The sequence below is a fragment of the Pelmatolapia mariae genome, linkage group LG3_W (assembly GCF_036321145.2).
Source record: "Pelmatolapia mariae isolate MD_Pm_ZW linkage group LG3_W, Pm_UMD_F_2, whole genome shotgun sequence".
Taxonomy (NCBI): Eukaryota; Metazoa; Chordata; class Actinopteri; order Cichliformes; family Cichlidae; genus Pelmatolapia; species Pelmatolapia mariae.
The window spans coordinates 73,493,713-73,565,801 of NC_086229.1; the positions used below are offsets into that span (position 1 = coordinate 73,493,713).

General features: G+C 39.9%; 1 protein-coding gene across 1 annotated transcript; it reads left to right on the forward strand.

Annotated features, from left to right (window-relative positions):
* Positions 1-21,998: 21,998 nt before the first annotated feature.
* LOC134618410 (zinc finger protein 98-like) lies at positions 21,999-28,304 on the forward strand (the record flags this gene model as incomplete). The annotated part of the gene is made up of 2 exons (XM_063463792.1): positions 21,999-22,064; positions 27,366-28,304. Coding segments are annotated over exons 1-2 (957 nt in total), but the record flags the coding sequence as incomplete, so codon positions are not given.
* Between the last annotated feature and the right edge of the window lie 43,785 nt (positions 28,305-72,089).

Consider the following 72,089-nt stretch of genomic DNA (forward strand, 5'->3'; position numbering starts at 1 on the left):
TGTTGCCATTTACTCCAGGTAAAAGAAACTGCAGTGAGAGAAATCTTTATCAACAGTGAAGGTGTAACCCCGCAACTGTCAACAACAGCGCAAGCGGAAGTAAAAAACCGGCTTCCGCTATGAATCGGGGTAATGGCGCGAACTCAGAAATACTGTGGATAGGGCTTTGGAGCGTGATGTCACGGGAGGTGTCACCTTCCGTCATGACAGTAGGCCAGACACAGGATACAGCTTCAGCTATGGTTCGTACGTGTTGTGTTGTCAGTTGCAACGTTAGATCACACGATCGTGAAGGCAAGAAGCTGGATAATGGGCTCTCTTTTCATCGTTTTCCATCCTGGAGGCAACGTGAGGGATCCCATGTATCTGATATTACTAAACAAAGACATCAGGCTTGCATTGCAGCGGTGAGACGAGCGGATCAAGTTCTGTGCAAACCCAGCTTTTTGTTGGTTTGCTCGCGGCATATTCTTTCGGGTGAGTTCTAAATTAATTCATATCACTATTAAAAGACTTTTAGTGTTTTTTCAATGTGCTGAGGTCATAGATAATGAGATAAAACATGCTAATGTGTGATGCTGCAGAATGTCATGTCATCATGTCGACTGAGTAGCTTATGATTTAGCATTATTGCAGGCAAAGCAGCATATGAAATGGATGTAACAAATCCAGACTGGGCACCGACACTGCACATGGGCCTCTAAAAACATACTAAATTGCTCTCATTGTACACTAATCTGCACATAACTTCCAGATGAATCACATACCTGTCATGTGCACTAATTTTATCTTACAGGCTTTTGTTATGCAGCTGCAGAGTCTGAAGGTGTGCCCCGTGCAGAAGTAATCGATGAAGATCTGACAGAAGACCAACAACAAAATCACCATGTCATGGAGGCAGTGGACAGCAGTTGTGTTGGACAAGTGGAGGTTGAGGTACCAGCTGCAAATGTAGACAGTGGCTAAAGGGCAGACGAAGCATTGTGAGTGTGCAATGAACAGGGCAGAGCCGAAATAAACACAACACTGCTTGATAAGATTGTTAAGGTTTGCTGTGTTTTGGTGAATATGTGCCCCAGTGCGGTTGTCAAACCAGCGCCAAATGAAACTTGCTCTTGTTGAGTATTCATAAAGCTGTTGTGTTGCATGTGTAGTTCATTGTAAATAATTGTACTTTGTGTGAAGTAGCTTCAATAAAACAGAAAAGAAAAGTATCTTTGTTTGTTTTTTTTCTCGATCTGTTCACATGTACTTAGCAAGTACATAAAAATGAAATGCAAACTATTTACATGGCAACACACAGCTGGCATCAATCTTGAACCACAACATGAAACATTACAGGCTATTTAGAGCAGCACGTTGTTTGGAGAAGTATTTCCCAACAGGTTCAGGAAGACACACTTTAAGAAAGAAGTCTTGTGCTTGCTTTAAACGTGGTTCCCAGAAATCCACATCAGGGAAGATGCGTATCACAGCAAGGTCTCTCTGTGTCCACACAATGAGGTCACAGTGGTTGGCGCCGATAACAAAGATTTGTGTTTGTACCTGACAGTAGTGTATCCAGTAATGGTGACAAATCCTCCAGCGTTGCAATAGGAATCTGCCTTTTTTGCGATTGCGAGGGTGTGTTTATGTTTTCATCAAGATCACGTTTTTGGGCAGCTGCTGAGGAGAAGTCAATGTTATGTGCAACCTCGGGCTGTATCCTGGTCATATTTCCGGGCAATACCCAATATGCTGGCTCGTCTGTTAGAGTTCTGGTGCCTCTGATACGCACTGTAGCCTCGACTTTAAACAAAAGAGCAGCGACATGGGTGCAGGTCTCTGCAACTCCAGCCATGCATGTGCAGTGAGCAGCCTCAACCCCCCCATTGGTGCTCACAGTGACCCATGGCTGTAATGCAGTTTCATTCAGTCGTTGTGAGTGCAGTACCTGAAACACACAAAAACCGCTTGTTTTGTTTTCTGGCCTACTGACATGGCACCGCGATCCCACAATGCATTGCGGGGTGACGTCAACTCCAAAGCCCTATAGTACATCTATATAAAATGATCTCGCGGGCCGGATATAAATGTACGCCGGGCCGGATGTGGCTGAGAGATCTTTTACTTTGTGGTAATCTTAGATGAGTAGTTTTATGGAGAAAACCCACCAGGTCATTCAATGTTCCCTTAGTGCTAATGTATCAGAGATGTTGGTGTACTATAATTGAAGTAATGTTGTTAAGTCCTTAAAGTCATATTCTTTTATTGTCATGACTGTATTTGAAGCTATTTTTACTTTTGTATGATACCTGATTTATATGGAATATGGCTGAAATAAACTAAAGCCTGAAATACTTAGTCAGTCATTTGTTTATTAGTAATTTAACATTATATAATTCACATGTAAAACTATGAAGTGTAATTTTAAACAGTTTAAAAGCATGTAGAATAGCACATGTACGCAAGTATATTTCTCCCTTTTTAACAAGATGCAAAAACAAAAAGGAAAAAATAAGAATCGGGGCAAGGGTCGATGGCTAAATCATCCGTCCCCACCAATGCCACAACCAAATCTACACCCTGGGCACTACAAAACAAAAAAGTCTGTTCCAATTCTCTGCACCGCTCCTCTCTTTCCCTGAGTCCTTAGCAAATCTCCTTCTCACGATGACGTTTTCCACGAGGCCAAGGAAAGAGATGGGCGCTAATTTTGAAATAACTCCCCAATTGGATACCTTGCGCAGCTGAGTCACATGACCGCACAGCCACCAATCACAGCAGAGCCGGTAAAAGGGGGCGGAGCAAAGTGTGTGTGCAGGAGAGGAGTCGAGCAGAGAGAGCTGCTTTTTCATGAAACGGGAGTAAAGTAGTGAACTTACAGGAACATATACCACTACCAACGTTTGGATCGATATCTGCATCGATCTGCACACCCTTGTCTCCTGGATTGTAGCTGAGATCAGCGTGAACCACGTGGGTCTCTGCTCCCTGATCTGTTCCCTGTGTTTGGAAAGACTTCCAGCTTCACGGAGTTTCTCTCGGTTTGTGGGCTCATCTAAAGGTAAGCACCGAGCTAACTTTAATGTGGGTTCAGTTTATGTTGAGTTTATCTCTGCTGAGAATGATAGATTGCTTGGTATACACTGGAGTTAGACTGTAGAGTTCGTGATTGCTTGCGACATTATATTATGGCGGTTGCTAGGGGGTAAGAATACATACAGAAAAATAGTCTTTGAATATGAACAAAAGGATGGGCTGCAGGGCAGGAGAACAGCCAACCCCCACCCCCAGGACAGGAAGCCACAGGTAAAAGCCTGGGGGAGGGCAACCCCAGGGTGAATAATAGAGAGAGAGTAGTGGAAGCCTACAGAGCAGGGGTGCGAAGGGCTACCCCCGCCGCTCGCCCCCCCTTACCCTATAAAGATGTGTGTGAGGAATGCTCCTCACACACTTTAGAATAGGACTTCATAGGATGATCTCCAGATGCGTCTGTATTTTATTTACTCCCAGCCAGGGGCGATTCTAGGATCAGAGCTTTGGGGGTGCTGAGCACCCAGAGAGCTGCCCAGCCAGGCAAGGTAAACCTGTCTCTGTCAGTCCCTGCATCCTTAAATGTTGTTGCTGCAGAAGAAGAATGGATTGGAATAAAAAAAATACATATCCTAACCTTAATTACTGGGGGAGAATAATGAATGATGCTCATAGTGAGTAAAAAGTAAACTGAGTGCATTTTCTGGACAGAGATTCACTTTTAATGTGTATAATGTATAATACAGAAACATTAAAAAACACTCCCAAAACAGAATAAATTATTACAAAATATTAATAAAAACTATAAAAATAGAGGCAACTTTGCCTGTGGTAGAATGTATACAATGTATGAAAAAATCTTTACTGCAGATACTAATTTTACTAATTTAATAATACTAATTTTGTGTTGTAAGATTTATGAGTTTCATGCTTTCATAGTGGTACTTGGGAGAGCTTGACATTTTTATCAGGTGGTACACACTGTAAAAAGTTTGAGAAACACTGATAAGTGTATGTGTGCTTTTGGAAAACATTTTAAGCTGCAGTACAGAATCTTTGAAACAAGCTGAAAACACTTATAGAATATAAACAGAGCACTCTGCTTCTCTTTACAGCTCCTCACTCCACCAGGGCTCCGTTTGGCACTTTCTGATAGTGTGCAAATGTGATGTATGTACTGCGGCAGTCATACAGACAACTAGATGGTCCAAAAGTTGGCCTACCTATTATTGGTTTTAGTAGAGTTGTGGCTGAACCACATAAAATGTATCATTAATTTTATTATCCCCAATCAATGATAATGTTATGTTGGAATGTTGTTAAAGAGGGTCAAAAATGTTTCAACCCAGTTTGTTTTGCAGATTCTGTATAGCAGCTGTAATATAGGGAGAACACAACTTCCAGATTGTGTGAGCAAAATCAGGTTTTGTCTCTTTGTCAGTTTAACAGTTTCTGTTTTGCCTGTCAGTTGTCTGTTTTCTTACCTGGTTCTTCCTGACCTTGTACTTTCTCCTCACGTTCCTCTTTCCTCTCTCCCTCTTTGCACTGACAATCATACACAAATAGATTGTATTCAGTTAGATGAAAATTTACATTAATAACAAAGAGTCCTCTCTCAGTATCCATTGCAAACAGGACAGTGGTAACAACAGTAGGCTACGGACAATCGTAAGTTTTAGATTTTAAATAGTCTATATAAATTTCAATGGGAGCAACAGGACATAAGATGTGGCTGATTTTACTACAGAGTAGGATGGATTGTAGAGTAGCAAACATCGTCGTTTTCAACACTGCAGGTTACCTGGGTGTGATGTTTTTCTGCTAAAAAGAAACATGGTCTGAGTCCTACCTAACTATATAAAGAGTAACTGAAGGTTAAATGCAGCTAAAATGTCCTGTTTTAAGCCAGACACTCAACCTCCGCTCCACTGCGTCTCAGCTACCATCGCTCTGAAGCACCCCCAAAGATGGGCCAACATCGTCCCTGCTCCCAGCGCAAATGAAGACGTCTGATTTTTGAAGTAAAAGTCTCCGCCTGATTGCTACCATCAAAAAGAATCGTACTTCAACAGCTCCTGGATGAGGTCTTCTGCTGCTCTCCTCGGTATCTGTTCACAGTTTATTGTGAAGACGTTGAGAGAAGAGTGAGGCTGCGTCCACACTAGCCCGATAGATTGGAAAACGGCGTTCTCTTCTGAAAACATTCCGTGTCCACATTGGCATTTTCAGTCGTTTTCACAGCGTTGCGCGTCCAGATTGAAACGACCAAAAACGCTTACGTGCCAGTACTGCGCATGCATGAAACGCAAGAAGTTTCGACCTGCCTCATTTCTGTCTGCTGCTTATTTACTTTCTGGTTTTCTGACAAACCATCGCACTTTGGCAAAAAGTCCTACCATAAGTAGTTTATGCACATTTCATATTCAAAACGCCAGGACAGTTTGCCACTTAATTTTACCCATAAAAGTATGCTTGTAAATCAAATCAAATCACTTTTATTGTCACGTCACATGTGCAGGTACACTGGTACAGTACATGCGAGTGAAATTCTTGTGTGCGAGCTTCACAAGCAACAGAGTTGTGCAAAAATACAATAACGTAAAACAAGCAAAATATAAGAATGGCAAAATCTGCGTGTAATAAATATATGTACAATATAAGAGTGTATGCATTACTGGATGTGTATACTAAATTTGTTTTTGTTTTTTTACATGTGTGTGTGTATACATATTTTACAAATTAAATAGATTAAACAATAAAATAAAATATATAAATATACAGAGGTTGGTAGTTGAGACATGTGCAAAACAGTGGCATTAATGTACAGTATGGAGTGCATAATGTTGAAGTTCCAGTAGTGAAGGTGAGGTGTCTATGAAGTGTTCAGCAGTCTGATGGCCTGATGGAAAAAGCTGTCTCTCAGTCTGCTGGTTCGGGACCAGATACTGCAGAACCTCCTTCCTGATGGAAGTAGTCTGAACAGTTTATGGCTGGGGTGACTGGAGTCCTTGATGATCCTCCCCGCTTTCCTCAGGCACCGCTTCCTGTAGATGTCTTGGAGGGAGGGAAGCTCACCTCCAATTATCTGTTCAGAGCACCGCACTACTCTCTGGAGAGCTTTGCGGTTGTAAGCGGTGCTGTTGCCATACCAGGTGGTGATGCATCCAGTGAGGATGCTCTCAATGGCACAGCGATAGAAGGTCCTGAGGATGCAGGGGCTCATGCCCTATCTTTTCAGTCTCCTGAGAAAGAATAGGCGCTGCTGCGCCTTCTTCACTGTTTTGTTTGTGTGTACCGACCACATGAGATCCTCGGCCAGATGTACACCAAGGAAGCGGAAGCTGCTCACTCTCTCCACAGCGGCGCTGTTGATGATGATGGGGGTGTGTACTCCTCTGCACCTCTGGAAGTCCACTATCAACTCCTTTGTCTTTACGATGTTGAGGGTGAGATGGTTGTCTTGACACCAGTGGGTCAGGGCGCTGACCTCCTCCCTGTAGGCCGTCTCATCACAGTTGGTGATAAGACCCACCACTGTAGTGTCATCCGCAAACTTCACAATGATGTTGGAGTTTCTAGTGGCCGTGCAGTCGTAGGTGTAGAGTGAGTACAGGAGAGGGCTCAGTACACACCCCCATGGAGCACCAGTGTTCAGTGTGATGGGGGATGAGGTGATGCTGCCCAGTCTGACCACTTGGCGTCTGTCAGTCAGGAAGTTAAGGGTCCAGGTACAGAGGGAGCTGCTCAGTCCTAGATCCTGCAGTTTCCTGTCCAGCTTCGAGGGAATGATGGTGTTGAATGCAGAGCTGTAATCTACAAACAGCATTCTCACATACGTGTCTCTTCTCCAGGTGTGACAGGACAGTGTGTAGTGTCAGGGCTATGGCATCATCAGTGGACCTGTTGTCGCGGTATGCGAATTGTAGAGGGTCCAGTGAGTTGGGTAGCGCAGAGCAAACAAAGTCCCTGACCAGCTTCTCGAAGCATTTGCTCACGATGGGGGTCAGGGCTACTGATCGCACACTGTTCGGTCTCATTGTGTTCGCTGTGTCGAATCTAGCGTAGAATACGTTTAGATCCTCACACAGAGAGGCCGTGGTCTGCGGTTTGCTGGTTTTCCCTCTAAAGTCTGCGATCGTGTTTAGTCCCTGCCACATACTCTGAGGGTTGTCAAACTGTTGCTCCACCCTGTCCCTGTACTCACATTTGGCTGCTTTGATCGTCTTCGTTGGTAATGTGCATGTTTGTAGTCCGATGTGTTCGCGGAGGCAAAAGCGGTGCTCCGTGCCGCCAGTGCCGTGCGAACATCTCCGTTAATCCAGGGTTTTTGATTTGGGAAGGATTTAACTGTTCTGGATGGGACGACATCTTCCACGCATTTCCTGATAAATCCGCAGACTGAGTCCGTGTACTCATCAATGTCATTAGCAGCCACGTGAAACATTTCCCAGTCCGCGTGATCAAAACAGTCTCGCAGCGTAGACTCCGATTGGTCCGACCACTGGTGCACCGCCCTCAGGGTTGGAGCTTCCTGTTTCAGCTTCTGCCTGTAGGCGGGCAGGAGCAGGATGGAGTGGTGATCTGACTGGCTGAATTGGGCGTGGGGGAGGGCTTTGTACGCATCCCGGAAAGGGGTGTAGCAGTGGCCAAGTAGCCGGTCTCCACGAGTGTTGAAATGGATGTGTTGGTGGAGTTTTGGTGAAACTTTCTTCAGGTTTCCTTTGTTAAAGTCCCCGGTCGTGATAAACGCCGCCTCTGGATGTGCAGTTTCCTCACTGCCGACACTGACGAGTGCTCGGTCAGTGTCGGCTTGTGGGGGAATGTAAAAATCACTGCTCTAAATTCCCTCGGTAGCCAGAATGGCCGGCACTTAATCATCAGGTACTCCAGGTCCGGTGAGCAGAAGGATTTGACCGGGTGTGCGTTTGCATAATCACACCAGTTGTTGTTGATCATGAAACACACACCACCACCTCTGTTTTTCCCAGTAAGATCCTGTGACCTGTCCGCGCGGTGCACAGAGAACCCCGGTAGTTATATTGCGGAGTCCGGTACCTTGTCCGATATCCAGGTTTCTGTGAGGCAGATCACGCAGCAGTCCCGCATCTCTCGCTGGAATGAGATCTGTGCCCGAAGCTCGCACAGCTTGTTCTCCAGAGACTGCACATTAGCCAGTAATAAACTGGGTAGTGGTGGTCTGTTAGTGTGCTGTCTCAGGCGAACCAGAATGCCAGATCTTCTCCCTCTGCGTCGGCGTTTGCAGCCTCCGTGGGCCCAGAACAAACACGTCTCAGGTGAGATGAATGGGGGGTTTGCAAACGGAGGGTCCGTGTTGCAAAACTTGAACTCCGGAAAGTGATGAGAAAGTCCGTCTTTTATGTCCAGTAAAGTTTGTTGGTCATACACAAGGAGACATGTGCTACTCGTGAAAAAACAAAGGAAAAGGAAAATTAAACACAAAAAACAGCTGCTTGGGGGAGCTCGCGACGAGGCTGCCATACTCGGCGCCATCTTGTAGGTAACATTCACAAAGGTATCATTGTTTGGCATTTAATTTTACCCATCAGAGTATGTTTCTAGCTGTTATTGACAAAGGTAGGATGGTTCGCCAGTGAATTTTAGCTGTTAAAGTATGCTTGTAGCTCAGATTAACAAAGGTAGGATGGTTTGGCGCATGTGCAGAAGCAACGGGTAGGATGGTACGTCAGGTAGGATGGATTCCCAGAACACTGGCTCTTTGAAACGTGGCAGCAAAATGTTGAGGAAAAGCACAGAGTTTTTTAAATGGACTAACAATGAGGTGGACTTGTTGCTGTGAGTAACACAAAAGTAAAAAGTTGCAAAAGTGATTCAGAGTTAAATAATTTCAAGAAATCTGCAGCATGTACAGACTGATATTAATCTTTAATAGGACTGTCAAAATTGAGAGCAAACAAAACAACTAACTCATAAGGTTAACATGCGTCATCGTTTTAGAAAGTTTTTGCTGTCCACACTGCAACGCAAATCCACCGTTTTCAGATGTATTTGTTTTCAAGAGCGTTTTCAAACCACTGCACTTTCCATCAGCGAAAACGCCGTCTCAGTGTGGACCGGATGCCAAAATGGAGAGAAAGCGATGCATTTTCAAACAAAAACGCATTAGTGTGGACATAGCCTCAGGCTACACTCACACTATTCAGCTGGTGTTTCCACTTCAATGTAGTCCACGTCTATCCCATTAAAATATGCTCTACAAGTGTCAGTCCCATACTAAACACACTAATCTGGCTAAGTGTGTTTTGCTCTCCCACAAAACCATCTTCACCTGTGTCTCTTTCTTCTCTGTGTACTAAAACTAGAACCTCTGTTGTAATTTAACACTCTTCTTCCGTGTTGGGTGATTCTCTGCGTTCTTCCTCCTCTTCTTGCTTCAATCTCAGGGGTAGACTGCCCTGAGATATGTTTTTCCATTGACTAGGGGATTATTCTGCCCCTGCAGTTGAGATTTGAGACGGACAAATCCGATATTACTTATTGGTCTGATACTCACCTAAATTACTCGATCGGTTATCGAAAAGAAATACAAAATTTAGTCCGATCCTTTAAATATCACAAAAGCACTTCACAAAAACTTGAGACATAGCGTAACCCAGCTCATAACCATAGCACGTCGGAGAAGCATGCGTCATGTGATAGAGCGGCTGTGGCGTAAGAGAGCTGTCGGTGGTCTGGTGGAGCATGTGGAGCCTCGCTACAAAACCAGCATTTCATCTCCGAGAAAGCTGTCCCAGAGAAATCAAGAAAGCATTCCCACACTAAGCTTAACAACCGATATATGGAGTGACTGCCTTTTCTTCTCTCCCCCTCCCTCTCCTGTTGCTACTTCAGTCATGAAACTGATCAATGATCAGCTGATTGGCTTTTCTGTCGTAGTCTTGGATCCTGGACCTGACCTCACTCATGCAAAACCAGTGTGCTGTGCTGTGAAGTTTCTCAACAATGATGTGCATTTTTGAAGATATGTTCGGCAAATAAACATAAACGTCATATTGCCAGAAATGTCATCACTAAAAACACGATGTCAAAAATCAAGCCTTTTATCATCACAGTCTTGGTCTGCCAATAAACAATGGCCTAGTTTTTATTTTTATCTTTTGTAAAGACAGCATCTGTGAGGATCTCCTGTTGATACTTTAATCATGAAACTGATCAATGATCAGCTGATCGGCTGACTTTCATCCTAGATGACTTTTATATCTCGTCGGGACTGGATTTTATATTCCTGATGGAAACTTGGCTTGGACGCAGTGAGTTTTCTTCTTTCTCGGAACTCCTCCATTTTTCAGCTCTCCCCAGACCAATGGTAGAGGTGGAGGGCTAGCTTCAGTATTTAAAAGCGATTTTCACTGTTGGCAACTGCCACCTGTTTCATATGCCAGCTTTGAGGGGCAGCTTTTGGAAATTAACTGCGCTCCATCAGCTGTCTGCGCGGTGGTTTATTGTCCACCGAAATGTGTTAAGGATTTTAATCTCAATTTTGCTGACTTACTGGGGAATCTTATGTTAGTATAGAACCGTGTTTTAATTGCTGGTGATTTTAACGTCCATATATGCTGTGAGACTGGACCACTAGTAAAAGATTTCCTTGCCCTTATTGCCACTTTTAATTTGCAGGGCTCACAAAATCGCTAGCCCAAGGTCCCGGGGCTAGCGATTTTTCCAGTCGGGCTACCAAAATCTATCTCTGCCCTGCCCATACGAAGGAAAAATATATGTCAAAGCTTTTGCATTCTTTTGGAAATGTAGCTGGGTAATTATGTCATTGGCATCAGTGAGCCACTGTCAATATGTGGCATATTGAAATCGCGTTTGAATTTGCGCCTGTTTTTTGCTTTCACTTTGCAATCGCTATGAACTGAGAGCAACAGCACTGATTGGTGACGATAATTTGCGCACCAATTCCTCTGACATCGTCTTATCAATCGTTAGCTTACTATGCAAACATGACAAGTGAAATCTCCCGCAGCAAGCTTAAACATGTGAGAAGTTGATCGCACAGAGAATCGCTGAGCGTTATGTGAGTGCGTGTGTAAAAGCAGCAGGATATATATTTTAGTTCTGCTGAGCCAAATAAGACAGGTCAGGGTGAAGAAGTGACAGCCAAAGAAAAGCCTACCACAAAACGGAAAAGTTATGACAAAGGCAAAAAGAAAGTGCAGCTTTATGGTTTCATGGACAAAAGAATTTCTGTGGCTGCAATATGACGAGCTAAATAACCAGGGGTGCACATAAGTGGTCTGCAGGTGCGCATTCGCTGTCAAAATAAAAAACGCGCACAAGATAAGAAGTTGTAACACGTGTTTGCGTACATAAGATTTTCTGGAGGAGGACAGACATTTGTTTAGAACTCTTAAAGATGTTGAAGAAGCAAATCCCTTTTAAGCAATTACTTTGGTGTTCCTCCACCTCCAAAGAAATCTCAGAAGGAGTCCGAACCACAAAGAAGCGCGTATTCTCGGAAAAGTGGTTGCAGGAGGTGAGCTGGCTTCAAACAAATGATTAACACACAGAGAGGTGGTGGAGAATGTGCCGTGAAAATCCACTCTAGCGGACTAAAACAGTGCCTTCTATATGGATGCAAACGTGCGTTGCAACTTCTTATCTGGTGCGCGTCTTTTATTTTGACAGCGAATGCCTACATGCGGACCACTTATGTGCACCCGTGTAAATAACATAATGTTCTGCCGGGTGAGTTGTTGGTTTTCCTTCGATTTCTGAGTCGACAAGCGCCTTTGTTACTGGGACCAGTAATTTTAAGAAAGGCCCCCATTAGAACCCATGAGAAATGCAAGAAATGCATTACTGCTCAGTCTGCAATATCTTTCTCAGAACAAACACCAATTGCAAATAACATACTAAAAATAAACCTGAAAAATCTGTTTAGAACAGCGTACTATGTTGCAAAGAGTGAACTACCACTGGCACAATTTAGCAGTCTTTGCAAACTTCAAAAAGCAAATGGCCTGGATCTTGGTTCCACTTGCCTCTTACCCGTGACTTCAGTGGAAATTTCAAATTCAGGATCTGACACAGACTGATTCCTGTTGTACAGTTCTTACAAGTTCAAAGAAATGTCTGTTCAATTAGAACCAAGTATTTGAGTTGGTGATTGTAATTTTTATACGTTGTAATTTGTGTTTCAACAATTTTTTTTGATGAATGTTTTGTTTCCATTACAATTTTTATACTTTAATGTATAATATTGTAACGGAAACAAAGCAGGAAACAAAACATCAATCAATAAATTGCTCTCTTTTTTATTTGGGCTACTTAAATCTATTTTGGGCTACCAAAAACTGAAGAGTCCCTGCCCGAAGGGCTACTAGGGATTTTGAAATTTTGCAAGCCCTGACGTAGAGTTGGACAGCGAGCAACCTGTGCATCAGAGGCGCATGATAAATTCAGTAACTGCCGCTCGCTTTTCCTCCACTTTTACTAACTCGGTCCTCTGTGATACCAATCCCAGTGTGAAACTATAAGCTGATGACCTAGCTAACCTTTTTAACTCAATATGCTCCACTATCCTTGACTCTGTTGCTCCACTAAGGACTAAACCCACCAAATCTTCACATCAACCTTGGCTGAATGAAACCGCCCGCGCTCTCAGATGTGAATGTCGACGTGCAGAGAGAAAATGAAAAGAAAACAAGCTCCAGGTGTCTTTGGGCATCCTGCATGACTGTTTAACAAAATATCAGAAAACTGTTAAAGCTACAAAATCTGCTTTCCTATCCGGTGTAATTTCTACCAACTTTCATAAGCCCTGAGTTCTTTTTAATATTTTTAATTCTGTGATTAACCCCTGTGCCACTGTTCCTATGGAGGCTGCCTTTGCACTATGTGAAAACTTTTAAACACTTAATTAAAAAAATCTCAACCTTACGAACACTGTATTCCCAGGCAGACTGAGATCCACCTTGTAAATGCTTGGCTGTTTTTCAGCAGTTTGAGCCTTTGACATTTTCTGCACTGAAGGAAGTAATTGATCACTTAAGACCATCTAATTCCCCACAAGATATTCTTCCTTCTCGCCTCCTTAAAGAAACTGTTCATGCCATTGGGCCTAGTATTATATTTTTATTAAATACTTCATTGTCAACAGGTTGTGTACCAGCTGTTTTCAAACATGCTGTTGTGCAACCCATTACTAAGAAGAAAATTCTTGATCCAAATGTACTTTCAAACTTCAGGCCAATTTCTAAACTCTCTTAAGGTTGTTTTCAAGCAACTTCAGACCTTTTTAGACACTCATGGCATTTGTGAAGTGTTCCAGTCTGGTTTTAAATCTCTTCAAAGTACTGAGACTGCGCTTTTACAAGTTTTTAATGATCTTCTTTTAACTGTCGGCTCAAGTTGTTCTGTTGTTTTAGTCCTTTTAGATTTGGCTGCTGCCTTTGACACAGTTGATCACAGCATTTTTTATCGAGACTTGAACATGTTGTTGGTCTAAAAGGCACGGTTTTACCATGGTTTTATCATGGTTTAAAACCAGCAGACGCAGCGGAGGAGAGGTGTGAGTGCCTGGATTAAAACACGACATATTGGCTGCATTTAACCTTCAGTTACTCTTTAGTTGGGTAGGAGTCATAACATGTTTCTTTTTAGCTGAAAAACATTACACCAGGTAACCTGCAGTGTTGAAAACATGTTTTCTGACGATGTTTGCTACCCTACAATCCCTCCTACTCTGTAGTAAAATCAGCGACATCTGACCGTCCTGTTGTTCCCATTGAAATGTATACAGCATATTTAAAATATAAAACTTAAAATTGTCCGTAGCCTACTATTGTTACCACTGTCCTGTTTGAAATGGATACTAACCAGCTGACTGACTGAATGCCCATTAACCTTAAAACTCCGGTTGTGTGTGTGTGTGTTTGTGTACAGAGAGACAGCCAGGTCCATAATGGATATAAGGAAGTTTTTTCAAAAAAAGGAGCCACATTCAGGTAAAAGTGTAAAATCAAATGGTCCCTCAATCAAAAATAATGTTGGATCAGTGTTTCAATATTTATATCTTTTATTAGATGTTCATGTGGTTTGGTTATTTGTCTTTTGGTTGAACTACTTTCAACCAAAAGACAAATAACCAAACCACAGAGAGAGGACTTTTTGCTAGTGATCTTAATAGTATTTTTTCATATTAATGTGATTTTTCATCTAATTGAATACAATCTATTTGTGTATGATTGTCAGTCCAAAGAGGGAGAGAGGAAAGAGGGAACGTGAGGAGAAAGTACAAGGGTAGGAAGAACCAGGTAAGAAAACAGACGGGGAACAGTGACAGGCAAAACAGAAACTGTTAAACTGACGAAGAGAAAAAACCTGATTTTACTCATACAGTCTGGAAGTTGTGTCCTCCCTATATTAAAGCTGCTATACAGAATCTACAAAACAAACTGGGTACAGTTTGTTTTGTAGCAGTACAGTATCAGAAAGTGCCAAACGGAGCCCTGGTGGAGTGAGGAGCTGTAAAGAGAAGCAGAGTGCTCTGTTTATAATCTAAAAATGTTTTAAGCTTGTTTCAAAGATTCTGTACAGCAGCTTTAAATGTTTTCCAAAAGCACACATACACTTATCAGTGTACCACCTGATAAAAGTGTCAAGCTCTCCTAAGTACCACTATGAAAGCATGAAACTCATAAATCTTACAACACAAAATTAGTATTATTAAATTAGTTAAATTAGTATCTGCAGTAAAGATTTTTATTTGTAATAATTTATTCTGTTTTGGGAGTGTTTGTTATATATCTGTATTATATTATACATACACATTAAAAGTGAATCTCTGTCCAGAAAATGCACTCAGTTTACTTCTTACTCACTATGAGCATCATTCATTATTGTCCCCTAGTAATTAAGGTTAGGATATGTATTTTTTTTTTAATTCCAATCCATTCTTCTTTTGCAGCATTTAAATAAGCTTTATTAGATTTGATGGTTTTGTTACAGACTTTTCAAAAAACTGTTTTGCCTTTCTTTCTCAAATGTGGGGATTAAATTTGTGTTAAAATGTACAAAACAGTGATGTCATGTTTTGTGACGAGGACCCAGGCACAGAGAGACTTGTTGAATTTAAGAATCATATGATTTAAGAAAGAAATTTGCAGACTTGCACAGAGATGGTAAAATTATGATGACTGATAACAGAGATGCAGACAACAGACGATGAGGACAGGGAGGAACAGGGGTTTAAATGCACCCAGGAGAGAGTCAGAGAGAACTTGGGACAACTGGAGACATTTAAGGATGCAGGGACTGACAGAGACAGGGAAGAAGTCTCATTGTGACGTGTAAAGCAGGATTGGGCAATCTCAGTCCACGGGGGCCGGTGTCCCTGCAGGTTTTAGATGTGTCCTGAACCAACACAGCTGATTTAAATGGCTAAATTAGCTCCTCAACATGTCCTGAAGTTCTCCAGAGGCCTGGTAACGAACTAATCATGTGATTCAGGTGTGTTGACGCAAGGTGAGATCTAAAACCTGCAGGGACACCGGCCCTCGTGGACTGATATTGCCCTGGACACCCCTGGTGTAAAGTTTATCTTGCCTGGCTGGGCAGCTCTCTGGGTGCTCAGCACCCCCAAAGCTCTAATCCTAGAATCGCCCCTGCTTCCTGCTCATTTCCTGCTAACTTCTAACTCATTAAATTTAATAAATTCTTCTTTCATGGATGCCTGGATGTTGAACTTAATTGTTACACCTGGTAAAGCAGCAGCACTAATCATCTTATTAAAGATGAAAGAACTTAGTTTTTAACTCTCAGTGTTCGTTTGACTTTGGGACGTTAAGGGGACGTAGTTTTGGACCCAGATTACTATGAGTCGTGAGGCTCCTGACTACGATAACTGTAATGCTCCGACAATCCATCAAGCGTTGCGGCTTTGTAGCTTAGCAAAGTCTACTAAAACAGTTTTTGACAGATTTTTGAGCGCCATTGATAGGTTTGTCTAGCACAGACCTATTGCTGGAACGACAAACAAAAGGCATTTCTACTTAAACAAATATAGGTGTGTTTGGTATACCATATATCAGAAAGAGAAGACTCGACCTCTCTCATGACCCTAGGAGGTGTGTGATCTATGCCAGAACATTCAGATAGAGGAGTAAACGTACTCCTCTTTTCACGGTGCACAGAGTTACTGCAGACCTCCTAGGATGAGACATTCTTCCAATCTACAAACGATTGTATACTTTTAAGCATATATGAGTATATATTTCTAAGCATAAATGGCAATATAAACCTAACAACCGTGTACTACATAAAATCAGTTCAAGGTCAGTAAACACAGCCAGAATTCATACATAAGGTGCACCGAATTATAAGGCGCACTGATGGTTTTTGAGAAAATTCGATTTTAAGTGTGCCTTTTAGTGCAAAAAATACGGTAGATTACATCAATTAAGCATTATAAGGGGGAGGGTGGGGGTGGTTTCCTATTATTTTTGCTAGGAGTTTGCAACTATATTAGTTAGGTTGTTTAATACTTCTGCTAAGTACTGTTTAGAATACCCGAATAGGGAGGATGGTGTAGGTTTAAGTAAATTACATTGATCAGTATTGCTGAACAATGAAATATTTTGGGTGTAGTGCATACAGGTATAACAGAATATCTTTAGTGTTTTGTTTTGTTTTTAAACTTGAGTATGAACTTATACAAAATGCAGCAAGATATTTAAAAAAACAGTTTTGTTGATTATTAAAGGAACTATATCGGATTCATGTCGTTATCGGCAGATATCCAAATTTATGAGATCGGTATTGGACATAAATTAAGTGGTATCGTGTGATCTCTAGTTGAGATCTGGGATTTTTCTGTCTCAGTCGCATCAGAACTTTGGACTCTGCTAGGTCAGATCCTGCTAGATCTCCGCAATGCTTCTTCCAGGCTCCTCAACTGCTGCACACTGGCTCCAGTGAGGCGAGTTTGTTGGACACCTCAAACCAGTCCAACAAACCATACACTAGAAAACCCAACTTGTTGAGCTTCTAAGATCCTCCACTTACCACTGCAACAAGAGTACCCACTAGAATACCCAAACTCATTGAGCTTCTAGGAACCTGCACCCAATAATTGCAGCAATAAGGAAGCAAGGCTTTCCCCATTGGTCCGGTTGAAAATCCTCCCGAATCAAAAACAGCTCACCAATTCTTTGCAGTCTCTCTCTTGGTTTGTTAAAATGTCCTGCATGTGTGAGATGCTGAAGCATATGTCGCGGTCCCCCCTTTTGAAAACAAAAGAATGATGGGACTGAGGCAATTTTCCCTCACACAACCCTAATGTCCTAATTAGATAATAAGTTTCTTCCCATGTAACCAGCTGCATGTCATGGTAAAGCCTCCCCCACACATTTAAATTTGAATGTATTTATTTAAAAGGGACAGTGCAGTTTGACATAGTCCAAAGACAAAACAAGAAATTGATGTAACGCACATAAGTTTATAGCTATTGCTAATTTTCAACAATTGCCCCTTGTTGGCCTTACGATCAAAATAAATACATTTTACCATAAAACATACATTTTCATGAAGCCAAAATACATCGTAAATACAACTACAATTAATAGACAATAAATAAAAATAAAATCATTAGTTAAAATGACTACATCTATGATTCCCCTTTAACCAAACTTTAACCTTCAGTGGAAAGGATCTGATGTCTGTAATCAATTTGATTTTGGTTGGACGTGTGTTCCACAGATTGCAAGCCTTTATGTAAAATGCCGACTGACCAAATTTAGATCTGCGATATGATATCTTGCAGTTCCCGTTCACCATGCTTCTAGTAATACGATTACTATCTTGTCTCTGGATGTATCTATTAAGACACTCTGGGGCCATCCTATTTATACATTTAAAGACTAATTTAAGAAAACACAAATGATTAAAACTCTTAAAACTAAGTAGATTATATTTCTCTAAAATGTGACAATGATGCCAGGGCTGCACGATTTTGCATAAAATGAGAATCACGATTTTTTTTGCTTAGAATTGAGATCACGATTCTCTCACGATTTTCTTTTCCAATATAAATATTTATTGCACTTATTAACTGCACATCAACTTCCTAACAGTTGAGTCTGAACATAAAAACAGTCAATGTCTCACTTGTCTACTCTTACGTACAAAACCTTAAAATACTTCTAACAATACCATTTTGAACAGTATTCTTTCCGTGTGTAAGGTGATGAGAGAGGTAGGTAATAGGTATGTTTCTTAAAATGTAAACCACAATTATTACAAAATATAACGCTGAGTTGAGCTGGACCATAAGTCTGTCGTTGCCGTGAAATGTTGTACTGCTTGTAATTCCATCTCCACCCTTGCCCGACACTGCGTGTATAGAGCAGGTAGTGCAACATTTGAAAAATAGTTGCAGGACGGCACTGTGTAGCGCTTGTCTAGGGTGTTGATCATTTTCCTAAATCCCTCGTTTTGCACAGTGTTGATGGGAGCCATATCTTAAGCCAGGTGATAAGTGATAGCCTCCGTAATTTCTTTGTGCCTGCGGGAGTTTGACGTGTATTGGGAAGCGCTGTATAAGTTTCCCGTTATTGATGTTTGGGTGGTTGACCGGGACTGATTTTCTCCTGTCACTTTCTTGGCCTTTACAGCTTCGTCATATTGCACTTTATGGTGACGTTTAAGCTGGTTATACAAATTCGTAGTGTTAGCTTTGCGGTGATGCTACTATGGCAAAACACAGCTTGCAAATTATATTTTTTTGACTCTTATCATCTTCTTTTAACCAAAAAACTTCCACACAGAGGAACGAGAACCTTTTCTTGGAATTAATGTTACAGTGGGGTTGTCATTCTCACCGCCATCAGTGAGCTTTTCCTCTGCACTCATTGTGTTTTCTCCCCTCCGGCAGTTTCTCTCACGTGCTCTCCGTTGTTTTTTCCCTGCCCGCTGGCTTCTGTATCACGTGGTATGAGGCTCCACCCTTGTCATTTGTTGAGCAGGAAGAGTGAGCGCTTGTTTTCATGCAGATTATGTCCCGGATCAAAATGCGGTACAATCGTCATCTCCCCCCCCCCCCTTTTTTTTTTTTTTACATCATTGTCATTTGGAAATGAGATCGCACATAAGTATGAATTGAGATTGCGATTTTCTAGCGTTTAATTGTGCAGCCCTAAATGATGCCATCGAATAGATTTTTTTATCCATTATTTTTAAAGATTGGTTATATAAGGATACCACAGGCTGAATTGTAGGTGGTGCTGTGGACCTGCTTGGATCCAAACTGTCATACAATATGAAAAATGAGAATATCATGAAATGCTGTCACAGTCTGGCAGACACAGACTGTATGGAGTGACGTAGAGGACCCAAAATGCAGACAAAATGGAACGTGGAACAAAACTTGAATTAACAAAAAGCGAGCCGTTTAACCCTTTAAGACCTACCATAGAACCAAGTCCGCCAGAGCTTATATTATATTTTTACATGCTGCAGTGCCAATTTTGGGAGCATTTCAAGTTGATATACATCAATACAACCATTATAGCCCACATTTTAATAATATGTATGCATTAAGTGCATAGTAATTACATAAATTGCAAAAAAGTGCAGTAAACTACAAAAAATTGAAAATCGTTTTTGTTTTTTTAACATATATTTCTAGTTAGAGAAATTTAAGAAGCTTATCCCTCAAAACTCTAAATACAAAAAAGTTTCACAAAATAGTTTCCCACCACAGGAAATTTATTTTGAGTGTTTCATAGTTTTATTTTTGAAATACACCAATTTTCAAATACTGCAGGAAAAACGAAAATAAATATTATAATGCAAATTTGCAAAAAAGCAGCATATGCATCAAAATAAACTATTTCCAGCAGTGCAATTTGAGTTCTAAGCCTCCCAGAAACGACACAGAAAGTCATAAAGTCAAAGATAACTTTTAAAAACACCAGTATAGACTCATGAGGCCCTGGATCGGCAAAGCGTGTTTTTGGAATATTATGTTTTTGTTGCTGCAAGCGCTTTTTATGCAGTTTTTGCAAAGCTATATGTGGAAGGAAACCGTGACCTAGGACAAGCTGATGGCATAAGATGTAAGTACAACTCCTCCGGTTTCATATGCAAAAAAAATATTGCTCTAGCTTACGTGGTTGCAGAGCTACCGGGATTTAAAAATAGTTACGCAAAACGGAGCGTGCCCGCTCCGACCGGTTTTAAAGGGTTAATGAGGCTGGTAAAAAAAAAAAAAAAAAAGGTACAACAAAGGGCAAGACAAACTGAAGTAAAACTAACATTAACCTAAACTGGAAGAACTAAACAAACAACATGAAAAACTTGGACATGAACTCTAGAAACATGGTACGGAAAACATGGCGTGAACAACAGACAACCTGACAAAGAATGACCAGAAACACAGACTAAAAACACACAAGGGTGATTAGGGGAAGTGGAAACACATGGGAAAACAGCTGACACTACTCTGACATAACGAGACAAAGGAAGCAAAGCTGACTACACTGACACAGGACAGAGACCTTCAAAATAAAACAGGAAATATGAGACACAGACATGACATTACAAACTTGATAACATAAGACACGCAGCATGAAACACAAAGGGTGAGGGAAACTTAAATACAGGGGAAGAAAATACGAGAGGAATCTAATAACCAAATGAACTTCGCTGACCTAAAGAACTTAAACATAAAGCATAAAAATCAAAAATGAACTAGAACTCAAAACACTGGGTCAAAAGACCCAGGAACGTAACAAATACATAAATAACTGAGCTGCTGAAGCAGGTATATGGTGCTGAATTAACTCAAAACAATTCAGATTAGCCTTGACCGTCTTATCAATCTTCCTCACATGCTTGTCCAGTTTAAGACGTAAATTTAAAATTATTCCTAAAAACTTAAAATCTTTGACCTTCTTTATTTCTTCGTTCCTTAACTGGATTTTAAACTTATCATTTATCTGATCATCAGGAATAAGAAACTAAGAATCTCTTAGTCTCACTCATTTAAACCCTCTGCTGCATTCTGTTCACCCCTGCTATCATTCAATCAGCTTTCCTAATATAATATTAGTCCACTAGTTCATATATCACTTCTCATCTTACTAAGTGAACCGAACAAGATGATAAAATCAGAAACACAGGCTTAAAATACCATCTGGTATTCATGAGCTTCATTGCATGTGTGTGTATTTGTTAGTAGGATTAAAACATTCTGTGCTTATGTATGTCGTTTTAATTACTTTACCCCTTTTTCTGAAACAAATCTCTGTTTACTACACCTTCTTGTTTCAGAAACGTCTAAAGAAGAAAGTCTCTATTGTAGTCAGGCACAGCTAAATTCTGCTTGTGAGTTAACTTAGCCAACCACACTGTGTGTTGTTAACACCTTCAACATGTACCCCCTCGTGATGTGTGCCACTTCCTCTATGTCCTCTATTTGTACCACAATAGCCACACACATTGAAATATAGAATTCTTAGATGCTTAGATGATGAATTGTAGAATAAATTCTCCATTTGTAAAATAATTTTAGAATTCCACATTAACAAAATGAGTTTCGAAATGTTTTTTAAAAACCTCATTACCATCCTAAGGGAGCTAGGATGGTAATGAGGTGCTTGAAATGTTGTAGGTGGCTGAGTTTATACTGCTACCATTGAGACTGATCGGGACTCCGTCTTTGTGGGTCTATGGAAGTCCATATATACAGGGTGTAGCATCCCCTGGGTAAAGGCGGTGATATGGAGGGGGTCAGTGGTTTTTCCCTTTCAAGTTCTTGTAGGCAACTGATGACTTTCTTTTCGTAGTTGCTTCTGGGGTTTCACCTTGAAGCTTCATAGGTATTGTTGTCACTGAGGAGTTTAGTCATGTTTATTTGCTCTGCTTCTTAAAATACAAATATATACTTTTTGTGTCCCAGCTGAGTAACAGGAGGAGAAGAGTCTGGTGGTGCAGCAGAGGAACAATTTCAACCATTTGGACTCAGCTCAGCCACTACCGAGGAAACAATGACTTCAACACAAAAGGTGACAAAAACAACACAGTTATACCGTTATTGAAAATGTGTGTTCAGCTGGTTGGCTTTTAAAAACCCATTAACAGCAGCTTTATCTTTTCCATCCTGGGCTCCTCCATATATACAGAATCTACATTCACAACCAAAAACCACAGAAGTTACAAGAAAATACAAAGATCATATTTTCCCTACACACATTGAAACAACAATATCATCAGTTGAACTCGCAATTTTTTCTGAAGTAAAAGAGTTTCTCTGCTGATCGATATTTCTTCAGTAATGTCATTAAGTGTGCCTATGCCAAGAGGCACACTTATTACTATTCGTCGGATTTATTATTATTGTGTCGATGCCCTCAAAGGGCACACCATTGAGTTCCTGTTTCTCTTTGTGTGGATGCCCTCAAAGGGCTTCCACACTATTGTTTTCCTGTTTCTCTTTGTGTGGATGCCCTAAAGGGCTTCCAACAACAACAACAACAACAACAATCTTTATTTATAGAGCACATTTAAAAACCAACGGTATGCCAAAGTGCTTAACATAAAACAAGGAAATAACACAGGTATAATCAGGGTCATAAAAATGTAAAAATGTAAAATTGTAAAATTATGTTCACAGGAAATGCCACCAATACACAATGGGGATATGACATACACAGCACAAATAAAAGCATAGTAGGAAAATTAATAAATAAATCTATGCAAACAAGGCCAGCATTAACCGGTAGAAAAGGCAAGATTAAACAAATACGTTTTAAGCCGTGATTTAAAAGATTGAATAGAATCAGACGCCCGGATGCCAATCGGAAGGTTGTTCCACAACTCTGGTGCAGCCAGGGCAAACGCTCGGTCACCTCTAGACTTCAGCCGAGATCTAGGCTGCACCAACAATAACTGTGAAGATGATCTTAGAGCCCTAGCAGGAACATATGAGTTAAGGAGTTCCTTAAGATAGCTCGGTGCTGTGTTAATAGTGATTTTAAAAGTAATCAACAGAATTTTAAATTGGATACGGTATTTCACAGGCAGCCAATGCAAATCGGCTAGGACGGGAGTGATGTGGGCAAACTTCCTAGTTTTAGTTAGAATGCGTGCTGCAGCATTTTGGACTGTCTGCAATCTATGAAGGAGAGCAGAGTGGAGACCAAAATAGAGTGAATTGCAGTAATCCAGCCTCGAAGTCACAAAGGCATGGATGAGCTTTTCCAGGTCTTTGTGCGGGATATACTGCCTGGCCTTAGAAATAAGGCGGAGTTGGTAAAAACTGGATCTAACAACAGCAGACACTTGTTTATCAAGTTTAAACGAGCTGTCAAGTAACACGCCCAGATTCCTAGCAGTGTCAGAAAAGGAACTAGTGAGAAAACCAAAAGCATCACGAAGTTGGGCACGAAGAGCGTTACTGCCAAAGACCACAATTTCAGTTTTCTTATCATTAAGGATAAGAGTATTTGCTAGGAGCCATTCCTTGACCTCGCACATGCACTCTCGAAAACAATTCAAGGACAAAGCTAGATCATCATTTAACTCAAAGTAGATCTGAATGTCATCAGCATAACAATGAAAAGCGATGTGATATTTCTCAAAGATAGCGCTTAAAGGAAGCATGTACAATGAGAACAGAGTAAGGCCTAGCACAGATCCCTGTGGGACACCACAGCAGACAGGTACAGCGGAGGAAGAGCAAGTGCCCAGGTTAACCGAGGAGAGCCGATTGGAGAGGTATGATTTAAACCAATCCAGGGCAACACCCTTGATGCCTACTGTATGCTCAAGTCTCGCCAATAGGATGTTATGATCAACCATGTCGAATGCCGAGGATAAATCCAATAGCACTAGGACCGTGGAGCGTCCATTATCAGCCATTAGTAGAAGGTCATTAAGGACTCGGAGCAGCGCTGTCTCGGTGCTATGATGTAGAAACAGGGAAACAATTGTTTCCCTGTTTCTCTTTATTGTGTGGATGCCCTCAAAGGGCTTCCACACTATTGAGTTCCTGTTTCTCTTTAAACTTTATTCTTCAAGTTGCTCCCCCGTTTTTTTGCCGCTTAACTACTCCCTCAGTTTTCAGCCGATTTTCTCTGTTCAAACTCTAAACTGTTTGCTGCTTTCTGGCTATATCTTTTGGTGTTTATTACTATTATGCTTTTTAAAATATTACACTTTTTTTGTCCCATTGAAATGAATGGAAAACTTCCACAATTCTGCTGAAACTAGCTTGTTTTTGAAACTTAACTACTTCCTCATACGTTCACCTAGAAACTCCATTCAAACTGTAAAACGTTCTCAAATTATTGGGCTATGCCTGTGTGATTCAGCTTCTTTATATCTTTTACCGTTTTAATTTAGTGCCTCTTTAAGTTTTCAGTTGCAGCTTTGATTTTTCAGAAAATACATGCGTTGCTATGGTTGCTATGCAATTAACTCAGAGTGAGCGCTGGTCTGTTCTGAATTTTCTCTTCATGTCTGAACAACTTCTTGCTACGCGCTCAATTTCCACTCAACCCCCACAAATTATACATCAAAACGTAGGTATTTTTGGCTTTCAGACAATGTTACTATCTTTATTGTGAGATTTACCGTTTTTTTCTCAATTTGCCTCGAAGTGACACATGGTCTGGTTACTCCCCATTCAAATTCTATGGGGAGGTTTTGAAATTCAGACCTGAAATTCTGTAACAGGAGGCATCTTCAAATCGCCATATCTCCTTAACAAAGCAAAGTTAGGACATGAGGCTTGTGCCAATATATCTTCAGACACTGCTGACACTCACAGTGGAAGCAGTTTTTACAATTATCTTACCGTTGAGCAATGAATAACGTTTGTTTGAGGGGTGGAAATCTGTCCTCCTCAGTTTTCAAACTCCAAAAATGAAGCCGTTTCTTCTCTCGTCATATCTCCGCGACGGAGGTACAAAGAGCTCTGAAAATCGCAGTCAAAGTACACCAAAGTCCGCTGATTTACCCAGTAGAAAAATTATGCTTCTATCCGACCTAGTTTTTGAGTTACACGATGTTTTGTAACTCCAAAAAACGGCGTTTTTCGCCTCTCACCACGATCTAATTCTGACTGCTCATGTCTCTGTTTTTCAGACGCCCGCCCCCTTTCCAGGTGGCGCAATTGGTAATGACACGGCTCTGCAGCTCAAAGGTCGTGGGTTCAATCCCACCTTGTTCAAAAATTTTTTTTCACTACAAATTTATACACTATCACAGGCCTGTAATTTATATTGCTCATTTATTACAATTCTGTAAAGTTTTATGATTTTAGCAGCTTTTCTAATATGGACCTCAGATTCTTGTTAACGCTCCATGGCAGAAATACATACAAGTACACAGCCTGATAAAGCAGACAGAAGCAAAATTGTCAGTCTCTCTACCTCTTCATTGGGAGAATGAGTTTGGCTCAGTGAGATCAGTAGCTGCCTTGAGACCAGGAGGGCTGGGTTTGAATCCTGCTCAGGGCAGCATTGTTTTGTTTTTCACCACTTTTTTAGCTAAATTTCGCCCCTTTTCAGTAGAATTTTTTGCTTTTCACCACTTTTAAGCAAAAATCTCTCCTTCGTCACTTGTTTTCAGCAGAATTTTCAGTTTCTTCACCACCATACAACTTTTTGCAACTTTTCATCTTTTTCAGCTTTTCAGCAGACAGCTTCAGCGTTAATGCATCCACACAGCATTTTCGCAGGAAATGCAAATTTTTCTAGTTCCAGTTGCTTCCGTACGATTTTTGGCACTTATCTACTCCCTCAGTTTTTATCCGATTTTTGCCATTCAAACTTTAAAAAATTCTGCTGTTTCTGCTAATGATGACTATGACTTTTGGTGCTCATAATTTCTATACTTTTTGAGATATTGATTTTTTTTTTTTTTTTGCAATATTTTTTGCCCATTTCTGCCATATTATCAGTGGCGTCACTGATTTTCCTTGCCCAGTTGAGCTGTGTTTTAGCTCAGTGAGATGAGCATCCGTTCTCAGACTGGGAGGCCTGGGTTCAAATCCGGCTTATGGCAACATTTCTTTCAGTTAACAGTTAAACTTTTTTAACTCTTTTCAACACAAATTTTTCACCCCTTTTAGCAAAATTTACAACAGCAGCACATTTAAGCTTGATTAGCTGTTGTTAGAATTCATTTGATTTTAATTTCTAGTATCAGCTGATGTTTGCTGGAGCCACAGCTGAAAAAAGGGCTGGTCCAAACCAGGAGATGTCCTTACTGAATCATCAAAGCTAAACTGGTGAGATGGAGAAACAGGTTTACCCTTTAGGCGACATGAATGAGTTGAAGGGAAGTTATGAACTGTTTCTGAGAGACAAATAAACACCAAGCTCCTGTTTTTGTGTAGCTAACAGCTGGTAACTGTGCAGGGGCGGATCTAGCAAAGCTTTTGCCAGGGGGCCAGGTAGGGCATTAACAGGGAAAGGGGGACACAAAGATATACTTTTCTTTCTTACTCTCATATAAAATATTTAGCTTTTTATTAAATAGTTATCTGCATCTTACAACCAAAGTTTGTATAATAATACACAAGATTGGCTGTAGACCATTGTTAATCATTCAGAACACTGTGTAAAAATAACAAAAAACAAAAAGTGAATGCAAAAGTGCATAAATATTTATTTAATGCGTTTGATGTGTGTGGCGGGGCGTGGTCTGCAGTGCCGCTGCAGGGGAGGTGGACCCACCTGAGCGGCATCTGCAATCACGCCTCTCGGGCGTAGTCTGTGCTCTCTCGGCTGTTTTTTGGGTGTGTGTCGGGCTGTGAGTTGAAAAGCTACAGCCGGCTGTGTCGGTACACCAACCATGTGTGAAAAGTGGTCCATAACATAATGCTTCAAAGCGTGTTCATGCAAACATTGTCGGGTCTGCCGTGGTACAATGGGACTTCTGCTCATGAACCTCCGTACACAGCGTCTGCAAATTGGGGCTGTACAAAGTCACTTCATCTTTACCCAAACCTGTAAGCTGTCATCTGTGAGGCGTGAGCAGTGTTTGTTTTTACCATAGTTCATGGTGGAGAATGGCTGCTCTTCTGAGTTTTGCTCTCTGTAGCCATATGAATGGCAAACTACACTGATTAGCAGCGGCATAGGCACACTTAAAATTTCTTCTGAAATTTTCGCTTTCTAGTTTTCATTACAACTCTCATTGTAGCACATCATTGTAATGTGATACTACCACCAGAAGGTGTCGGTAACACACCTACAATGTGTTAGTGGACATGTTTGATTCCACTGATGGAGGGAGTTTCAGTTTGTTCCACGGCTGCATTTCACTCACTGCCTCTTTTTGTATCTCTGTCACTGCAGGACCAACATGGAGCAAGACGTCAGCGCTCTCAGGAGGCCGATAAACCTCACAGAAGAAAGGGAGAGAAAACCTACAGCTGTGACGAGTGTGGGAAGGATTTTACCCGGAATGACAGCCTGAAAACACACCAACTCATCCACAGTGGAGTTAAAGCTTACAGCTGTGACTTGTGTGGAAGGTCTTTTACCCAGACTGGAAGCTTAAAAACACACCAACTCATCCACAGTGGAGTTAAACCTTACAGCTGGGACTTGTGTGGAAAGTCTTTTACCCTGGCTCAAAGCCTAAAAACACACCAACTCATCCACAGTGGAGTTAAACCTTACAGCTGTGACCTGTGTGGAAAGTCTTTTACCCGGGCTGGAAGCTTAAAAACACACCAACTCATCCACAGTGGAGTTAAACCTTACAGCTGTGACTTGTGTGGAAAGTCTTTTACCCGGGCTGGAGACTTAAAACAACACCAACTCATCCACAGTGGAGTTAAACCTTACAGCTGTGACCTGTGTGGAAAGTCTTTTACCCAGGCTGGAGACTTAAAAAGACACCAAATCATTCACAGTGGAGTTAAACCTTACAGCTGTGAGTTTTGTGGAAAGTCTTTTACCTGGGCTAGAGGCTTAAAAACACACGAACTCTTCCACAGTGGAGTTAAACCTTACAGCTGTGACTTGTGTGGAAAGTCTTTTACCCAGGCTGGAGACTTAAAAAAACACCAACTCATCCACAGTGGATTTAAACCTTACAGCTGTGAGTTTTGTGGAAAGTCTTTTACCCTGGCTGGACACTTAAAAAGACACCAACTCATCCACAGTGGCGTTAAAGCATACAGCTGTGACTTGTGTGGAAAGTCTTTTACCCGGGCTGGAGACTTAAAACAACACCAACTCATCCACAGTGGCGTTAAAGCATACAGCTGTGACTTGTGTGGAAAGTCTTTTACCCTGGCTGGACACTTAAAAAAACACCAACTCATCCACAGTGGATTTAAAGCACACAGCTGTGAGTTGTGTGGTAAGACTTTTGCTCAAAATGAAAACTTACAGAACCATCTAGTTACCCACTCTGGAATTAAGGCGTACAGCTGCGACGTTTGTGGAAAAAGTTTCAGCAACAAACACTACCGAAATAGTCACCTACGGATTCACACTGGAAATGATGTTTCCTACTGTGATCAGTGTGGGAAACTGTTTACAACAGATGCACAGTTACAGCGACACATGTTTAGCCACACTGAGGAGAGACCTTATAAATGTGACCTGTGTGAGAAGACTTTTAAAGCTCCACATCAGCTGAATCAACACCAACAGATCCACACCAGAAAGTAACTCTACAAGTGCAGTTACTGTGAGCTATGTATTTATTTTTACCTTGTAATTGTAACCTGATTGTTTGGAACAAGTCTGATCAGTAAACTTATGGAGTTATACTGAATGAACTGTTTGGAAAAATGAAGAGTCATTTTCGCTCAGTAAGCTGAGTGTAGGGCTGTCACAAACGATTATTTTGATAGTCGACTAGTCACCGATTATTTTTGCAATTAGTTTTGATTGTTGACGTAATCGTGACTAGTCGACTAATCGTTGCAGCTCTAGCTGAGTGTTGTAATGTAAACATTAAAATGTAATTGGACGTTGGCAGAGATGCTCTTTATTTCAGGCGACGTTCAGGATAAATATGTTGAAGGAATTCCCTGACTTACACTATCTTTGTTTAGAAGCAGAGCAACACAGATGGATCATCAACGGGACCAAAAAACCACATCAACGTAGACACACTGGAGACAAAATGAAAGACTGCAAAGAATGTGGGAGAGGCTTCCACACACCAAGTACATTAAAAATACATGAACTCTTCCACAGTGGGGTCAAAAAGCACATCTGTGACCAGTGTGGGTCATCCTTCACCACTGGACATGAGCTCAATGAAAAAGCATAAGGGAATCCACACAGGAGAGACACCATACAAGTGCAGACACTAGGACAAAAGCTTCTCACAATCAGGTCATCATAACAAACATGAACGTACACACATGGAAGTGAACTTCAGCTGTGACCAGTGTGACAAGAGCTTCAGGAATCTCAGTTCATACTCCGAACACAAACGATCCCACACTGTAAATAAACTGTTTCACTGTTACCGATGTGCAAAAACATTCACTTCATTATCTGCTCTGTGCAAACATCAGCCTGATCATGCAGGACTGAAATCACTGGATCACAATGAATCTGAAGAGAGAGAAAGATCCTCTTCTGGTTTCAGGGTGGGACTTAAAAACCTTGAGATCAGGCTCCACAGAGTTCAGATGGATTCTCCTGTAAAGAGTGTCAGCTGATGTCACACTTGGATCTGATGAGGTAGCTCTGATTTCTGGACCTGCAGTGAATAATCCTGAATGTTACATTCAGCAAGCTGCATGTATAGATATGTATATATGAAGTTCATTTTTTTCCTTTTAGGGATTTTAATTCTCTAAAATGTTCTCCCTGTTACATTTCATTCTTTGTTCCCTTAGGACACAGTAGTGTTTAGTAGTTGTATTCATTTTATGTGTTACCTCAGTTAAATTTCAATCCTTCATTCATATTTAATCTTTTGCTGTGGTAATCCCTTCTTTTAAATCATTTTCTCCCAAAACTGCAAATATTTTCACAGCAGTTGCTCTTAAAACTTCCAAAATGAACTAAATCTGTCCACCAGCTTTGAAACAACACCTGCTGTGACTTTATGTCCAGGAAAAAGAAACTCAAGCTAAACTGGTTTTGGGCTGTATTTCCATATAATGCCAGTTTGTACCAGAAGATGAAGCAGTGAGTCAGTGTAACCTTTATTTAATTGGGCAAAGACCACATTCGTATTCACAGTGGCAGCAAAGAAATGTCTAAAGTTAAAAACAGCAGCACACATCAGGACCATTTTAGAGATCACAGGTGACTTTTACTTAATTCAAATTCCTTCAAATTTTTGGCTCCTCCTTTCACTTTAGTGTATTTACTGTATCCTTGAAGTCCACGTTGATAGGTTTGTAGCGTAAACCTATTCGATGGAACGTTCAGGACAATTTGCTACACAGCAAGAACAAGACACAAGTAGGCAACGTTCTTTGTGTTACTCACGCATGAGGGAGGCCTGCCTGGAGCCAAGTGTCGTTCCACCTACTTGACCTCCATCAGACTCTCAGCCAGGTTCCCCATAGCACTCCTTTTATTGTGGTTACTTGAATATGCATAGGATCATTAACATATAACGGCTTACATGGGTATACATGTGAACAAGGAATACCCTGCCTGTGGTTTTGTGTGTGTGTGTGTGTGCGTGCGTGTGTGTGTGTGTGTGTGTGTGTGTGTGTGTGTGTGTGTGTGTGTGTGTAAGCTGCTGACCAAAAGGGTCATAAAGCAGGAACAACATCCTAGGTCATAAAGAGGGTAACCTCCCCACACCCAATCTATGGTTCACCCTAGATAACACAGTGAAGCCATACAAAGGGCAGGAAGTTTTACCACATCAAACAGACCTTCACAAGGATGTTGCCTGTGATAAAACACTACAGCCCCCCACTCAGAACCTCGAGAATCTGGGGAGGGGAGAACAAAAGAATTCCTTTCAACACACAATTAAAGTACAAATGGTAAGAATAAAAATGACAAACATTTAACAATTCACTCTAACACACGTGTTGTTTTTTAATGAATTCATTTTGATCCACATGTTTGCAGCTGTTTTCCTGTTGATTTTAAGTTTGTATGATGACATCCTGATAATGTTAAAGTGTTAGTTATATTTGATGAACTCTGTAACATTTGTCTTATTAAACAGTTTGGTGTGAAAAATGAAAAAATGGTCTCAGAACAAGTAGTTTGAGCCATGATTTCAGATTCAAACTAATTTAACTGTTTTCAGTGGTACATGTGGAGGTTTATCAGAGGAGGCGACACACCAACACATATTTCTTTTCAATTTGGTTTTCTACTTGTTTTCTATCTTTTTAGTTAATTAACTGATTTTAATTCTCAAATTTTTCCACCTAATTCATTATTTCCAAAGATATGCACGTGGCACAGTAACAGTATCTTTAGCAGTAGCTCAGGACCTGATGGTAAATGTTTACTTTCTCTTTCTGAGATTTACTGATAGAAACCTTTGCAGAGAGAACAACACAGTATGAACAGTCTTCTCACAGGTACTGATAAAGAAACAAATATAGAGTTTCTCTTAATTCTGCTTCAGTTTGTTTTCTGTAATCTTGAACTTCACATGTTAAGTTTGCAGATGGTGAGCTTAAGTTTCCAGAATGTAATTTTCCTACAAAAATACAGGCTAAGTGTGTACCTGTGTTAGTGTTTTAACTGAGGAAGCTCAATAAAGCCAGTCCTTCTTTGTATTAATTGACTTGACAAAACCAATAAACCCAGGTGAGAGATAAAGAGTATCACAACAGTGGTTATCTGTTTTATCTTATTTTGTTCTAATACAGGAGACATTAATAGTTGAAGGTTATTGGCAATAACTGTTACGGCCCTGGCCGACTAGAGTTTGTTTCTGCGCTATGTCTTTAAGTATCTACAGGTCTTTCCTGATTGGAGAGCTGGCGGTGGTTATTGGTCCCCTCATCATGTGGCTGTTTTTAAAACATCCCTCACCAGCAGTTGTTGGCTGAAGCAACTGACAGCAGCAGCAGAGCCATCCTTGGCCTCCAAACTTTGTGGCATTCGTGTGTGTGATTCTTGAGGCCTATAGAGCTTTGTACATAGTGTGTAGACACATTTTCACATGTAAATAGGCACTGAAGCAGAAGGGGTGAGCTGCCTTAATATTCTCCTGTTTATTTCAGTTAGGGAGTTAGGTGTAGCATGTGTCTTTTGTTTGGTTTTTGTTTCACACAGGGTTTAGATAGCACCTCCTTTCCTGACTTAGCTTGTTTTTGGTTTTTGGTTTTTTTTGTTTGTTTTTTTGTTTTTTTAGGGGGGGGGGAGAGGGGGGGTCACTTCCTTTCTAATCCTTATGTTATGTTTCTGTACCCCTAGACTGGGGCGTAACAATAACCTACAAATATGACTGATTGGTGCTCTAATTTGAGCCCTGCTAGCTGAAAGTCACCATATTTTCAACAATCAACAAAATGCAGTGAATGAACAAAAGATAAATCAAATCAATACTTGGTGTCAACACCTTTTGCCTTCCAAACAGCATCAGTTCTTCTAGGTGCACTTGCACACAGTTTTTGAAGGAACTCGGCTGGTCGGTAGTTACTCACATCCTTCTCTCTTTTCATGTAATCCCAGACACACTCGATGATGTTCAGGGCTCTGTGGGGGGCTGTACCATCACTTCCAGTACTTCTTGTTCTTCTCTACACTGAAGGTAGTTCTTAATGACTTTGGCTGTATGCTTGGGGTCATTCTCCTGCTGCAGAATAATTCAAACTCACTGAATCATCATTTGAATAGAGACAAATGCAGTCTTACTGCTCAATTGCAGCTGTGGGTAACATGGAAAATTGTTACCTGCAAAAAAGATTGTTGCTGCAAGAAGAACAGAGTGCAATCAGTGTTTATTAGTGGTGTCCTTTGGTGTACTGCAGTCCTTAGGATGATGTTTTACTTCAGTACAGTTCAGTGATGGATGGAGGGAATTTTATTGTAGTCACAGAGATCCATAACAGAGAGCAGGAAAAGAGTTCCACTGGATCACAACAATAAATTCTAAGAGAACAAGATGTATTTAATTTTATCCAAACCATCTTTATTTATAAAGCACTTTCAGATACCCAGCACAGGACCAAAGTGCTGTACAGTAAATAGGTTAAGAACAATAGAATAAAAAAAAAACTGTAAAAAATAAAACACATAATACATCAAAATTAAAACAGCCCTATGTTTAAAATAAGATAAAACAGCACAGAATCAAATAATTAAAAAAAAACAGAAGAGGCCTGTCTTATCTCAAAAGGCATATTGTTCCACAGTTTTGAAGCTGCTACAGAAAAAGCACGATCTCCTCTAAGTTTACGCTCAGTCGTGGGTACATTCAGGAACAGCTGATCAGCTGACCTGAGAGAGGTGGGTGTATACAGCTGTAGCAGCTCAGAGAGATAAGATTGGACTAGGCCAAGGAGGGCTTTAAAAGCAAATAAAAGGATTTTAAAAGGAATCCTAAAAAGAAATGGGCAGCAGGTGAAGTGAAGCTAAAATAGGGGAAATGTGCTCCAACTTTCGAGCTGCAGCATATTTGACGCTCTGTAGATGTATGAAACACTGACCCCTATATAAAGTGCATTACAGTAATCCAACCGAGTGCTAACAAAGGCGTGGATAACTGTGTCAAAGTGCCTTTGTGAAAGAATTGGCTTTATTTTAGCTCGCTGCCTGAGCTGAAACAAGCTTGATTTTACCACTGCTTTGATCTAACTGTGAAGTTTCAGATCACAGTCCACTTTGACCAGCAGATTTGTGACAGTTGGCTTAACATACTGGGCCGAGGTATCTAAATATACATTTGATGTCTCAGTGGGGCTGCCAAAAACCATCACCTCAGTCTTTTTGTCACTGAATTTTACAAGGTTAAGAGTAGGGAAGCTGGTACTTTTGAAACGGTGCCGGTGCTTAACGGTGCTCAAACCGGTGCTTAAAGAATGGAGAACACAAACTTTGTCCAAAAACCTCTCATGTTCAGCTGTTTTTTTTATTTGTAACAAGATAACAATGTTAGCCTTTTCTGCAGCTATAGGGCATATATGGTATCACTCTTGGCTGGAAGCAGTGCTTAAACAATGGAAAAAACACAAACTTTGTCCAAAAACCTCTCATGTCCTCTCTGTCCATTTTGGACAGAGAGGACAGATGGTTTGAAAGAGGAGTGAAAGAGGCCATCTATGTCCACTGTGAGGGACCATCTTTGAACAGAGGCGGTGGTTTACGACACCAACTGTCTGCCATCTATAATCCAGTTTTGAGATCCCTTCCCAGACGCCTTAACGCCCACTCACATCCTGGGCCATCTGACCTCAGGAATTCACATGACAAGGTGGGGCCAGGTTTCACAATGAGCTCACCCGAAACCCTGGCTGATTAGGTCCCACACCCGCTTTCACACCTTGGCGCATGTGATTAGAGGATCACCAAGGGGTCCTTTGTCCCTCCTTGGGGGGATACTCCCACTGAGTTTAAATCTGGGACTCTCGGCCATTTGACCTTAGAACTGAAGAAGCTTCTCGGATGAGAGGTGAAACGTCTTCAAGCAACTTAAAGAAGTCCAGACGCTTTTCTTTGCAAACTTCTTAGACTACGATGACCTGGATGACTGAGAACCTTCACAGACTCATGTTTAACTGTTTTCCACTTTTTCTTTGGTCATTTTAGCCTTTTTGGCCAGGGTGAAGGCAGTATCTGCCATCAAACAAGAAGACAGCCGCATGTAACTACGACAGTGTTTGCTAGTTCACCTTACATGCATTAATGTAATAATGTGGTTAGCGTACTGAACGTAAATTACACACGAACAACATTAAGCTACTCACGCAGAGAAGAACGGCTGCTGCTGCCATCATCATCCGTCATCATTTCTGCTACGCTGACAGGGCTAGGGGCCAGGACTGTACTCGTCAGGTTTTTGGGGGATGTTGCTAACTCCAGGTCCGATAACAGGCACCACACCCGCAGTAGATGTGCTCGGTGTGAGGTCTCGCAGCAATCTATCAAACACGGCGCATTTCTCGGCTTTAAAAAAAACCGCTATGCGTCGCCAGGTGTTTCATCAGATTCGAGGTGTTACCTCCTTTGACAGTATCACAGTATCAGCTTAAAGCACTTGTTGCAGGCTGCTGAGTTTGCATCTTTTGCTGCGAAGTACAGCCAGACTTTTGATCGCTTTGCCTTGGGCATTTTTAATCTGTAGCTCTGCTCTAAAAGAACGTACGTACCTGGCCCCGCCTACTATCCTCGGAAATGTAAAATGATTGGCTAAAATTGGCTCAGGAAAAAAAAGCACCGAAATAAAGCACCGAAATGTGCGCTGCTTTTCGGTCTGGTTACTACCGTTCATGTCAGAACCGGTGCCATCATGGCACCGGACACCGGTACCCATCCCTAGTTAAGAAACTTCAAAGCCTTAATGTCATCAAGACACTGAAGTAATGGCTGCATGAAATATTTGCCTTTTTTCTGTAGAGGGACATAGATCTAACAGTCATCAGCATAGAAGTGAAATGCAATGCTGTGTTTTCTCAGTATAGATCAAAGAGAGAGCAGATACAAAGAAAAGAGGAGGGGGCCTAGAAGTGAGCTCTGTGGGACACCACACAAGAGAGGAGTGGAGGACGAAACATGGTCAGAGACTGACGCAAAAAGTTGTCCCGCCAAGTAGGACCTGAACCACTCCAGTGCTGTGCCCACCCAGTGCTCCAAACGAGAGAGTAAAATCCATGATCCACGGTATCAAATGCAGGACTGACTGGAGAGTTTTAGGACAGAGCCAAACTTTTGGAACTGAAATAACAACTTTGAGCGGATCAGAAACTTGTTTTGATAACATCTCCCCCTAAAACAATAAACTGTCCGCCCTATCACAACCACAGCAGGAAGGTGGCGTACTTCTTCTTCTTCTTTTTTTTAAACACTGTTTACTCTTAATGTTTATTACGTATTATACACAAATGCAATAAGCAGCAGGTGCTATAGGCATGTGGAAGCAACTGTATATACAATTCTAACATGTGATCAACTACTCGTTACTCAGTGTCATTCTTTCTATGCAAAACTAAGCAACTGAAAATAATCAATACTGCCTTAAAAGTGCACATATGTAATTTGTATACAGGGAGTGCAGAATTATTAGGCAAGTTGTATTTTTGAGGAATAATTGTATTATTGAACAACAACCATGTTCTCAATGAACCCAAAAAACTCATTAATATCAAAGCTGAATGTTTTTGGAAGTAGTTTGTAGTTTGTTTTCAGTTTTAGCTATTTTAGGGGGATATCTGTGTGTGCAGGTGACTATCACTGTGCGTAATTATTAGGCAACTTAACAAAAAACAAATATATACCCATTTCAATTATTTATTTTTACCAGTGAAACCAATATAACATCTCCACATTCACAAATATACATTTCTGACATTCAAAAACAAAACAAAAACAAATCAGCGACCAATATAGCCACCTTTCTTTCCAAGGACACTCAAAAGCCTGCCATCCATGGATTCTGTCAGTGTTTTGATCTGTTCACCATCAACATTGCGTGCAGCAGCAACCACAGCCTCCCAGACACTGTTCAGAGAAGTGTACTGTTTTCCCTCCTTGTAAATCTCACATTTGATGATGGACCACAGGTTCTCAATGGGGTTCAGATCAGGTGAACAAGGAGGCCATGTCATTAGTTTTTCTTCTTTTATACCCTTTCTTGCCAGCCACGCTGTGGAGTACTTGGACGCGTGTGATGGAGCATTGTCCTGCATGAAAATCATGTTTTTCTTGAAGGATGCAGACTTCTTCCTGTACCACTGCTTGAAGAAGGTGTCTTCCAGAAACTGGCAGTAGGACTGGGAGTTGAGCTTGACTCCATCCTCAACCCAAAAAGGCCCCACAAGCTCATCGTTGATGATACCAGCCCAAACCAGTACTCCACCTCCACCTTGCTGGCGTCTGAGTCAGACTGGGGCTCTCTGCCCTTTACCAATCCAGCCACGGGCCCATCCATCTGGCCCATCAAGACTCACTCTCATGTCATCAGCCCATAAAACTTTAGAAAAATCAGTCTTGAGATATTTCTTGGCCAGTCTTGACGTTTCAGCTTGTGTGTCTTGTTCAGTGGTGGTCGTCTTTCAGCCTTTCTTACCTTGGCCATGTCTCTGAGTATTGCACACCTTGTGCTTTTGGGCACTCCAGTGATGTTGCAGCTCTGAAATATGGCCAAACTGGTGGCAAGTGGCATCTTGGCAGCTGCACGCTTGACTTTTCTCAGTTCATGGGCAGTTATTTTGCGCCTTGGTTTTTCCACACGCTTCTTGCGACCCTGTTGACTATTTTGAATGAAACGCTTGATTGTTCGATGATCACGCTTCAGAAGCTTTGCAATTTTAAGACTGCTGCATCCCTCTGCAAGATATCTCACTATTTTTGACTTTTCTGAGCCTGTCAAGTCCTTCTTTTGACCCATTTTGGCAAAAGAAAGGAAGTTGCCTAATCATTATGCACACCTGATATAGGGTGTTGATGTCATTAGACCACACCCCTTCTCACTACAGAGATGCACATCACCTAATATGCTTAATTGGTAGCAGGCTTTCGAGCCTATACAGCTTGGAGTAAGACAACATGCATGAAGAGGATGATGTGGACAAAATACTCATTTGCCTAATAATTCTGCACTCCCTGTATTTGTCTCTATTCAAATGATGATTCAGTGAATTTGAATTATTCTGCAGCAGGAGAATGACCCCAAGCATACAGACAAAGTCATTAAGAACTACCTTCAGTGTAGAGAAGAACAAGAAGTACTGGAAGTGATGGTACAGCCCCCCACAGAGCCCTGGACATCATCGAGTGTGTCTGGGATTACATGAAGAGAGAGAAGGATGTGAGGAAGCTGGTAGGAACAACCTACCTTCAAAAACTGTGTGCAAGTGCACCTAGAAGAACTGATGCTGTTTTGAAGGCAAAATGTGTTTACACCAAGTATTGATTTGATTTATCTTTTGTTCATTCACTGCATTTTGTTAATTGATAAAAATATGGTGACTTTCAGCTAGCAGGGCTCAAATTAGAGCACCAATCTGTCATATTTGTAGGTTATTGTTACGCCCCAGTATAGGGGTACAGAAACATAACATAAGGGTTAGAAAGGAAGTGACACCCCCCCCCCCACCCTCCCAAAAAAACCAAAAACAAGCTAAGTCAGGAAAGGAGGTGCTATCTAAACCCTGTGTGAAACATAAACCAAACAAAAGACACATGCTACACCTAACTCCCTAACTGGATTAAACAGGAGAAAATTAAGGCAGCTCACCCCTTCTGCTTCAGTGCCTATTTACAGTTTACTATTTACAAGTGAAAATGTGTCTACCCACTATGTACAAAGCTCTGTAGGTCTCAAGAATCACACACACGAATATCATAAAGTTTGGAGGCCAAGGATGGCTCTGCTGCTGCTGTCAGTTGCTTCAGCCAACAACTACTGGTGAGGGATGTTTTAAAAACAGCCACATGATGAGGGGACCAATAACCCACCGCCAGCTCTCCAATCAGGAAGGACCTGTAGATACTTAAAGACATAGCGCATAAACAAACTCTAGATGGCCAGGACCGTAACAGTTATTGCCAATAACCTTCAACTAACCTTCAACTATTAAAATACGTTTTGCTAAATGACTTTAATGTCTCCTGTATTAGATCAAAATAAGAGAAAACAGATAACCACTGTGTGATACTCTTTATCTCTCACCTGGGTTTGTTGGTTTTGTCAAGTCAATTAATACAAAGAAGGACTGTCTTTGTTGAGCTTCCTCAGTTAAAACACTAACACAGGTACACACTTAGCCTGTATTTTTGTAGGAAAATTACATTCGGGCACTTAAGCTCAGCATCTGCAAACTTAACATGAGAAGTCCAAGATTACAGAAAACAAACTGAAGCAGAATTAAGAGAAACTCTATATTTGTTTCTTTATCAGTACCTGTGAGAAGACTGTTCATACTGTGTTGTTCTCTCTGCAAAGGTTTCTATCAGTAAATCTCAGAGAGACAAAGTAAACATTTACCGTCAGGTCCTGAGCTACTGCTAAAGATACTGTTACTGTGCCACGTGCATATCTTTGAAAATAATGAATTAGGTGGCAAAATTTGAGAATTAAAATCAGTTAATTAACTAAAAAGATAGAAAACAAGTAGAAAACCAAATTGAAAAGAAATATGTGTTGGTGTGTCGCCTCCTCTGATAAACCTCCACATGTTCCACTGAAAACAGTTAAATTAGTTTGAATCTGAAATCAGGGCTCAAACTACTTGTTCTGAGACCATTTCTTCATTTTTCACACCAAACTGTTTAATAAGACAAACGTTACAGAGTTCATCAAATATAACTAACGCTTTACCATTATTAGGATTTCATAATACAAACTTTAAATCAACAGGAAAACAGCTGCAGAACATGTGGATCAAAATGAATTCATTAAAAAACAACACATGGACTTCAAGGATACAGTAAATACACTAAAGTGAAAGGAGGAGCCAAAACTTTGAAGGAATTTGAATTAAGTAAAAGTCACCTGTGATCTTTAAAATGGTCCTGATGTGTGCTGCTGTTTTTAACTTTAGACATTTCTTTGCTGCCACTGTGAATACGAATGTGTTCTTTGCCCAATTAAATAAAGGTTACACTGACTCACTGCTTCATCTTCTGGTACAAACTGGTATTATATGGAAGTACAGCCCAAAACCAGTTTAGCCTGAGTTTCTTTTTTCTGGACATAAAGTCACAGCAAGTGTTGTTTCAAAGCTGGTGGACAGATTTAGTTCATTTTGGAAGTTTTAGGAGCAACTGCTGTGAAAATATTTGCAGTTTTGGGAGAAAATGATTTAAGAGAAGATTTAATACAGCAAAAGATTAAATATGAATGAAGGATCGAAATTTAACTGAGGTAACACATAAAATGAATACAACTACTAAACACTACTGTGTCCAAAGGGAACAAAGAATAAAATGTAACAGTGATAACATTTTAGAGAATTAAAATCCCTAAAAGGAAAAAAAATAAACTTATACATGATATACATATCTATACATGCAGGTTCCTAAATGTAACATTCAGGATTATTCACTGCAGCTCCAGAAATCAGAGCTACCTCATCAGATCCAAGTGTGACATCAGCTGACACTCTTTACAGGAGGTTCCATCTGAACTCTGTGGAGCCTGATCTCAAGGTTTTTAAGTCCCACCCTGAAACCAGAAGAGGATCTTTCTCTCTCTTCAGATTCATTGTGATCCAGTGATTTCAGTCCTGCATATCAGGCTGATGTTTGCACAGAGCAGATAATGAAGTGAATGTTTTTGCACATTGGTAACAGTGAAACAGTTTATTTTACAGCGTGGGATCGTTTGTGTTCAGAGTATGAACTGAGATTCCTGAAGCTCTTGTCACACTGGTCACAGCTGAAGTTCACTTCCATGTGTTTATGTTCATGTTTGTTACGATGACCTGATTGTGAGAAGCTTTTGTCACAGTGTCTGCACTTGTATGGTGTCTCTCCTGTGTGGATTTGCTTATGCTTTTTCATTGAGCTCATGTCCAGTGGTGAAGGATGACCCACAGTGGTCACAGATGTGCTTTTTGACCCCACTGTGGAAGAGGTCATGTATTTTTAATGTACTTGGTGTGTGGAAGTCTCTCCCACATTCTTTGCAGTAGTTCATTTTGTCTCCAGTGTGTCTACGTTGATGAGGTTTTAGGTCCTGCTGATGATTGGAAGCTTTTCCACAAAGATCACAGAGAAACTCTTTCCCACCACCACAGTGACGACAGGGTTGAGAACTGGATCCATCTGTGTCGCTCTGCTTCTAAACAAAGACAGTGTAAGTCAGGGAATTCTTTCAACGTTTTTATCCTGAACGTCGCCTGAAATAAAAAGCATCTCTGCCAACGTCCAATTACATTTTACTGTTTACATTACAACACTCAGCTAGGGCTGCCACGATTAGTCGACTATCAAAATCATCGACGACTGATTTAATAGTCGACGCGTCATTTGAAGCTTTGTAAGTGTAGGAATGTTTAGCTTATTTTAGAGTTTAGACATGTGTTAAGATAGAATGTAGAATTATGGTAGAGACACTGACACTGCCCTGGATATAAATAAAGGCCTGACTGTGTCATGAACTTAGGACTAGATCTTAGGAGACCCTCCCCAGTTGAACTGTGAAAGTAAGACAAAGAGGAGTTAATGCTGAGTGGAAATTCCCCAGAGGATACCTGTGTGGGGGTCTCAACATTTGTAACTTGATAACTGTGGTCTGGAAGGGAGATGGTTTTTATGGCCCCTAGGAAGAGACACACACCCACAGTGTTTTAACTGTTACACTCACACATCCACATGCACACTCACTCACGTGCACTCACATAGACACGCGGGTACGCGCACACACAGGCACTCACGTGCTCGTGCATACACACACAGACATACGGAGTTTCCAGCACACCATGGGGGATTTATGATGGGGTTGCCTCTATAAAGCTGCCTGGAACTATCAAAGGGGTGAAGATTGTTTCAGAGGGACACCGGCCTCGTCTTCCCTTCTAGAAGTGCATGCTTAAATGAAGATGAATAAAGATGAATAAAGATTTTGTAAGAATAACTACTGAAGTTCCGGTGCCGTTTCTGGATCCCTCGACGAATGAAGAACCGGGGCAAAACTGATTTCGCAACATAAGATTACAAAAGACGCAGGAATAAGTAGTAGGATTTAAGAGTGTAATAACGGACTGAAACAGAAGATGGCAGCACTGCATGTACAAGGATGCCAGCTGCCGTTAAACCCCGAAGAAGAAGAAGGTGTATCCCAGAATTTATAGCGCAGCGCAGCTCAGTTTCCAACAATGGCGGCAGCTAGTTAGTTTTAATATTACTCTTGTTATTCTTTCTGGGTCACAAAATAAACGTTTAACATATTTTCAGGCGAGAATGTAGCTGTGTAAACCTCAAATATCTGCGCAGTTTATCAAGACACCACATATTTTCAAAAGCGCTCCAACGTTTTCGGAGACGTCTGTTACCCACTAGCTCGATAGCTAGCCGGGGGCAAGGCTCACTAGAGCCCGTGAGAACACCGGACTCCCGGCAAATCGTTTTCAAACCCACCGCCGTCTTTCGCTACTCAGGTTAAACATATATAAGTCACTTAGATGACTTAAAAAATGTTATTGTTTGGCTTTTTTTTAGTATTTTATTTGTTCCTGAGTAAATCGGTTTGGCTGAGATTAAAGTTATAGTTTTTACACAGCTGAATAAACGTCAAGCAGACAACTGATTATCAGAAGTGTGAGATGTTCAAGAATGTACTCCGGTGTCCCATTATATTTTAGATAGCAAGGAGCAGACGGCTGCGTTTATTAAACTTCACCGAAACAATGTAATGTACTTGGTGTGTGGAAGCCTCTCCCACATTCTTTGCAGTAGTTCATTTTGTCTCCAGTGTGTCTACGTTGATGTGTTTTTAGGTCCCGTTGATGATGGAAGGTTTTCTACAAAGGTCAGAGAAACTCTTTCCCACCACCACAGTGACGACAGGGTTGAGAACTGGATCCATGTGCTTTGCTCCACTTCTAAACAAAGACAGTGTAAGTCAGGGAATTCCTTCAACATTTTTATCCTGAACGTCGCCTGAAATAAAGAGCATCTCTGCCAACGTCCAATTACGTTTTACTGTTTTCATTATAACACTCAGCTTACTGAAAGAAAATTAGTCTTCATTTTTCCAAACAGTTCATTCAGTATAACTCCATAAGTTTACTGATCAGACTTGTTCCAAACAATCAGGGTACAATTACAAGATAAAAACTAGAAAGCGAAAATTTCAGAAGAAATTTTAAGTGTGCCTATGCCGCTGGTAAACAGTGTAGTTTGCCATTCATACAGCTACAGAGAGCAAAACTCAGCAGAGCAGCCATTCTCCACCATGAACTATGGTAAAAACAAACACCGCTCGCACCTCACAGATGACAGCTTACAATTTTGGGTAAAGATGAAGTGACTTTGTACAGCCCCGATTTGCAGACGCTGTGCACATAGTTTCATGAGCAGAAGTCCCATTGTACCACGGCAGACCCGACAATGTTTGCATGAACACGCTTTGAAGCATTACGTTATGGACCACTTTTCACACATAGTTGGTGTACCCACACAGCCGGCTGTAGCTTTTCAACTCACAGCCTGACACACACCCAAAAAACAGCCGAGAGAGCACAGACTACGCCAGAGAGGCGTGATTGCAGATGCCGCTCAGGTGGGTCCACCTCCCCTGCAGCGGCACTGCAGACCACGCCCCGCCACACACATCAATCACGTAAAATAAATATTTATGCACTTTTGCATTCACTTTTTGTTTTTTGTTATTTTTACACAGTGTTCTGAATGATTAACAATGGTCTACAGACAATCTTGTGTATTATTATACAAACTTTGGTTGTAAGATGCCCTACCTGGCCCCCTGGCAAAAGCTTTGCTAGATCCGCCCCTGCACAGTTACCAGCTGTCAGCTAAATAAAAAAAGGAGCTTGGTGTTTATTTCTCTCAGAAACAGTTCATAACTTCCCTTCAACTCATTCATGTCACCTAAAAAAAAGGTAAACCTGTTTCTCCATCACCAGTTCAGCTCTGATGATTCGGTAAGGTCATCTCCTGGTTTCCACCAGCCGCTTCTACAGCTGTGGCTCCAGCAAACATCAGCTGATACTAGAAATTAAAATCAAATGAATTCTAACAACAGCTGATCAAGCTTAAACGTGCTGCTGTTGTTTAGCGCGATAAACAAACAAGAGAGAAAAGCCGATCATTGATCAGTTTCATGACTGAAGTTTGAACAGGCGAGAGAATGACAGGGGAGGCTGTCATAAAGTTCAACATCAGTAACTTAGCGCGCACACAGCTGTATAGAAACTCCGTCGTGCTAGCTAGCACGCAGTACAAGTTATTATAACTGATTGTAAAAAGTCAGCACAACGGAAATAAACTACACCTAAACTCGGTTTATATCTGACCCAAATAGAGTGCAGTTCATAACTTCTTACCTGAAATTCAGTTCACCTCACGCTCTGACCGGCAGCCGCCTGCTTCTCCTGCCTTCGGTTTCCCTGATCCACGATCTACCACCGGTTGATCAGCGGTCGCCTCGCCGCCTCGTTCCCTGCATGCTCTGTCTGACACACACCGGTGGATAGCTGCCCTCGGTTGTAGCTCCGCGTCAGCGACCACCAAACAACTCAGTTATTTTTTCCACATCGACCAGCATCTGGACAATCCACCGCCTTTCACTGTTTGTACCGTTACTAAAAAAAACCCCTCATCGGCTCATAAAAACGAAAAATAAGTCCAGCTATGACCCTGAGTCAAAAAGACAGCCAGTTAGCTAGCTAGCTGTCTAGCTCTTTGCAGGCACCGAAACCATCAGAGCTAATATGGGATGTCTTGGTAACACGAGCACATATTTGAAGTTTACATCTGGCCAATCCACCACCTTTCACTGTTTATACCGTTACTAAAATGAATAAATAAATAAATCATTTATTTATTTAAAATAAGTCCAGCTGTGACCACGAGACTTTACGAAGGACCGGGTGTGAAACCAGAGTAAGCCGCTCTCACTGTCATCCAGGCCGGCTGTAGCTTGTTAGCAAAGCCGAGCTAGCCACACTAGCCAGCTAGCCTCAAGCAGAAACGACATCGTCAGAACATTGTCGCTAATATGGGATGTTTTGACAAAATGAGCAGATATTTGAAGTTTACACACCTATATTCTCGCCTGAAAATATCTTAAAAGTTTATTTTGTGACCTAGAAACAGTATTAAGAGGAAAATAAAAACTAAGTGATGGCCGCCATTGTTTGACTCGGCAGAGGCGTGCTATGAATTGTGGGATATTGAGTTTTCCACCAAGCATTACCGTAACTTTTGAATGATTTGCACAACCTTAAAAATTCCAATGGCTCCTGAAAGCAGCGACGCTGTGCGCACCGTTGATATTGTCATCATTACGGTAATCCAAATAAGGGTAGACAGGCCGTACTACTCCCGGCATACCACTAGAGAGAGCCAACACACCACAAATGAAGTTTGAAATTTGTATCAGTGGGACCAAAAGATGGAGCCAACACACCACAAATGAAGTCTGTTTCTATGGCGCCAAAAGAAGAATCTTTCTAAATTTTCACTAAAATATTAATATTTAAAAAACTATAAAAGTCATAAACACCAAAAGTGTATACCATACTAGTCCAGCTCCAGCCGCACAAAATGATCTAACATATTTAACCGTATTGTCAAAACTGTTTGGCAGAGAAGCGCGGGAAAATTTTCACTAAAATATTAATATTTAAAAAACTATAATAGTCATAAACACCAAAAGTCATAGCACACCATTCCTGATCCAGCCGCACAAAATGAGGTAACATATATGAAGCTTGTCTCAAAACTGCGAGGCGAGATTCGCTGCAAAATTTCAGGCGGAAACTGAAGAATAATAATAATAATAATAAATCCGACGAATAGTAATATGTGTGCCTCTTGGCATAGGCACACATAATAAATACATACCTCACAGTAACTGCACTTGTAGAGTTACTTTCTGGTGTGGATCTGTTGGTGGATATTCAGCTGATGTGGAGATTTGCCTTAAGGAAAATCCCTTCACATGGCAGAGAAGAGGCTGGAGTGCAGAAAAACTGGTAGAGATGCAGTTTTACATTCTAACTGGGCCCCACAAACTATCAGCTAAAGGGAATAAATAAATTAAATTGCTGCACATTTTGTAGACTAACATTTTAAGATTATTTTGAAAATAAAATATATCTTTTTATAATATTAAATGTTACGAGTCAAATGGAAGTCTTTCTAAAGTTATTTAATGATATTTATATTATGAAAAGTAGATTTCTGACATTTTAAGTTTTTACAATTTTCAGATAAAATAAACACGCACAAAACAAAAGCAAACAGCCAGAACACAAAGCTGGAAAACCCACCCGATTGACCAGAATCAACTCAAAATATTCCCACACAACAGAACCTCCTCTGTTTCTCGCTGGCTCCAAATCTCTCAGTAGAATGATCAGTGGTTTACTATCTGTCACCATCAAAACACTTCACAAATCCCGCGAATGATTCACCTGCTTGTAAACCATTGAATCAGATACCGAAGCAGTGAGGTTCTAAATGAAGCTTTGGACGTCACTGATCACGTGACTCTGGCCAAACGAATCAAGCTTCGACACAGTGCTTCTGAAGCAGTGTGTTGATTTTTTTGACACACGCACCGGAGCGTCAGCTTCAAGCAAGCCATCACTAGATTTAGCCATCGACCCCTGCCCCGATTCTTATTTTTAAAAAGGAGAAATATACTTGCCTACATATGCTATTCTGCGTGCTTTTAAACTATTTAAAATTACAATTCATAGTTTTATATGTGAATTATATAATGTTAAATTACTTAAGCATTTTAGGCTTTAGTTATATTCCATGTAAATCAGATATCATACAAAAATAGAAAAAAATAGCGTCACGACAATAAAAGAATATGACTTTAAGGACTTAACAACATTACTTCAGTTATAGTGCACCAACATCTCTTATATATTAGCACTAAGGGAACACTGAATGACCTGCTGGTTTCTGTCCATAAAACTACTCATCTAAGATTACCACACAGTAAACGATCTCTCAGCAACATTATGCAACATTTTAGGCACTATTGCCCCGATCAAGTCAGTGAGCTGGGATTTTTTATTCTAAACATGAACTACTGTTACAGCAGCAGACATGGACTACTGTTGCCCCTCACAACAACTCAATGTCCACTATGTGAAGGAGCCAAACACATGCCTTCTCCTCTCGTTATGTCAAGAGATTTATTCTAAATAACACTTCTTCAGCTTCAAATCAGGAGAAACGCACACTGCAGTTAGTTACTTGCAAGCAAGGGCAGCCACAGCACTCGCACCGAAGTTAGGGCTCTGAGACTCACGCCCTGCCACTGCCCTGGTCTTTATTTATATACATCAGTGGGTGCGTTTGTTCATTACATTGGGATGTGGATTCGTATAGTATGCTTTATATATTCTGAGGTAAGTTGATCTTTAGTGTTACATCATATTCTATAAGGATGTTATGTGTTTGTATACTTTCTGCCCAGTGCGACCTATTTAACAGAAGTCAGCCTGTTTAAGGCTCTGATATCTATTCTGTATGACTTAAAGCAGTTATGACATGGTCTGATTTTCTCACCCAATAAAGGAATATTTCATATATCAGTCTACTCTTCATTCTATCAGAAACAGTTATCACAGCTCGTACATTTTCCTTTTTACACATATATGTGAGCATTGAGCTAAATTTAGTAATGACAACATATTAAAAGAACAATGTTTGTCTCTTATGTATAATACATCTACATATACACTGTCAGAGATACTTGTCTTTGAGTGAAGATTTAAGGTCATAGGAAATATAAATAACTGCTACTTGCACCTTTGACCCAGAGTTCAAGCTCATATATATGTGTGTGTGTATATATATATATATATATATATATATATATATATATATATATATATATATATATATATATATATATATATATATATATTATACATATATACATATACACACACACACACACACATATATATATATACATTAGTCTGACAATACATATAATATTGGCCATATTATATTTACATTACCACAGTGAGATGACTCATGAACAACATTAGCTAATTGCTATTTACTAGCTAATCTTAAATGACTGTTCAGTACAGAAATGAAGCCCAACTATCATGTTTTACAGTCCCGTGGTCTCAACTAATCAAAGTGATGTCATGACAAAAATGAAGGACCAACAGAACATTTTTTCTCCTTCATTTCTGTCACACACTGCTGTATGACACGTTTCTCGCGTACTTGTAGTATGCACCGTACGTAGTACGCGTAGTGTGCGTACTACAAGCGTGCAGACCCTGAATTGGGACACAGCCACTGCCTCCTACAGGACACTCTCTTCTTCCACCTTTTTACGGGACATTCACGTAACACAGCACCGATACTGCCTCACCGGGCATTACCAGTAGAGCAACACACTATTATCACACTCATTCTATCAGTGTGTTCTTCAGATGTCTGTACTTGTAAATAATACCCTGCATACAGTCCTACAGATCCATCCTACAATAACAATGGATACACAAACAAATATATTTATATAAACAAATAATTCCTTTTGATACCACAAGATCAAACAGATTTAAATATCAAACAAAGGAGAAACAAAATCCAGTTTCTAAATGGAGATGTTTGTAATTAAGGGGAAAAAAAATCCAAATCTACATGGTCCTGATGAGGACTTATAGAACATGTGAATAAGAAATGTGTGCAGAGAGACGTCATACACTTGATACCATGACAACAGGACGGCCCTGAGCCCTCAGAGGCCGACACAAAGCTGTGACTGTTTATCTGCACGTCTCAAACACTCCTCCATTCTGACTGAGCTCAGCCTTCATTTTCTACAGGGAGACTCAGAGAGGCTTTCACTTTCATTTCACAGGAACAGCTTTGCCTCTGTTTTACCTGCAGGTTCACATATGGAGAGAAACTTGCCTCGCATAGAAATCTGTGTATGCTTTGGAACTCTGAACCGAACATCCCCAAAACAATACACTGTTCCTGTTTTTATGCATAATCAGAGAAAAGAACATTCCTTGAGTTTGTGAGAACAACTTAATATTTATATATGTTATTTATACTATAAAGAGTATTTAAAGGTTTTGTTTTTTTTAACATTGGAGGGAAACTGTGACTCCAGCCACCCATGAAACACCAACCATGTGAGACTCAAAGCTGCCATTACTGATCCAATCACATATGCTGAGGTTGTCACTGTGGACAAACACAGCCTCTCATAAACTCTTTGATCATGCGTTTCACAAAAGAAAAGGAACAGAACACAAAAACACAGACTCACCACTGAACATCCAGTGACTGTGTCTACAATACACTGCATGCTGCTTACTTCCACTAACAATGAATGTACTGCATCATTAGAGCCCTTCATGTTTCCACAAAGTGGCCACACATGCACATACAACAGTGATTCACATGGTAGATAAGAAAGAAAAAACATACACACAATTTCTTTTTGGAAAAACAAAAACAAAACACAGTTGGGTGGTGTGTGATGGCTCATATAAAAACTCGCCCATAAAGTCAAACAGAACCACACTCACCTCAGACTCTCTGACCAGGGCAACTGGAACCCAGTTCCACACCTGATGGTTTCCACTACTTTTGATTTGATAAAAGGCAGGAAATCACTCGAGGAATTGATTCTCTTTTTTCATCTTTCAGTCGATTTTTTTCCATCCTGATGATCAGAGGAGTGTTGGAGGGTTTCAGATCCTTCAGAACAACAGTAAGTGTTTAAACTGACGTCTTTCAGTCTTTGAGGTAATCTGACAGGTCGACTGAAGTCTGTGAGCTTCAGTGGATTAACAGATTGTTAATGTTAATCCATCTGAACCTGGTTAAAACTTCTCCTTACAGGTTACTGGTTACAGATGAAGGTCATGTGAAGTTAGTGGAAACCATCTGATTTACTGTGGGCTGGTTTCATCTGTGAAAACACATCTTATGAAATGGATTCAATGTGTTTTATCACCTGAAGAACTAAAAGCTGTCAGACTTTATCTGACACAATACAAAGAAGAAAATCACCTAAATCACAAAGAGGAAATTTACTCAGTTACTCTCCTGTACTCTGATTACAGTCATGTATGTTTTCTCTTTGGGTGTTTCTGCTGCTTCTTTGTCCTCACTGTGCACTGATGTACTGAGAGACTCCTGCACTGATGTTTCACAGGAAAGTCCAAACAGTCTCACTGGTTCTACATAAAGAACAAAGATTTGCTCTCTGTGGCTCCAACACAACTTAAGGTCAATCAAAGGTGGACAAAGTTCTCCAGAACAGCTCTAAAGGAGGTCATGACCTTTGACTTTATTCATTAAGAACAAGTTTATCTCAATTCACTGACAGACAGAGTGGAGGGTTGTCTCTACATTTCCTTGTTTCCTTGGAAAAGTTCATTTCCTGTTACTGTAAAACCTGCTTTACCTGTTAAATGGGACGTCAAAGTGAGACGTAAGTCAGTTGTTTAGCTGTCTGGCACAGAGGTCAGTTCACCAACAGATTGACTTCTTACACTTCCTACAAACTGCTTTTGATCTACAGAGAAAGCAGATGGTTCCCAAACTTTTTTTGCTGGGCCCCCCTTGTTTTACAAGAAAAATGTTCGCGCCCCCCCACCCCCGCGCGTGCGCACGCACAAACACATCCTTCAACCACACACACCCATATTTTGCTCCATTGCGGTTTATTTCACACCTCAAACATTTATTAAACAATTAAGCAAATACAAATAATCTGCAATAAATTACAGGTAGTAAGAAAATAAACTACCGACTCTTTTACGCTCCGTCCGCACCTACACGGGTATTTTTGATCGCGCAGCTGTTTCGGCCACATGTAAACGGCGTATCGAATCACCCAGAACTGAGATTTTTTAAAACTCCTTTTTTTTGCGTTTGCAAGGAATACAGTTTATCACACAACGTCAAAGGTATGTGCCTTTTTTCATGTCACGCTGTGCGCCACATTATTGTTTACATGGGATAAATTGCAGAATGGCAGATAGAGACGAAATACTGTTAATCTGACTGCAGGTTTTACACGCTTATATATACAGGCAGTTACTGTCCCTGCATTTAGAAAGGCAGAGGCATCATGGTGTAATTTTTTACATGTAGTTGTTTTATTTCCTATGTAATAATGTTCAACATTGCTATAAATACATTTTTCAAAAAATCCCTCTGCAAAATGGGTTAAAAAACATAAACAACTGTAGGATACGGTTTCTCCGTGATTTGAACAGCCCAGCGCTGCTCCCGACGCAGGGAAAACTAATTATGCAGGGAGACCTACCTCAGCACCTGTGCAGGTGAAACCAAAGGAAAGATCTGCTTCACCATATTTTCTAGTCTTTGGCTTAGAATGAAGTTGGTTTGGAAACATATTCAGCGATGCTTCATCTCCTGCTTTGCGTTTGTGTGGGCGCCCCGTGCTAGCAGTGTCCAAGCGTTGTTTTTTTTCCCCCCTTTTTATGCTGCGCCCCCCCTGCAATACCTCTGCGCCCCCCCTAGGGGGCGGGCCCCACACTTTGGGAATCACTGGATTACACCAACCTCACAGTTTTTATCTTCATATGGATTTTTGTTCCATCCTGATGATCAGAAGAGTGTTTGAGGATTTAACAGATCTCTTAAGAACTGTAAGTGTTTGCTGTCTTTTTCTAAAATCATCTTCAGTCAGACTTTTTAGGTAAAAAGTTTCAGTTGTCATGGTTACAGTTCAGTTAACATCCACCCACAAAAATGTTTGAACAGAAAAACTGTTTCAAAAACGAGTGAGACAAAATTTAAAATGTCATTCAATTTCTACAGGATGTTAACCCTGTAAACCTGGAACATGAAATTTCTAGAAAATTCACATTTTATTGGTCCAACATATCAAACGTCCACCCAACACGACTTCTTCTTCTGTATCAGGTGTTGAATCAGAGTTTGAAGCGTTGAGTTCAATAATCTAAAGTCACACCGGTACAAGAGATTGAATCGCTGAAGAGTTGAGTTTGAACGCACAGCTGAACGACAGATCAGCTCTAACCCTCAGGGACTTTGAGCTTTACTTAAACCTCAAATGTAATCTGATACTCAGCTTCAGTTATTGAGTGAAAACACCGACAGACTGTAACCGAGGACAAGGTATGAGTCAACGGGGCAAAGAAATAAATTGATCATTTATTTATTACATTAATTAAACATACAAATTGCCCTTATTTCCTTACAACACATCCTGCTGATATCCCAGCTGCACATGAGACTTACCACACAAACTGTGCGAATATAACAACACTGCAACCCGTCACACTCCGCTTAGCGACACTGCAATCGTGACACGCACTGCAAACAATTCAGGTCTCGGCGCAGCTGGGAATCAGCGCCATACATGGCCTGCGATCTGGGAGACAAAGGGAAGTGGCACAAACAATTAAAAAAAACAAAAAACAAAAAAAGGGAGGTTAGTCCGCCCTTACACAACTCTCTCAATCAATAACCGGACTAACCAAAACAAAATTTCAAATCTATGGCGTTGTTTCTGTGCCACTATTCTGAGCGCATGTGAAAAAGAATTGCAGGTCTTGCATTTTGAGGAGAAATTTATTTTGAGCAAAGAAAAGCTGAATTTGAAAATAATATACAAGGCTGAACTGACAAAAAAATAAAATAAAAAATAAAAATCACTGACTACACCACCAGGTATTATAGGAGAAACCATAAAGCCTTCGAACTAAAGCAAAAACTGTTGTTACAGTGATGTACACTGTCTTGTTGGTATATATGTATGATTTGTATCACCTTCATGTTTCCTTTATGGTTCCTCCTATAATACCCGGTGGTGTAGTCAGTGATTTTTTTTTTTGTTGGTTCAGCCTTATATATTGTTTAACCTGAGTGACCACCCGATCAGCTGGTGGGCATCTCCGAAAACATTAGAGCACTTATGCAAATATGTGATGTCTTGATGAATCGAGCACATATTAGAAGTTTACACAGCACCATTCTCGCATGAAAATATCTTAAAAGTTTATTTTGTGACTCAGAAAGAGTAATACTTCAAACTCCGCCACTCTGTGTTCCTCCGTCACTGCGTCAGTTGAGTTTTGGACGAAATGGATTCTGGGATATTGCATTTCGAGCTGATTGGAGACCAGAACAGCCAATCAGATTTTTTTCCATCCAAGTCTGTGATTGGTTGGTTTTGTGGCACAAATATAACGGTGTACAGAAAGAGTTGAACGCGCATGGGCAGAAATGTTGAGAGCGCAAACAACACATTGCCAGCGAGCGCAAATACAAAAACTGAGCGAGAGGGGCTGCTATTGTCTGTGTGTGTATGGATAATAGCAAACACTGAAACACATTTTTTGCACGCAGCAATTAATTTTGTTCACTCAAATTCAGCTTTTCGTCGCTCAAACTAAATTTCTCCTCAAAATGCAACACTTGCACCTGCAATTCTTTTTTACGTGCGCTCAAATTTTTTTCACATGCGCTCAGAATAACTGCACAAAAATAACACCATACAAATCAATCAAAAGAACGAAAAAGGACAGCAGAGACAGCACAGCTGAAAAACAAACAACATTATGGACTAAAATATTCCCAATAAAATACCACTTTTATGAAACCATTTAAAATCATGAAGCTAAAAACAAACACTCAATATACCTACAATATTGATCAGTTTCCCTGCGCGCTGTCGATCTAGGGCTTGATCAATTCTTCTATTAAAATTCGTGGTCACAAAAAAAAAGTCCAACGACACATAAAAAATAGGCACAAATAGCAAATGCTCCAAACAAAACGGCAAAAGTCTCTTACCGACAGTATAGAGATTGACAGACCACGTGACTTTCGCGCATTGCATGCCGGGAGGTGAAGGCAGGACATTTAAATTACCGCATCAAATGCAAGCATTTGCAGCACCGCAAAACGTTTTTTCTCACGTTCCAATACCGTCTTGCTTTTTCTTTTCTCACCAAAAAATAATGTACAAAACGAAGGAGAACAATGCCGGTCCGTACAAAGACAGACTCGAGGAAAAGGCAAAGAAAAGGTACTTGGAAAAAATCAAAGGAGTGAAAGGGTTAGACCCTTACGAGCACAGACTGGACAAAAGACATCAGCGTGCTGCCCAACTTTAACCACGCTCAGATTTATAATTACATGGTTCTTGGAGTGAGTGCATACACTCATGAAGTTTTTAGTAACTTCAGGTCACTGCAACAGCATTTGCCTACAAAATACAGCAAACATTACACAGAGCCACAATAAACAAAGGAGCATAGCGTGATGATTTCTGTTCAGCGCCATATAAGACGTATTAAATACCACAAAACACTTACCGTTGTGGAAATGCTTGGAGCAGACTAACATGTGAGGTGGAGTGTTTTCGAACGTTATATTCGGTCTTCTGATAGCGGCAATCCAGGCCATCCGTCGCCTCTTCGTGACTTCGGAGACATGGCTTGGAGAATTTCTCTTCCACGCCGGAATCCGATAAAAACCAAACGCATTTCCCGTCGACTTCACGCGGCTGTCGTTCGCCCGGCTTGTGCAGTTAATAATACAACAGCTTCTTGGCATTTTTTGTTTCTTTTTATCGCTGTGTAACTTATTTCAATTGAAAGCCTGCGTGCGCTAGTACCTCTTGCCTTGGGTTCCCACAATCCTTTGCGGTTTTACCCCTCAATGACGTCACATTTTCAATCTCTATACCACTCCTTATTTCTGTTCGAGGGAGATTGCCTTGGAAAGTGTAACGATACGCTTCTTCCCCACATATATATGTGTTTAATAAAATCACTATTTTGACATCTACTGGGACCTACAGTCGTTTGTCCTCTCCTCAAAATACGAACATGACACATTACAGGAAATAATGAACTTTATCATAATATGCTAATTTTTTGAGAAGGACCTGTATATCGGATGACGATATAAAAACGTCTATAGTTTCATTTTACGCTATCGTTTGTTTCGTGGTGTCGCAAAATAAACTGTTTACGGCAATATTTTTTCATTGTTTTGACGGTCACTGTAATGGCTATATTAATTTCTTAAAGTTCTCTCTGTCTCTTATAATTAATATAACCACACTACAGACGGACAAGTGCCTGTTTTTATGCGATGTCGTTAGCAACAATGATGGTAACAGCATCGCGTGTCCGCTTGTTTATGTTCCACATAAACCTCTCACAATAAAGCTCAAGCTCTCCAAAAGTTGAATCTGTTCATCTGGACGTAGCGTTTTGTGGGAGACACGTTTCGTCACTCATCCAAGTGACTTCTTCAGTCTCAGCTGACTGCAGGTTTCCCCAAACCTTATAAACAGTACATTTGCATAATGACTGAAACCAGCCCACTGAAGGAACAATGGGCTGTGAGGTCAGTTCCTTAATCATAATTATGCAAATTCCCATGACCATTGATCAACAATCACTGACCAAAACCAACTGATCAAAGACCACTGATCAATGGCCATGAGTACCATTCACAGAGGGTTGGGGAATGGCTGCAATCACAGCATTGTACTATGGCGAAAGATGTACCCTTAGGGCCCCTCCTCGATTCAGAGATGGTCTTTCCCTTTTCACGTAAATGGCCTCCTTGACTCCGCGCTCAAACCAGCATTCCTCCCTGTCCAGGATGTGTTTTTTTTTTAAGAGAGCAAGAAAGAGATGAGGTCTATCGCAATAGTTTAATTTTTCTATTGAGAAAAACTTATTTCGCAATACATATCGTTATCGTTCTATCGCCCAGCTCTAATATGTATGTATGTATATATATATATATATATGTGTAATTTCAGAAATGTACTGTACAAAATGGAAGTATGTATGACAAATGTGGTGTGGTGCTTGTGGAATTTTTAACAAGGACCCCACAAAACTTTACAGTACTCATGCTGCCAAACTTTTGAGAGCTAGGTGTGCAGTTCCCGCTTTAAATGCATTCAAAATCTAAGTGATAAGAGGCCAGAAATGTTTGAACTCGCTTATGAACCTACATCACTGAGGCCGTCTCTCCTGCATGAAGTCCAGGTGCTGGTTTTCCAGTGTGTGCGTCTGATGGCCCAAAGCTGCCTCAGAGCTGTAACAACATCAATGGCTGCAGTATGGAACAGATGTGGGTGTGTCGTCATCTCCCAGAGGAGTCCATATCGTCATCAAACAGCCCTACAGACACAAAAACATGTGAAAATATAAACAACCAGACTATCAGCAGTGATTTAAGTACTTTAAGACCTCAATCATTTACAGTATATAGGGCTTTGGAGTTGACGTCACGCCGCAGTGCATTGTGGGATCGCGGCCCCATGATAGAAGGCCACAAATCAAAACAAACACACTGTGTTGGAAGCAGGACTGTCAGAACCATGCTTAAAATCAGACAAAGGGCTGTATCACGATCGATTGCGCCCAGACGCCAAGAGACGGTACTTGGAAAAAATAGCATGCATCAGTAATGTGGACCCGTATGAAATAAGGCAGTGGAGCGGAAACCCAGACAGCCTACCACCGTTGTCCTATCCCGATATTTTCGCGTTTTGTCTGTGGAGTCAGCACATACATGGCGAATCATTTTCGGAATTATAAATTCCTGGAGGCGCACATCTAATTCACAAACGGTTGGGTACAAGATTTGGCCGTTTTTAAGCCTCCACGTTGTGAGTACGTTGACCATATGACCAAGATACAGCCAGAGGTTGCACATAACATTGACTTCTCCTCAGCAGCTGCCCCCAAAATTGCTCTAGATGAACGATTCACGATTGATGCCAGCTGTGCGTTGCCATGTAAATACTTTGCATTTCATGCGTACCTGCACATGTACTTGCTAAGTACATGTGAACAGATTTTGAATTAAAAAAAAAAAAAAGAACATACTTTTCATTTCTGTTTAATTGAAACCACTTTACAGGAAGTACAATTATTTACAATGAACCCCATACGGTAAAAAAATATATTTTAAAATATACAAAAAATGGCCAAAAAATATATGTGCTAAAATATATTTATATATTTTGAAATGTATTTTAGCACATATATTTTTTGGTCATTTTTTGTATATTTTGAAATATGTTTCAAAATATATTTTAAAATACAATTGAAAATTAATTAAAAATCTTTCAAAAATATATTTTACCCTTCATATATTTCAGTCAAAGAAAACACATTCACATGTAACAACTGAAAATCTTTATTTGATATCTAAAACAAACATAGCATATAAATCAAGCTAATAATAAAAAATACATATCTATATCTATATATATATATACACATATATATATATATACACACATATACATTTTGCTATACAAAATGCAACTCCAACAAACACTTATAAATAACGATACTGTGAATTTGATGTGAACTGCTATTAACACAATAAAGATGTGATCACTCAAAGATGTTTACTGATCAATAACAAGCAGAGGAATACACACACACATATATATATGTATATATATATATGTGTGTGTGTGTGTGTGTGTGTGGGGGGGGGGGGGGGTATGAACATAATACATACTTAAGATGTAACTTTTTTCTTCTCCAACAGTCTGAGTTCCCCTAGCTTTGAATTGACTGCAATCCCCAAAGCCCCTCTGGATACATTGGGGAACCTCTTCCTGACTGCCACTGTAACAAACAAAAGTCACAGTTGTAGTACTTTTATCACAGTTAAAATAAAAACATGATTTAAATTAGCTAGCTTCATTTAGGAAACAGATATTTCCGTTTATAGAGATACAGATATATTTTACACATAATTTTACCTTCTTTTTTTTTCTTCGATGGAAATTCTATCCAGTTCACATTACAGTAATACTAACCCCTTTTGGTCATCTATCCTTACTCTCCAGCATTCAGTCTGTTGACCTTCTTCGTCTGAACTACAATATTATGCTTTTTGGTAAAGAAACTGGTGACAGAGAAGTAGGCTTTTTAAAATACTGTTAGCTAACCACTGGAACTAAATTTCAAAGCTGTTTACCTTTTAAATTGCTCTGGATCAAAACCTCCAGTGGGAAGGCAGCCATCAGAAGAACAGGCACCATTGAAGTGGGTGTTTGGGCCTGAAGAGCAGCAGCCCACTGATGTTTAAGAATTTTAAGCTCAGAATAACTTAGATGATTGAGTCTTTACACTTTAATAAGAAAGATTGACATTTTTCGGTGGCACAAAGCAGAAGCAAAATACTTACTTTAGCATCACCAGACGTAGAAGCTTTGCATGAAGAGTTGGGCACCTATAAAGGATAATATTTAAAGATTAAAAAAAAAATACACATAGCATTGACCACCATAAAATCACTGAATAAATATCAGAATGTGACAATGTTGCACAACTATCTAAACCTTCTTCTAAGTCAAGTGACATATTTTGATGACGTAAATATATCTATATAATTCAAGTAAATAGGTACAGCATACATGTTCTGGAGAAAAAAACAACAAACAAACAAGCAAAAAACAAAACAATATATAAGAATCCAGTAGGGTAAAAAAATCTCTTCTGAAGCAATATAGTTCATTTTGGGTGAAAAACAAAACATTGCTCTAAAATATATATACTGACACCAGCAATCAACATCCTGATTGTAATTATTTCCCTCCTAGTCCATCTACTGCTCTGTGCACTTGTCAAGCACTACGACTGTATCTATGCATATAAATTCACCATATACATCCTGCAAAAATGTCCCAAAGCGCTTACACATTCAGTCATCCACCCATTCAAACACTGGTGATGGCAAGCTACATTGTAGCCACAGCCACCCTGGGGCGCACTGACAGAGATGAGGCTGCCGGACACTGGCGCCACCGGGCCCTCTGACCACCACCAGTAGGCAACGGGTGAAGTGTCTTGCCCAAGGACACAACGACCGAGACCGGCAACCTTCCGACTACAGGTGAACTATTCTTTATGTACTAGCAATCAAGCTTATTTAACTAAGAAGTTTGAGATATTTGAATGTAAAATAAAATAAATAACAATAAAAATAACATGATATAACAACTTACATTAAGGATAACTGCATTTAAATCCACAGGCTAAAAGTAATATAGTAAATGTGTTATTAATAGTACACGTATTTGTGCAAAATAATTTACAGTATATCTCCAAAAGTTGAATCTGTTCATCTTTACGTAGCGTTTTGTGGGAGAAACGTTTCGTCACTCATCCAAGTGACTTCTTCAGTCTCAAATTTACAGTATAGTACTTTGCATGTACAGGTAGCTGTGGTGTAAATTGTAACTGAATATCAGATGAATGTCAGAGAAATGAAATGTATTTATTTTTTTTATTTATCAATCATAAAACCTTCTGTTTTGTGACAACAATAACTACTTTTTGTTGGTCGGTATATTGCCCCATAAACAATTGCGGCAAGTAATGTCATTGTCATTTTAAGACCATTTAATGCCTTTGAGTGTATAATCATAATATAACACCATAATAATGCAAGATCTACACACTTTCAATTGACAAACAAACTACTATTTCTTAAAATATTTAGATCATGGATATTAGGTATGAAAATATTAGATACCTTAAAAAACTTGAATAAATAGTAAATTTTCTAACAAATAGAAAACAAAATGCACAAAGAACTTTTATGGAGATTTTTCCATCTACAAATTTTTTCCCTTTTTTCCTGTGAAAAACAAGATATCGTGCTGAAAAACACAATCTTATTAAGCAATGTATAACTAGTAGTACTGGTGTGAATGACAACAAACATAGCTAGTATTTGGGAAAATCTGTTATAAAACAGTTATTATTTCAATAGTTATGCTTAACATGTGACATAATATCACGTGACACAGACACTGCGTAAAAAACCACAACAACTAATACTTACTTTAGGAGAATGAGGGAGGGCAGCATCAGGTTGAGACTTTGACATCTCTAAGAGAAAAACTGATGTATTAGAAACAAGTCGCTTAAAAATACATTAATGTGGCAGACTGTTCCCTGTTCCGATGCAGTGTACAAGTACAATCAGAGTTGTCACAACAATGGGGCGGTGCCAAGTGGTTGCAACCCTAGGTACAATGTACAAGTACATATAACTAAACTACATATTATGTGAATACAGCAAGAATCTGTTTAGGTTACGCCCACTGCTGACTGATGCTTGTTAGGTTTATATGATTGTAAACTGCACAAAAACAACAAAGCAACAAAATTAATGATAATGACAAACAAATTGATTAGATTTTACTTATGTCAGGAAGATCTGCATTCATTTTCATGGGCTGAAATAAATAGGCACAAACATTAATGCTAAACAACCAAAAGAACCTCCAGAAGGCCTTAAAATGATTAAAAAGGCAAGGAAATTTGGAACATTGTAATTAGTGATTATTAATGAAGCATAACTGTGCTTTGTTTCTAACCTTGGTAAGTAAATGTTCTGTAGCCTGGAGGAGAGGTGGGATTTCTGTGAAAGTCAAATTAAATGTGAATAGGTTTTGATAGTTTTTGTATATAACAAGTGTAAACACACACATAACACATGCAATAGTACAGTACTTACTTTCGAGTAGAGATGGACCGATCCGATATTAAGTATCGGTATCGGTCCGATACTGACGTAAATTGCTGGATCGGATATCGGTGAGAAATAAAAAATGTAATCCGATCCATTAAATATCAAAAAAGCACCTCACAAAACTTGCGACACGGCGTAACTCGGCTCATAACCGTAGCACGTCGGAGCAGTGTGCTCACATGATAGAGCGGCTGTGTGTATTTGTAGCCTCGCTAGCAAACCAGCATTTCATCTCCGAGGAAGTTATCCCAGAGAGAAGTAAAGCAAGTGTGTAAGTTCATCTCTGAATGTTTGTAAAGCGTACCTACGTTAAGCTTAACAACCGATATATGGAGCGTCTGCCTCTCTCTCTCTCTCCCTCTCCTGCCGCTACTTCATGAAACTGCTTAATGATCAGCTGATCGGCTTTTCTGTCGCGAGTCCGTCTCTCTTCTTTGTTTTTGGCCCACTTTGCACCAGAAAGAGGAAACCAGCGGCTGAACAACAGCAGCACGTTTAACCTTGATAAGCTGTCGTTAGAATTTATTTAATATTACTTTCTAGACCAGGATCCTTTGTACATAGCTGACGGCTGGTAACTGTGCAGGGGCGGATCTAGCAAAGTTTAGCCAGGGGGGCCGATAGGGCATTAACAGGGAAAAGTGGGCACAAAGACATACTTTTCTTTCTTATTCTCATTTTAAAATGTCTAGCTTTTAATAAATAATTATCTGAATCTTACACCCAAAGTTTTAATCTGATGTAAAATGTATAGAAGTCCATTACTGTATATAGTAACTGTTAAGTCTAATATACCCTAGTAAGCTATACTACGTTTTCCTTTGGGAAGATACCATCTGTGCAGTCTGCAATTCTGTAGAAGAAAGATGTTGAATCTATTTAATTATTCTTGAAAAATAATTTATTTCTGTGCATTTTTTTTTCACACTGCATCAAATTAAAGTTGATTACGTTGATTAAGCATCATGAGGTGGGGGGTGGTTCCCTTTTTTTTTTTTTTTGCTGGGAGTTTGCAACCCTATTAGTTAGGTTGCTTAATATTTCTGCTAAGTACTCTTTAAAATACCAGAATAGGAAGGATGGAGTAGGTTTAAGTTTTATTAGATTGATCAGTATTGCTGAACTATGAAATATTTTGGGTGCAGTGTATTTTTTACATACAGGTATAACAGAATAGCTTTAGTGTTGTTGTTTATTTAAACTTGAGTATGAACTTATACAAAATGCAGCAAGATATTAAAAAAACAGTTTTATTGATTAAAAAACACACTATATCGGATTAATATCGGTATCGGCAGATATCCAAATTTATGATATCGGTATCGGTATCGGACATAAAAAAGTGGTATCGTGCCATCTCTACTTTCAAGTATTTCAATTTTCAGCCTCTCGTTCTCTCTTTTTAGATTCGAGTTCTCTTCTCTCAACTGATTAATGACATGCTGTAGATGTTCAATTTTCTTTTCATTCCATAACTTTAGATCGTTTTGTTGGTCTGCTGGGTATGCCTAAAAAATGAAACAAAAAACTCTCTCTTTAATAGCCACCTTAGTGATTCTGTATGAAGGAATGATCTCAGAGCAGTTGGAATACAATGTTGGAAAAATTTTGAATAACAAATTGTTTAACTAATAAATTCTTATTCTCAAAAAGATAAACAATAAGCACAAATGTATGTGTGTGTGTATGTATACAGTCAAGTCACAATTTATTTAGACACCTTCAACTAGGGCTGTGCGATGTGACCAAAATCTCATATCCCGATATAAGACATCTATCGTCCTGATGACGACATAAATCACAAAAATGTAACATTTTATGTAAATTATGTGAATCTCGGGCAGCTCGACTTGCATGAAGTGTTTCCAGCTGGGCGTCGCGTACCTGGAGTCGAGTGTTTTAACCAATGCATGAAACGTTACATAAGTTGTAACGGCCACCCTTTTCTTTGTGAGCATTTATTACACAACGTGCTGTGGGGAAAAGTCTGTTCTAACCATACTTGCCAACCTTGAGACCTGAGAATTACAAAGACATTCAAAAGGGCTGTTGGGGGGGGGGTTACACATACATATATATATATATACAAAACAGGTATATATATATTAGTATATATGTCTGTGTGTGTGTGTACCTGTGGCAAAACACTCACCTTTTTCTTAGCTGCTGGTGAGTCTGGCTTGGGTAGTTGTTCTTCAATTTCCTTAAGTTTTGTTTGGAAAGTTTTTTCCCTTTCTGAGGAGGCAGAATAATAAAAAAAGGCTAAAGTACATCATAATATAATTGATTAAGTTACATATTTTGATTAACAAATAAGCGACAATAAAGTAATATTATATTGGAGAAAAGGCACCTGCTAGCTTGATGATGGAAGCCTTTTGGCTCCTTGGCGCCTTGTCGCCACTCCACCAAATAAACGTCCTTTTCCTCCAAACCGTCCAAGTATTCCTCCTCATCAAAATCCTGAATGTGTTCAGTTGGCAGAATTGAGAACTTTCCATCTTCCGACCACTTAATTAAAGCGAACATTACCCGCTTGTGTCTTCCCGTCTGTATCTCAGCCATTCCACTCACTGTTGGAATGAATTGTGCCTCAGACGTCGGTTATATATTTTTTTTAAAAAAAGAAAAAAAAGAAACTACAACAACTAACAAACAGATTTTTTTGGGCGTTCATTGCACATGTTTGGGAATATTTAAATATTTACTTTTTACGTATTACTTTTTATTTTATCTTAATTTATGAAAAAGCACAATGGCAACACGCATACGCATACTCTGCTCCGCGCATTAACCTACAGATCTAGAACGAATACGCTGCATTTTTGGAATAATCTCTGGTGAGCATAGATTTCATAGAAAAAAAACATACTATATTGTTTTCAGTGTTTACCTTTTTCGATTAATCCTGTGACGTACAAAGACGGATGTTTTTAGGACTTTACGTTTAAGTTTTTAAAGTTTTTATTAAGGTGTGCATTGCGCGTGCAGACGCTCTCGGAAGAAAACGCTGCAATTTTGCGAACTCCCTGGAAAACTGCTCGGTAAGCATATATTTCACAGTAACATGCTACATTTATTTTATATGTTGCAGTTTCTGTTTTACAATCCTCGATGTTTTCTTCAGTGTAATTTTAATTTCATCAATAGGTGACATGTGAGTCAAAATGAGTGAGCCTCCTGAAAGGATTTCGTATAAACGTGATCTAACTGATCCTGAAGAGGAAATTCCTTCAAGAACCAAACGGAGATGGGCACAAAAAGAAAGGTGTGTTGGTAATGTAATATCCCTCACTCTTTAACATTAACGAATGCCATAGGGCCGCACAATCAATTAATCTAGTGGCAATCACTAAGGATGCCACAATTATGTAATCGTTCAAAGTGGCAAATAATCATCCACTGCATGCTTAAGATGTTTGTTTGTTTTTTATCAAGAATAAACAAAGCCAATGTGTAATAGACATTTGGGGTTTAATACTCCAGAATAGCATTGAAGGATTTACAATTAGTATTTTCAGCTTATGTTCTTGTAAAAATAGGACATGCAGTTGCTTAAAACAATGGTATAAACATCATTCTAAGTAAATTTTATAAAATGTAATTAATAACCACAATGAAAATATTAAGGAAAAAAATTGACAATCTTTATAAATTACCATAGCATAAGGTACGATAAATGTACTCTGGCTCCCAAATGAATGATCTGGAGTTTTAAACAGCGAGGCTATGTCTAATCTGCTTATTACTGATCAATAAACATCTTTATAAGTGATCACATCTTTATCATGTTAATAGCAGTTCACTTAGAGTTCAAATATAGCAATAAAGAATTTCTATTTTCTTTATTGTATATTTTCTTTTTCAGAATTAAGGTTGCAGAAGAAGAACTTCAGAATGTTATCAAGGAATGTCAAAAGGTATGCCTTATGATATAATTTGTGGTTCAATTTGCATTCATATATGAACAGTTTACCCCAAAATGTAAACTCTCTAATCAATTGCTCACTCTCAAGTTGTTCTAAACCTTTATGAATTTCTTTTTAACATAAAATAATGTTGATAATCAAACAGTTGCTGGTCCATCTTGACATAGTATGGACATAGCATGAAATAACAATACTATGGAAGTCAGTAGGGACAAGAAACTGGTTACCAACATTCTTGAAAATATCTTCTTTTGTGTTCAACAGAACAAAGAAACAGGTTTAGAACAACTTGAGGGTGATGATTACCAAAATAAAGTTTTATTCCTTTTTCCTTTTTATCTTATCATCCATTTTATCTTATCCCTTAGCATTTAATTACTTCAGTTATACCAAATAGGAAATGATTGATTAATATTAATATTAATATTAATAAATGATCTTATTGGTCTCTTTTTAAGGTTAGTGTTGGAATACAAACATTTTGGGTTAACTGTAATGAAAACACTTTTAATGCATAAACCTAAATTGGATTTATTATGAATATTGGACTATAGATTGGTTGAAATAAGTATGCCATAGTTAGTTGAATTTTCAAGTCAAGAAATGAAATCAAAAAGATCATTAAATTTCTAGACATTATTTTTTAAAGAATATTCATGAATTAGTGCATTGATAGAAAAAAATAAAACAAGTAATTATTGTTCTAATTATTATTTTTATGTTAATTTCTACTTTCTACTGCAATCATATATTCTTACAGAATTTATCATGAAAGAAAGCATTAAGCATTCATTTTGAGAGTTAATCTTGGACAGCCAAAGCACACTTAAATTTTGGCAAGACTGAATGGACATGTCAAATAGTGCACAATTAGTGAATAAGACCAATTTCAAATGTCTGCTGTAATGTTAAAAAAAGAGATGCATAAATACAGTATATATATATTGGTGAGATATAATGTATATATATAATGTCCACTAGGCTGATGCTCTTACACTGAAGATTTGTAATGTGATGTTTACAGGACCCATAATTCTCACTCTCTCTCTTCTCTTTTCAAGGAAATCCCAGACACCCTTCCAGAAGACAGAACTCTGCTGATGACTAATGACTAATGAAGAGTGCACTGCAGGTCCTGTTCAGATAGAGGTCCCAGTGGATTCAGGTCAAACTAAAGAGCAAAATCAACTACTACTTCTGGCACTTAAGCTCAAACACAGTTTGACCAATGACTGTCTTGAAGATATCATGAAAATCCTTAATGTTGTTGGTAGGGATGGGTACCGGTGTCCGGTGCCATGATGGTACCGGTTCTGACATAAACGGTAGTAACCAGACCGAAAAGCAGCGCACATTTCGGTGCTTTATTTCGGTGCTTTTTTTTTCCTGAGCCAATTCTAGCCAATCATTTTACGTTTCCGAGGATAGTAGGCGGGCCCAGGTACGTACGTTCTTTCAGAGCAGAGCTACACATTACAAATGCCCAAGGCGAAGCGGTCAAAAGTCTGGCTGTACTTCACAGCAAAAGATGCAAACTCAGCAGCCTGCAACAAGTGCTTTAAGCTGATACTGTGATACTGTCAAAGGAGGTAACACCTCAAATCTGATGAAACACCTGGCGACGCATAGCGTTTTTTTTTAAAGCCGAGAAATGCACCGTGTTTGATAGCTTGCTGCGAGACCTCACACCGGGCTCATCTACTGCGGGTGTGGTGCCTGTTATCAGACTCGGAGTTATCAACATCCCCCAAAAACCCGAAGAGTAGAGTCCTGGCCCCTAGCCCTGCCAGTGTAGCAGAAATGATGACGATGATGGCAGCAGCAGCCGTTCTTCTCTGCGTGAGTAGCTTAATGTTGTTCGTGTGTAATTAACGTTGAGTAGGCTAACCACGTTATTACATTAATGCATGTAAGGTGAACTAGCAAACACCGTTGTAGTTACATGCGGCTGTCTTCTTGTTTGATGGCAGATACTCCCTTCACCCTGGCCAAAAAGGCTAAAATGACCAAAGAAAAAGTGGAAAACAGCTAAACATGAGAGGTTTTTGGACAAAGTTTGTGTTTTTTCCATTGTTTAAGCACTGCTTCCAGCCAAGAGTGAGACCATATATGCCCTATAGCTGCAGAAAAGGCTAACATTGTTATGTTTTTACAAAAAAAAACAGCTGAACATGAGAGGTTTTTGGACCAATTTTGTGTTCTCCATTCTTTAAGCACCGGTTTGAGCACCGTTTAAGCACCGTCACCGTTTCAAAAGTACCGGTTTGGCACCAGTATCAGATAAAACCTAAACAATACCCATCCCTAGTTGTTGGTGGCAGTAATTCAGCGTGCAGGACAAAATATTCATTTTACAAAGCTTTTGATGATACAAAAGACATCATGGAAATCTGTTATGTGTGTGAGCAGTGTAGTAATATAATGTCAGCTGAGCTGGACCAAGTTTATTGTGTTCAATGCAACATCACCTATGACAAAGCAAGTAGGTTTACCAATAACTTTTTCATATACCTCTCCTTGGAAGATCAAATCAGAAATCTCTTGAGAATGCCAGGAATTACAGATGAATTAATAGGAAGGCAAACAGAAACATCTACTTCTCTCAGTGACATTTGTGATAGTTTTTTGTATCAGAAAGCTTTAAGTGGTTCAGAAACGGCCCTTCAAACCCTCAGCTTAACATTTAGCTGTGATGGTGTGCCAGTTTTTAAAAAGTCCCCTTGTAGTATTTGGCCCCTTTTATGCACCATTAATGAATTGCCATTGAAAACAAGACAGGATAATGTACTCCTTTGTGGACTATGGTTCGGGGATGAGAAGCCTCACATGAGAAGTTCCTTAAAACCTTTCATTGATGAGTGTGTGGACCTACAGGACAGTGGTTTCACATGGGAAAATGACAAAGGTGTTTCTGTCAATACAAAAGTAATCCCTCTAATTCTAATGAGTGACTCAGTTGCCAGACCTCTGATCCAGAATTTTAAACAGTTTAATGGTGAATATGGATGCTCCTACTGCCTTCATGAAGGAAAGGTAGTTGAAAAAGGCAGAGGATTCACTCGTGTATATCCTTTTCAGAAGGACATTAATGAATTTGTAGAAGCTGCGCTACAGTCTGGTAAAGCTGTTATGGGTGTTAAAGGCCCAAGTATGTTGTGTAGACTTCCCAGTTTTGATATTATCGAAGGGTCTGTCCCAGACTACATGCATTCAGTACTTCTGGGTGTTGCAAGAACTGTAACAGGGCTGTGGTTAAACAGTGAAAACCATGAAAAGCACTGGTATATAGGTAGGTCTACAAAACTGTTAGATGAAATGCTTTTAAAGATTAAACCGCCATGTAATGTACCTCGTGTGCCAAGGTCTGTCACATTGAGGAAATTTTGGAAAGCCCATGAGTGGTATATGTGGCTCTTCTATTATAGCTTACCTGTACTAAAAGGTGTATTGCCAGAACCACTACTGAATCACTGGTCTAAACTAGTCAAGGGAGTATCCCTTCTGTTGGGCGAAAATATAACCAGAGAGCAGATTACTGAGTCTGAGGCACTTCTAACAGATTTTGTGAAAGACATGGAGGTATTCTATGGGGAAGCTAATCTGTCTTATAATGTCCATCTTTGCCTCCATTTACCAAGAAGTGTAGTTAACTGGGGGCCTTTGTGGGCTCATTCCGCCTTTGTGTTTGAGTCTTACAATGCTAAAATACTAGACATGATCAAAAGCACTCAAGGGGTTGTGCTACAGATTGTAAAAATGTTCTGGCTACAGAAGGCCTTACCATTTTATGGCCAGACTTAACTGAAAGATGCCTCAAATGAATGCAAGGAGATATTTGAATCTCTAACAAGACCTAAACAGTTAAAACATGTAACTCGCACACATGGTATCACTGCACTTAATCGTCCTAAAGTGCGATTAATTAGGAGGGATGACTATATGGCACTCAGTCGTTTTGGGGTACAAAGGAGCAGAGTAAAGTACTTTCAACGAATCATTACAAATGGTGAGGTGTTTCACTCAGAAGATTACAGTCGTGTACTCAAACGTAATTCATTCACTGTTATGTTGAATGATGATGATCAAAATTTCTTTAACATTAAACGATTTGTAATATGTCAAAATGAAAGTGGAGAGACGTGTTACTGTCACGGTTCGGCATGGCAGACCGTGGGGGGTGTAGGGAATGAGGACCCAGGCGCGGTGCTCTATGAGTAGACAGTGCGTTTATTTACAGAGGTGGAAATCACAACAATAAATCCCCGTGTTTTCCCCAGACTCCCGTGTCGTGTTCTCCTAGTGCTCTCTGCTCCCGTGTCTGCACTCCCAGTGCTCGCTGCTCCTCAGACCTTCCACGCTCCTCCTGCGGGAAACAATAGTGGCAGCTGTCAGGACACTCAACAATGGCAGGCATGCACTTAACAACTGGACCTAAACTGGGTGACTAACATGGAGTCTCACGCAATGATCCCGCGTCGGTGGGAGCTCCAAGAATCTCTTAAGTAGCTCCCCCGACGAGGCCTGATCAGCAGCAGGTGTGTGGCTTTGGGTGTGGCCAGTCCGCCAGCAGGGCCACACCCACCTAGCCTGAAGGCGCCCACATAGACACATACACACACAGACACATATGCACAAACAGAGAAGGGGGAGCAACACCAAAAATACATAATAATATAATAGGTCCATGACTGCCCAGGGGTCCTGGGTCGCTCAGCCCCAGGACCCTGACAGTTATGCCATTGGAAGATTCTATGAACGAGCAAAGCATAGTCTCTGTGCCTCAAATCCAAGTTATTTTGAACCAGTATCAAAACGTCTTGGGCATCTGACAGGTATTCTTGCTGCAGAGATCAAATGCAAATGTCTGATCATTCACACTGAAAAACTAAAAGTTAATTACATTTTTAGAAGCATTAATCAGTGTGAATTCCTTAAATAAGGTTAAACACGAGAAAACATGACTTTCTTCAGTGCCATGTGGTATTTTTCTGAAGTGATTTTAAACCAGTTCATTAAAAAAAACATACATAATTAAACATTAAATGGCAAAACATCAGATATATATTACATTACATCATTAAGTGCTATATTATATTGCATCATTAAAGGATCACTCCCTCAGAGTTAATACGTTGAGTCTGACCATTTTGGAATCCATACAGTTGATTTGTATGGTGATAACACTTTTAACATAGCTTAGCATACATCATTGAATCCGAAGGGACCGTGAGCATTGCGTTGAAAAATGACCAAAGACTTAATGGTCAAACTCAACTTTTTTTTTATTTCTGAGGGAGATCGAGAATGAGCTTATTTCCAAAAAAAAGTGGACTGTTTCTTTAAGTACTATATTGTATATAATGTCAAAAACTAAAGTGTACATAGCAGTTGTTGTATTTTGTGTACTGTATCACTGATAAATAATTTCAAAGTCAAGTGAATGCTAATATTGTTTGAAATACTGTAAGCAAATGAATAAATAACCTAATTCTTGCTAGACCTTTGACTCTGTTTTGTTTGAATCCAACTGTTTTTGTCGATGTGATTAGATGCAGATGTTGTTACTTTTATTATTATTATTATTGCACTAAATACATTTTAAATAAGGGATACTTTGATATGCATTCTACTGTAAGGTTGGAAATGTATTTTCTTGAACACAAATATATTTTGAAATGTATTTTGGTTTGAAAGAAATACATTTTCAATTTCAAAAATATATTTTTTGGAGCATCACAAATACAAAATATATTTACCATATATTTTAAATATATTTTGGCCGGGAAAAATGTATTTTTTTTACCGTACGGGACTGTACATGCAACACAGCAGTTTTATGAATATTCAACAAGAGCAAGTTTCATTTGGCCCTGGTTTGACAACCACACTGGGGCACATATTCACCAAAACACAGCACACCTTAACATTCTTATCAAGCAGTGTTGTGTCTTCACCCTCACATGATATGAGTAACTCCTGTCCACAGTCTCCATGACATGGTGATTTTGTTGTTGGTCTTCTGTCAGAGCTTCATCTATTACTTGTGCCGCTGCATAATGAAAGCATGTAAGATAAAATTAGTGCATACACCATAAGGTAAATGTACACCAGTATTCCAGGTGCGTGATTCATCTAAAAGTTATGTGCAGATTAGCGTACAACGAGCGCAATTTTGTATGTTTTTGGGGCGGGGGTTACCTCCGATGGGTGCTCTTTTTCGCTTTCGTTGCACTCGCCTTGCGTGCCGGTCCGAGTCTGACCGCTGCAATCCAAGCCTGACGTCTTCGTTTAGTAATATCGGATACACGAGATCCCTCCCGTTGCCTCCAGGAGGGGAAACGATGAAAAGAGCCCATTTTCCAGCTTCCTGCCTTCCCTATCGTGTGATCTAACATTGCAACCGACAACACAGTACGTACGAACCATAGCTGACGCTTCCGTGTGCTTCGTTTGGCCTACTGTCATGGCGAGAGGGGGCGTGGCCCCCCTCCCGTGACATCACGCTCCAAAGCCCTATATCACAGAATTTAAGGCCTTTATAATCACAGAGCATACAGAGAAAAGTACTAAACTGAATCAATTTCAGCTTTCATTTTTCATGATGTATATTGTATTAATAATTAAATTTCATTATCTGTGTCTTTACCACACATTTGCCACACAGGTGTAGATACTGTAGGTTCAGTGAATGCTTAAATTCCACTGATTAGAATATACTGGACATTCAAAGCTAAGATTCAGCGCACTGTGTTAGAGGCTGGGATTTGATGACTTCATCATATATACAACCTTTGATCATCATTTATGTCCAGTTGAGAATGAATCTGTGCACTCACATATTAAATGAACTGAAATCAGTAGTGTGATCTCCAGTCTTGATATAAGGAATGAGAGAACTGACAGCTGTTATTTTATTCAGCCTGTCTCAGTTGTTTTAACTCTAAGTATCACAAAGTAATGCGGTAACATCTGGACTGACGAGTTTACTGTCAGCATTGTAATCGCTAGTTTAAAGGCTGTAGGTTGCAGCCATTGCTCTAACACTGTATAAATGTAACAGGCCTCAGTGCTGGTTCTAACAGTCTGAGCTGCTTCCAGCTTTATTTGTGAAGAGCACAGCAGCTTACAAAACACGTAGCTAGCTCGTACAGCTGCGACGTAAAATTTTCATAAGCTAAGATGACCTTAAAATAACGGGGCTACATGCGGCGATGCTAGCGTTAGCCACGTTAGCACGTTACCTTCAACAGGTGGTCAGACTGCGAAAACAGGCACTCAGTCAGAGGTTGGCTCTCCGTTTCGCTCCAGGGTCCCTTCATTCTTCACATATCCGTGTCGAGCCGAGTGTAAATCCCGAGGCTGAACGGCCTTAGTACAAGCACACACCCAATCAGAGAGCTCCTTACATCCCACGATGTGGCTAATTTGAATAGCAGCAGGATTTTTAAAATGAAGTTGTTAATCCAACTGCTAATCCACGTTAATCCCTGAGCGAACAGGAAAGGGAAATGGATTTTGAAATGCAGTTTATTAAAGTGCAATTCGAAAAAGGTTTTTGAAATGCAGTTTATTAAAGTGCAATTTGAAAAAGGTTCTTGAAATGAAGTTTATTAAAGTGGAATTCGAAAAAGGTTTTTGAAATGCAGTTTATTAAAGTGGAATTCGAAAAAGGTTTTTGAAATGCAGTTTATTAAAGTGCAATTTGAAAAAGGTTCTTGAAATGCAGTTTATTAAAGTGGAATTCAAAAAGGTTTTTGAAATGCAGTTTATTAAAGTGGAATTCAAAAAAGGTTTTTTA